A 72,089-nucleotide genomic window follows, 5' to 3' on the forward strand; every position below is an offset into this window, starting at 1 on the left:
AGGCATCTGAGCTTCTCTTTGCTGTGCAAGTGCAAGCAAAGTATGAGCAAAGTCAATGGCACTGACCTTCCTATTGTTGAAAGGAAAGCAAGAGATTCTTGACAGTTTCCAGGGCAAAACAAGGGAGATCTTGCAAACATGTCTCTGTGGGGGCTCTAAACAATAGCAAAGGTTCTTTCCCAGGGTTGAATTTCTCCATTCCTTTGGCACACTTTCACAAAAGGGTTGGGTCCTTTGAGGTTATCTGCAATGTGCTTACGCTCAGAGCATTAACATGCCTGTTAGCTCTGCACCTTCAGGATACTTTTACTGTCATTAAAGAGTGATTATATTGCAGAAAAAATATAATCTGGACTGAAGAAAAGCAAGCCTCCAGGCTCTCACCTCTTCTCATGGCTCTTCAGGCAAGCAATATGCATCACATTTCTATTAGCCATATATGTTTAGTTCATAAGCTCTTTGAACAGAGGTTCTTTCTTTCCTTGTGTATGTAGGTATAGAATAACAGCATTTTAGAGAAGTGGCCTGGGCCAGAATGCCTTTTAACCATCAGCTGTACACTAAGAAATTTAGCAACTATGCAAAAAAGCCAATTTTGCAGGCCTCTCTATTAATACAAATATTTAAAACTTCATACAGCAATTTTCCTTTTTTATTTGTTGAGAGTACTGAAGAGTTTGAAGTGCACTGATCTTTGGCTGTGCTGACTCTCAATTTCCCAAACACAAGTGCATATTTCTTTGACCATATGCTATTGATTTCCAGCCATGTGAATATGTGAAGATTTCCAACATTTCTTTGGAGTATTGACCTTGTTGGGACAGAAGTGCCATCAGCAAGCAAGTTGTGAGAGCAAGAGCACGTGTGGTGAGACTTTGCTGTCCACAGCTGCAGAGGCTGCTGGGTTTGGATACAGCTGGGGAGCACAGGGGAATTTTTAATTACCTCAAAGAATTAAAGCAGAGACTGCATTCACCATCACATTAAGGATGCAAAAGCTTCATGGTGGTGCAAGAATTCATGGAGGTGAATGACCTGATCTAAACCAAACTGAACTATTCCTGCCTGTTCCAGTAAGCTTCTCCCAGGGGCACAGCTGCATAACAACATTGCCAGCGTGGTATGGGAAGTTTGTATTTCTGAAAAAAAAAATAGGATTAGCATTATGCAAGTCTGTAGAGTGAATCATCCTCGCTGCATGGAGAGAAAGTATTTGAAATAATTTATACCATTTTAAAACTCCATTTTCCTTATTTACTAAATACAAGCCTGCTCATCCCTTTGGTATGTGTACCAGCTGTGTTTCTGTTTACCACTGCCCACTTCTTTCAGAACTTCTGCTCTACCTAAAACTTTACTATTAGGCAGGCCAAATATGCTGCTTTAACTGGTTTTGTGAATCCTGGGCTCTGCCCTGAAATCATTGTCCATATCCACCAATGACACCACTCAGCAGAAAGTGCAATTACTCAGCTGTTCTGTTGAATAATAATGAAGCAAGTAGGCAAAAGTAGTGAAAAATGTTTATGCTGGGCTAAACTCTACTCAGCTACACAAGCTCATCCACATTTGAAATACACAGGACTGGCTTTTTGTGGCAGCAGTTTATCCCCTACGCAATAGTAATGAGGAAAAGAACAAAGTGTATCGGCACTAGAAATACTTTAATAGGACTAGGATTAAATTTAATTGCCTCATTATAAAAGATCAGTTTATCAAATCCACTGTCTTAGTCCCAATTAAAACTCAGTCAGCATGCCTGTGGCTCTTCAAAATAGCAAGAGAGCTTTTTCACATATTAAGGCAGGCAGAAGCCTTTTCTATTTTGACTGGGATAAAACATTTATGAGATGTGCTGTCCATTGACCACTTCTTCCAACCTCACCTAACACTTGTGGCTGTGGGAGAGTGACTGTTTATAGGAAAGTAAACAGCCCCAGACATAATACTTCTTCTCTAGGTGTAAGAACCTCCTTTGCCTAGTTCTCAAGAGGTGAAAGTGAAGATTTAATCAGTCTTTACACTTTTATATTTTTTAAATTATTTAACTTTTATTACTGTTGCACCATTTATACAATTACATATAATTTCAATGCATCCATTGTACATTTTGTTTTTTCATTTGTTTTCCAATGAGTGTGTGTTGGTGTCTGTGACACAGAATGGAAGAGAAACTGGAACTGCAATGAACGCAGACTTTTTCATTTCCACTGACCAATAAACAGAACTACAGGTGCACCCAACCACGGACATGCATTAACTCGTCATGAGAAATCTAGGTAGGCTAAGTAGGATGAGAATGCTTTTTACTCCCAAAAAATATTTGGAGAGGAAGAATTGGAGGATTGGCATTGAGAAATATGTGGACAGCTAAGTGGGTTTTGTCTGAAAGTTGGCATTCATCCACTGCATAAAAAAAATATCAAAATAAGAAAGGCTGTAAATAAAAAAAAAAAACACATAAAATACTGCTTTCATAAAGATCTGATTGCCTTGGCACAAACCTAGTGGGCAGAATCAAACGCATCACTCCCAAACCCCATTACAGAACAAAAAGAAGATTTTGATACACTGGTGGAGTGCATTTACAGCAGTTCAGATACAAAAGATGTGCTGTACTTTCAGACATCCATTTATTTATTTATTTATTTTAATCCAGGACTTGTGTCAAGTTGGCAGAAAGTATATTAGATATTTCCCCACAAAAATACTATTTGGATTCTCCCCCCTCCCTCCCTCCCAACTTGATGGGACATCCTTTTCACTTTTTCTCTTTTGTTTTTTTTTTTTTTCTCCTTCTTTTCTGGGCAATACATCTTTGCTATTTCAGATCTGAAACGAGTTAGTATAGCTGAAAAAATAAAAAAAAGACACAGGTTGTTTTAAGTGGTTGTTTCAACAGGCTGTCCAATTTAATCTTGCACTGCTATGGTTTGATCCGAATTAGTGGCTGGAACTTCAGAAGGTTTCGCTTCCTCTGGAGGGGCTGCAGGGTCCGAGGCCTTAGCAGTGGAACTAGGTGCTGCTGTTGCCGCGGGCTCCTTGGAAGAGGGCGCAGCCTCGTTGCTGCTAGGTTTTGAGTCTGAAGCTGGGGCCACTTCACTTTTAGTTTCTTGGGCTGCAGGCGTTGCGGGAGCCTCAGTCTTTTTGGCTTCCCCTTCCTCTTTGCTCTTGTCATCTGCTTTACTGGGAGCTGTGGCTTCTGAAGGCTGGGAAGCTTTTGCATCAGCGCTAGGCTCAGAGGGTTTGGGCGCTTCGCTACTGGCAGCAGGAGCAGAGGCAGCAGTCGGCTCCTCTTGCTTGGGTGCCTGCTCGGTGTTCTTCTGTGGCTCTACTTTTGCATCGACAACGGCCTCTGACTTCTCAGGTTCTGTTTTCTGGGTTTCTTCCTGGGTCACTGTTTTCTCCTTCTCTCCTTCTTTTTCTTCCGTCTTATTGGCAGTGACCTGAGTATCCTTTTCTCCCTTCTCCTCCTTGTTGTTCTCCTTCACTTCTGTGGTCTCTGTGGTTTTCTGGGCATCCTCAGCCTCCTTTGGAGTCTCCTCTTCCTCAGTTGCTGCTCCTTCAGCCTTCTTGTCTTTGTCTTTAGCTTTTTCATCATTGACACTGTATCCCTTCTTCTTCTTGCTCAGTTTGCCTCCCATGTTGGAGCTCTGTAACAGAAAAGAGAAATGGTTTGATTACACAAAGCCCAGTACTCACCACTGAGAGAATCAACAGAGTGCAGAGGAAAAATTGATTCTGGTTCCTTCCTGAAAAGGAGACCACGTGAGGTTGGGTAAGATGTTGCCAGCTGAATGTACTGGTGCTGCAGAGCACCACTGCCACTGAGTTTTCATCCTGCCCAGCCCTGCAGAATTTCAGTGAGCAAACGCCTTCTGACACACCCCCTACAAACAGCCCTGCAAACACCTCTAACCCTGGTTACAGTTCAGCAAGGAGGAAGGGGTCAGAATAACAAGAAGTAGCAGGACACTGGAGGGCTAACATACAACCACAATCCTCTGTGGCTTGAGAAAGAGTGGAAGTAGAAAAAAGACATATTTATATTCAGGCTGGGAATTAACTAAATTTAGCTGTCAATCATGGCATCCACCCCTGGTTAACACAAAGTCCACCATCACTTTAGCAAAGGCTCTGAACCACCTTTTTATTAAAGTTCGAGAAATCAAAGGAAGCCTGGAGTCAGTGAGAAGGTTGATGCAGGCAACTGCATCTCCTCCCTACACCTCACAGCCTGTTACCCTCACGGCCAGTTTCCCTTGGACATTGGCCTTTGCAGAGAGCTGAAGGTACCAGGGGCCAGGAGCATGTGCTTCCCTCACCCACAGGGATGTGGGCACCCACACCTGGCTGCCTCAGAAGCAGGAACAGCCCCCACACACAGAGTCCCACCCAGCTCTGCAGCTTCCACAGGGATTGCCTGCCCAAAGCCCTGCACTCCCAACTCAGCAGGATGGGAGACACAGAGCCTGAAGCACAGCAAGACCACTCCATTAGACAAAAGAAACAAATACAGACTTCTGACCAAAAGCTTGCACGCGGCATGTGACATGACGCATAAAAAAATGGGAGAGGAAAGGGCCATATCTGTAGCCTCTGCTCCCAGCTTTCAAGCATGACAAGCAATAACTGCTCAGTTATTTAAAAGAAGTTGACCATGTGTATAACCATATCAGTATTTATATAGCCTTTATGTGGGAGTCTTAACTAAGAATACACAAAATCTTTCACTGTACTTCAAAGCAAACTTTGTCTATGAAAACAGGAGACACAGATATTGTTATATTGAAAAGAAAAACCTCTATGAATAGAGAAAAAATTACACTTTTAGTATTAAAGGAAATATTTAATTCATGATTAATGAAAGGTTAAGAAAAATATTTCTGTGTTTTCTACTATTTGAAAATAGGAGACGGTGACTTTTTTCAAAGAACTGTCAAACAAATGTTTAATGTAAGAACTTCTTCAAGGGAGATGAATCATTTTAATTTTCCATTTTGCACAGGTAGATATAATTATAGGCTGGGGTTTTTTTCACACACTTGCTAAAACTGTGAATACAAATCAGTAAAAATCCATATGATTGCTCATAGCAGGCTGAATATAAAGTAATATTACATACAACTAAGAAGTACCTGCCTCTCAGTATATTATCTGCTACCACAGATGCAAGCCCCAGGCAGAGCCCAACAGCCAAATATCCACACATCTTGGGCAAAACTGAGATATTATGGTCAGCAGAGATCTTTCTGACTTCAGCCTTCAAAAAGAGTAACAATTTGCAAATACTGTTGAAAGGTTATCACAAAGCCCTGCAAAATGGTAATGTGATGTTACTGAAACACTGCTTTATTGTCTGAAATTTTACAGGAACTGCAATAAAGGGATTAACTTCCACAGAGTCACAGTTGAGCAATCTAATCTCTACCTTCATGACAGAGTTATCAGGTTTTTAGGTATTTAGGGCAGGCTGTGGACATTAGTTCATTATCTGACAAACATATAGCCTTCTAGATTACTCCATAAATATTGCCCTGATTACTGTTTATGTGCAGTTACAGCCAAATACTTTGGGAGGGCTTTTGCAAGTCAGTCGGATTGGAGATGTACATTGAAACCAAACATGTATCCCAATTTGTAATCTCTAATTAAGCCTTTGTTATCCAGCAAAGCCCAGGTACAGTGAGCCTAATTTTATTTGTTGTGTCTTCTGTATTTTTCAAGATTTTGCTATTTCATTGATAGTAGTAACACACCACAATTTATATTTCTTTCCACAACAATCTTTTGACCTTGGATGTAGTTGGATACAGAATGTATATGCCAAAGAACCTTTAAAAAGTAGAGAAGTATGCATACAAGAAATGTGCTCCCAAACTAAGAAACGAAACATGCACTGTCATTGCTTGGAGGTACACCGTGAAATCTCTGTGTCTCAACTGGCATCAGAGCCAGCTATCCCAAGGTACTGGAGCAGGAGATGGGGAAGAGGCTCAGAGACTACCATTATGGTATATTAGCAAATATTTACACTTACTAATTGACTGTCATCTTCCAGCAGAGTTTCAACTACTTTAATGGAATAAATTCACTCTTTGGGATGCTGAATCTCATATCTCCCTGTTAAAAAGCTGCCTAGATCATTGTGATAACATCTGAGCCAGGCAATGATGCAAAAGCAGAGCAATCACTGGGGTCATCACCCAGGTAGCAATGCTACAAAGTCCCTTTTCCCCCAGATCTGATTTAAAAACATTCCTCCTGCTGATAACACATGTGGGCTTCCCTACAACCTTTTTTTAGAAACAGCCCCATATGCTCCACTTCACACAGATTCTGGTCTTGTCCCTGTCCCAGCCTGAAGCACAGCTCTGAACCATCCAGCGCAGACTCTAAAGGTGTGGCAGACACAAAGCAAGCCTTAAAATGTATTTTAAAATTACAACCATCTGTACCTGCAAGAAGACCAGCATGTGAACCACAACACCTAAGCATCTCCTTGATTGTGCTGGATATTGCTGCGGGGATAATCCCGCCTGGTACTAAATGAAAGTGGATGTCAGTGAAATGTCTCCCGAGTGAAGCAAAGTGCAAAAAGTCATTGAGATGCAAATTCATACAGTGTTAAATCCACTCTGTGTTATCACCTATATGCTAACACTTAAAAAGAGTACAGACATCTTTCCCACCCCCACCAAGGGACTAAATTATGGAAAAAAATAAAGGGGATGCACCCTCTGTCCCAGTGAGACTGGGGTCCTGCTTTCACTGCTCAGTCTCTTTCTTTACCTATGCCCCTCCTTAACCCCATAATCACAGCATTCACCACGTGAATGAGGGACCCAGGACCAAAGTTTGCCTACAACTATTGACCACTATTTAGAGGCTGAACCCCAGTAGGTCTTCAGTTATTTTCACTTTCACTGACAGGTACAGGTTTGAGCTAGCTTGAGCAGCTGCCAGCTGAAAATAATGCCCTCTGCAGCAAGCATGGCCCAAATGAAGATCCTTGAAAATTTTGATTCTTGAAAATGACCACCCTTACTATAAAAAGGCACAGCATTTGATGGCTGTGCCTTCTTACTGCTGGAAAGAAAAGACTCTAGAGAGAGAGCCCAGAAGCCGATTTTATATAACAAGTTGCAATTTAGCAGTAATTTTCGGGGAACTTTGGTGAACAACTCTGCAGAGCAGTACTTCAGAATAGTGAGGGAAAATATAACACTTGGAGGCTATAATAGACTTTGTCTCCTTCTCAGGCTGGTCAATATACTTTGTATTGCTCTTATGGAAAGAGAAACCAATCCAAAAATCACTGTGTCTGACTGTGGAAGAGCTACTTCTTGCAAGAGGAGCAAGGATTTCTTCGGTTTCTAGAAGCTGTTACACATTTTGTACACCCTGAAGTTTCCATTCTCCTGCAGGAAGCAGGAACAGAACCAGAGAACTTGCATTGTTACCTTTCTTATTGTACAATAGAAATAATCTCTGAGGTGGATTATTTAGATTAAAACATTTTGGGTGTACAGGTCACCTGGAGAATGTTAAGCACTTTGAAATTTCCACATTTGTGATAATCAGGACTCAGAGATTCAATGTCCATAAGACCATAATGCAAGAGGAGGAAGAACTCATGGAACAATTCAAATTCTCCATCCGAAGACTCATAGACATGAGTCCCTGGAACATGGGCAGCACACACTTGCACTGTTTGCTGAAAGAATTATTATTTGGAAGTTTTATACTTCAAATTGTTCTTCTATATTGAAAAAGTCCCTAGAGTTAGACTCTTACTATCTCTTTTGTCAGTAAAGGTTTGTCTACCCAATTAGTTTCATGTGTTTATAAACTCCTAAACATTTCTTTCAGCAGAGGCTTTCACACAACATTAAAGAGTCTGACTATTACAAGACCGGGTTTGCTATCACCCTCCCTCACAGCACTGAAGCAGGGCAACAGGAAAGGCCAGACTCGCAGATTGCACCTGAGGTTACCTCAGTCTGATTGCCAAAGCTGAACTTCCAAAGCTCCTGTTTGACTGCGTGCAAAGCATCATCAGGAGTTCAGCCCATTGCCAGAAAAACCAGTTCAGGAAGACAATGGGTGCCTTCTGAAATTCCACTGCCTCCAGCGCAGGGCAGGCACGTGAGGTGGCTCAGGCCAAAGTAGCCCTTGCACAAGCCTGTTCCCAGGCATGAGTTATCTCACACTGCCTGCAGACAAAAATGCACGTCCCTAGCAAGGCAGAGTTTCAACACTCCAAACCAAATGAAATACCCATCCCAGAAACGGCCCCATTCCCCAGGTGCTGAAAAGAAATGGAAAGATCTTGAAGAAACCATTGCATCTCTGTACCCCAGTGATTCACCCTACACCTTCATTAAATAAAAAGGGCAAAAAGTTTTAATTAAGGGATGCATATGGGAACTGAAAGAAACGAGGGGTATGCAAATGCTGGTTTTGAAAGATTTTCTGAAATTTTTATGAAAGAAAAACACCCAAAACTTACTGCTTCTCAAAATACACAATAGAACTTCATGCTCCCCATTACATTTACACACACTCAAGAGACATTTCTATCCTCGCCAGGTCAATCAGTTTTCGAGGTTAATGTTAGAAAATATCTGTCAGCATAACCTTAGACAGAATTAGACTTGCTAGCTTTGCCTTTTAGCAACAAAGCCATGTTTTTCTGTTCTTTCTCCATTATCTTCCCTCATCTTTCATTTAGTCTATTTTTACTTGGAATTAATAGAACAGAAATGCTAGGTGTGGTTCAAGTTCAAGCCTCTTCAAATCTCAGAATCAGTGACTTCTTTTCTTTTCTCTTTTCTCTTTTCTTTTCTTTTCTTTTCTTTTCTTTTCTTTTCTTTTCTTTTCTTTTCTTTTCTTTTCTTTTCTTTTCTTTTCTTTTCTTTTCTTTTCTTTTCTTTTCTTTTCTTTTCTTTTCTTTTCTTTTCTTTTCTTTTCTTTTTCTTTTTCTTTTTCCTTTTTTCTTTTTTCTTTTTTCCCTTCCTTACCCTACCCTATCCTATCCTCTTGTTCTATGTCACTTATGCTTCAGAGCGTTGATGGGAACCAGCTCTCCCACAGTCAGGCAGGCTGGTGTGAGGGAGGCAGAAGGAAACACACCCTTGGCCATCTCCCCCTTCTGAGGAGATGCTGGGCTGGCACAAAGCTGTGCCAGGAGAGGCAGAGCACATTGTGGAAATTTGCACCTGTGGGGCTGTGAGCATCACCTGCACACCTGCACAGACCCCAGAGCAGCAAGGTGCTCGGACATGAGGTGCACACAAAAAAGTATGATTTGGTTGTTCTTTAGCACCACACAATTTTGTGTGGTTTGTGCTGTGAGACACAATTACCAACTGGGAACATCTCAGCCTGCCACTCATGCTATTTTCTTCACAGACCACTGATAATTTTTAATCCCCCACTCAACACGTGCACAGTTTTGTAATTACTGCATCTCCTTTTCTTCTTCCAAAGCATTGGGAATCTCAAGACTTAGAAAAAGGGTATAGAGTAAAAGAACAGTGAATGCTTAAAACACAGAAATTATGCTCACCTGATATCCTAAGTGTAATCTTAAAAGAAGACAATTCCAATTTTGGGACCTATGTGTTTTCCTTTAAAATTCAGACAATAAAGGAATCCTACAAAGTAATACTGCCAAGTTTAAGCGCTTAATTCTCAGCCAGATTTCAGTTTTAGTTTTCTCTGGTGGGCACCAGAATATGTTTAAAGCAAATTTCTTTTTAAAAAAGTAATTTCAATTTTTGCATTACTTTAAATTTGTCAAGGACATATACACAACACAAAAACGGAAAGCATGATTTTTAATATGAGCCATTTGTTATTAATATACCTAAATTATTATTGTTTGTATTAGGCTTCAGTTATCAGAATTATAATCATTTGAGCACACTGCAGGCTGATATAAAATTACCTCTGTCTATTTAAGAACTTTTACATGAAAAACTGCTTCATTTGAGAAGCATAACTGCTACTGATACAGCAAGTTATCAGAAAAGTTAGCAATCACATGACAATTTTTTTGAGAGCAAATTTAAATTTGCACCTGAGATACTGCTAAGATTTATGTGATTGTGGTCAGAGGTGTGTATTAATTAATCAATTAGGAAAAAAATTTTCCAAGAACAGACGAAGAGTGATAGTCAGCAGTTTCATAAGACGTAAAGGTATTGACAGAATTATCAATTCATAGATCATCAGCCTGAAACCACAAGCACTTCACACACGTAATCCATCCTTGCACTCTGTGTGTAAAAAAGGTGGCTAGCTAGGCAGAATTCCTGAATAAAAGTAAAATTTGTCCATTATTTGATCAAAGAGTGATGAAGATTTTATGGGTTACTTTGAAAGCCACTGTTGGAGACTCTGGACTTGCATCCCCCCGACCTGGAGGGCCCTATGCATGGAGAGCCTGGGAGCAGAGCAGTGACTGAAGAACCCCTGCTCAGCCTGACTGTGCTCAGACAGCAGCGCTCCCTTTGCTGTAGGAGGCTCTGTGGGAACAAGTGTGTGACATCACTGCCTCATGCAGTCTGTGTGTGTCACTCCATGAGAGGCACTTGAATGAAGTACTGACCTGTGTGCTGCAGTCACTCTGTGGGAGCAGGTTCCCAAATATAATGCACCTCATTTCCACAGTGCACAAGTGGCCTCTACAGCTATAGAGCCATCTTGCAGAGCACACAAGCTGAAAACACAGGCCATTCTTGCTTCCTGAGACAATGAGCAGCATGGAAGAAATGCTCTGCTGTGCAAAAATTCCCTCCCCGCCCCAGTCAAGGCTGGGCTTTGCAGGCAGAGATAAAGTCTTTTGTTAGACCACCTAACAGGGAGAGAGATAACAGCACCCCTGTTCTCCTTACCAATTGTCTGCAACTGAAACATTTTTGTGTTAGTTTTCTTCGTTATTTTCCCATTGCTGCTTTCAAAGCAGAATTGCAGTGTTTTGCCACGTTTGGGCTTTTTTCACTGATCCAACACAATCCTACTTTGCCCAGCAGTGCAGATATAACTTCCAGCACGTTCAGTTTCATCCCTGGCAGCAAATCCAAGGCTGTTTTGCATTGTGTATAACAAAACCAAGTCATATTAAAAACTGAGCAAAAAAGAAGCAGCATAAAATATATTCTTTTTACAGTGCAGTGGATGTATTGCTCAGCTTTGCATTCAGTTCATCTGATGTTCTGATTGCCTAAATTAAAAATGCTGCCATCAATTTCTATTTATTTGCCTCATCTGCTCCATTCTGCCTACCAGTCTTCTTACAGATTCAAGACCCATTCAGAGCATTTCTCCTATATTCAGATTAATTGCATATGTTCTCTTTGTTGGATAATAAAAGCAGCTTGCAGACATGCTCGTGCAGGCACACACATGCAGCCAAAAGTCAGCCTGCCCCAGAGTGAGATCTTAATCACACTATTGTTAGGCACATGGTTGGAAGAGGAAACTCTGCTGTAAACACCTGCTTTGCAAAGATTGAAATTAACCTTACAAGAACACCTCTTGTAGAAACAGCTTGCAGGATTCAAATAACCTGAAAGCTAAGCAAAGCCATTTAAGCACATGCCGTCTCCTTCTTTCTAAATTGCCGCATCATTTTGGGGTTTGTGCATGTCTCCTCAGCAGCCAGTTTAATAAATATTTTGTACTAGCCAGTTTTCTAACCTGTATCCTAGAATCAAGTTTCTAAGAGGGTAATGATGCAAATTTCAGAGGTGGTTCTTTTACCCACATCTTTGAAGCTGTTCAGGTCCCGGGACACACAACACTGAGGGAGAGGTGAGATTCCACACATATTATTCCAATTATGGCCAGCCACTTTTTGCCTCCCTCAAATACCTAAGCCACCACCACCATGTATAATTACAAAAACACACAGGGTGATAAAAGCCTAGATGATGGGATGATTTCCTTTTAAATCGTGTTTTGCTTGAATTCTATCCCTCCAGTGCAATCCCTACCATGGATCTCAACACCACAAATATGCTCGGCTTGTGGACCCAGGAACAGTTCCTCCTTTGGGTGCCTCCAAAGACTACATTAAAAATGTAACAGTCAAATGCTAGCAAGCAATGAAAACATGATACTCCTCCTCACTACAGTCCTACTGAGGAGCAGTGGTGGGAAGACCTCATTCCTGGAGGGATTTCACACTGGAAAAGGGAAGCAAGCTTAACACCTATAGCTTATATTTTTCTAGCCTCTTCCTGAACAAAGAACAGACAATCTGGGGAACATGAAGAGAGCTGGAACTCATGCTTTCTATATTAAAAAAAGAAATTATCATATGATCCTAATTTACATGTTTTCTTCAATAGCAAAAATTCTCGGTTACTGTTTGTATAAATAGTAAATTTACCTGTCATTTCTTAAAATAGTCATGGAGAGCCACATTCACATTCTGAATAAGACATTTGGGTATTTAACTAGGGAACTCTCACTAGAGAAGGTTATTTATGGGGATCTATAATTACATTTTATTTGTCTAACATTCCACACTCAAAAACACCTTATTACTTTAATTCCCATTTAAATGGTCAAACTAGTTTTAATCAAACTTGAAAGAGTCCTTAGAATATTAATTACAGTATGCTATAAGAAATAGCTTTTAAATCTAGGATCTACGAGTTTTGCTTTGAAAATGGATTCTCCAAGTCATTGCTAAATTCTTCCTCATTTTTGTTTTCCATCTCATGGTGCTGCTTGCTGAAAAAAGCAATGGCTGTAAAAAACCATTCTTAAACCCTGGCTGTAAGAAAGCATCCTATATCTGGGAACAGAACTTTTAACAGACATAGGATAGGTCATGGCAATCCTTAGACTTTGCCATTTCCTTCTTCTGTTTGCATGACACCCTCACCACGAGGAATGGAACCCCATTTACAATTATAAACCAAATCCAGTTCTCAGTTTTGTTTTTCATCTTTAAATCTGAGGCACATGGAGTGCAACACACCATTTCTGACTGCAGCACACGACTCCACAATTGCACCACTGAAAGGAGGAAAACAGGGAGCCAAGACCAGCAGCCACTGAATTAATGCAGCACCTGCTGCTGCTGCTGTGCATATCGTGGTGCTCATGAGAGCATTGCAAGCTCTTCCTTCCAAAATACACAGTATTTTGGTAAAATACCAAAATACCACCCAGTAACACAAAACAAAAAAATATCTATTTAAATGAAATATTTATTGTTGACTCCTTTCTTCCATGACATAACTCTTTAAGTATTTTAAGATTCAGTATCTAGTTAACATGTTCTCTGTCTGTTTCTATCTGTTTTAGCTCTATATTGAGCTGCAGGAATAGCTTTTCTCTCTTTTTCCTCAAAAGGAAATGATTGCACATCCACTTGATGCTCCTGGATGTATCACATTTTTGGGTTTAGACATCAGAAGAGGTTGGCTGATTTTAAAAGAGCACTGACAGCTCTTTTCTCCCAAAGAGCATGCATCTACTTCAGTCACTGATGATGTGCCCACCTTCCCGATAACCTCAGTCCTGAACACAGCAACAGCATTCCCCAAAAATTAAAACATGTGCAAGAATCACAGGATAAAACCAATTTCACCCTCCAGTTAACACACAATTGCTAATGACAGTTAAATTAGTAATTGAAACATTATTCCAAAAATACCTGTAGGTCTAACATGGCATTAGAAAGCTGAGCATGCTTACGTCTCTAGGATAGTGTTACACATCTTGCTTCTGTTGGAATTTAACCTCCTACAAGCAACCAGCACAAAGCCTTCTCACCACCTCAGCAGCACTCACAGGACATTTTACATCAACTCCCTGCTGCATTTCTTCTTGGTATAAAAACTTCTGACTTTCAGTCCTGTGTACAAAGTTTCATTTTAAATAAAAAATGTTGGACTGAAGTCAATGTATTCAAGTCAAGTCATGCCTTGTGTAACATCAAAACTACCTATAATTAAACCTGTGAGACTTTGGGCTGAATTACAAGTATTTCGCATGTTGCTAAGAAAAATTCTTCCTCGTGATCACAGTATCAGTGTCAGCAGCTTATCAGCCCTCAGCTTCTCACAGCTCTGTTGTAATAACATCTTCTAGTAAAGACGTGCTCAAAAGAAATCAGGAAAGTGGAAGATGGAATGCTCAACACCTTAGAAAACTTTCTATATTTCTGTTCCTGAGCAGTCATTTGTGCCATATACATTTTCTACCAGACTGCAGCTTTGTCTATCATACTAAGTTTTTCACTTCAGTCTCTTTCACTTCCTGGTTCTCACACTAGCACAATATGCAGGTTTTTTTTAAACCAGCATACATTAAGACAAAAGAAAGTCAAGCCATATATTAAGACAAAAGAAAATCTCATATTTCAGACTTTCTTTTTGATCTTATTTAGAATGCATGTTTAATACTACATTTTTACTTTTTTCTTCTCCCTCTCCCCTCCTTTTTTAAACAAAACATTACATTCAAGCTGATTTACCAGTTTCACTTTAGTCGCTAGGGGAAGTTTATCAAAATGGCATGGAACAGGTACTCAAAAACTACTGAAAGAAAAGAGTATTAACCAGATAATTTTTACTTGTGTCTCATCTTTCTCCATCTTTTCCACCACTACTCATTTGCACTCCTTTAATGATTGTTAAAAATACCAAGATGTCTCAGGCAATCTTTAATTAAGACTTGCAGTATTCTCCAAAACCTGAAAAATGAGAGCTGTATTTCCTGATACAGATGGAAACCATAGGTCTGCATCCATGAGCACTGTCAGTGGAGCCTTTTACCCTCCTTCAGTGCCCCATGATGCTAATAAGGTACAGCATATTCTGTGTGCCAGAGGAAACAACCACTGTTTGCTTTTTGATTTCAGTGGTGCAAGACAACAGTGGGAACTGCAGAACAAAACCAACATCTGTAAGAGAGCTCCTGATCCAACAGGATAAAGGTCAGCTTTAAAAAAATTCACTTTAAAAACATAAAGTGTTTCTAATCATGCCAAAGTAAGAGCATGGCAGGCAGTAAGCTGTACCATGTCATGTTTTAAGCTATTAGACGTCAGCTTGGATTCAAGACTCCCAGGCTTGGACTGATTGCCTAAATTTCTTTCTGAAATCTTCACTGACTGTACTTTCTCTTTTCTTTTGCTTGTTTTGGTTTGGGTTATATTGGGATGTCTGATCAGCTCAGCTAGAGCGAAGGTTACGTAAGACCAGAGGCAAACAAGTCCATTTGGCAAGATATGAAGTGAGCAGCTAGTGCAATCCATGAATTGCACTGAGACATTTATGTTCAAACCAGGAAAGGCAGAAATCCAATTTAATAATTACTCAGCCAGAACTATTCCAAGCTAGCAACTACCCAAAAAGAAGATCATTGCAGCAGCAATGAAAACTAGAAATCAGGAAAGATGATCAGATGCATATCTCCTCTCGATAAAACAGCTTCATTTACATTTCCACTTAAGTATCAGAAGAAAATCTGTCCATAAGAGCTATCAATTTTAAACTCACTAAATGAAAGCAAAAATAACTTTGCAGGGAGGGCTGTGGAGTTGGATGCCCTTTTCCACCCCCTCACCTGGGCATTAACTTGCATTTTATGTAATGAATTTAGTTATACTTAATATGGCCACAATTAAATTTTACCTGTTCAGAATCCATACCAATTGTCTTTGATGATATAGCTCTTAGATGCACCTCCATCAAGGCTGTATGTAGGCCACTTTGCAGGTTTGGTCACCTCATACCATATACCAGAAAAAAACCTTATTTTCCAATGCCCAGATGCTATTTATAGAGAATTCTTACAGCCATTCCTTCAGTTTAAGAAGATTTCAGCCCATGGCTATGTGAAAAATTATTTATTCTAACCAAAGAAGGTAAGCAGACATCAATATAAAGTATAACGGAGCTATTTCAGGATTTAAATGAGAGAAGTCTATCAAAGCAATGGGGACAGCAGAAATATGGAAAATTGGTTTTCATGTTTCAAGACAGAGACATAAATAAAAAGCAAAATACCACTAAAAAGGTTCTGCTAGCTGTTTCAGCACTAATATATTTTAGTAGTAGTCCATGTTTCAAACCAGCACTGCAGCTCCATTTCTCTGTCCCCCATACTAGCAGATACATGGAACCCACGTGTGCCCCAGGAAGCCCAGGGTGTAGGAGTAAGAGGATATAAATTCATTTTAATTCCATTAACAGAATACAGCTGCTGCAACTCCCAACAGTAACTGGCTTTTCTGGAGGCTTTTTATAATCAGTTCTGGCTGGTGAGGTAGCAGTGATCAGACTGGCCAACACTTCAATTTGGGGATTTTTCCCTCTCTGCTCTAGCAGGTCAGCTGGGGGGACAGGGCCCCTGCATTCCCCTGTGAGATGTCATCAAGAAATGTGAACTGAGTTAAAGCCTCTGCCCTGCTGCCTCAGCTCTGGCTCCCAGAGTTTGGCAATTCATTTTCTTGGGCACTGGGGAGAGGGAGCTGCACTTCATAAACTTCAAGGTGCTGGCTGTCAGGAGCCAGGAGGCATACAGCTCTGCAGAAATCATGTTCACAGCTCTGCTCACTGCAGTTTTCTGGGTAATCCCCCCCCATATGCACAAGCTGAGCACTGAATTCACACATCCCAAACAAGGGGGCTGGCTTGAAATGTGATTCAAGCGCATTGAAGTCTCTTATCCATATTTGGAAATATTACTTTCAAAGCTCTCATGCTATCCCAAAACATGCCAAATGAGACAGTTTTAAGAAATACATCACAAGAAACACCTATTTTAAGAATATTTACAACCCCAAACATATTCATTTCAGTCTCTTACCTACCTCTATTTCTTACTTTCTGTATTTCTTTTATTTTTAATCACAGGTAACTGGTAAGCAATACCAAAGGCAAGGTTATTTTATGATTTACACATAAACAAAAAAAAAAATCCTTTTTTTTACGGAAATGTTCAATTTCCCTGTCCATTTTCAGCTCAGCAATTCTTCACTATAAGTGGACAAATCTTTTATTTATGTATTTACTAGATTTTGCAACGTGGTGATTAAAAAGAAGTTTCCTTTTCAAATTCAACTCTGTGTGAATATATGAGTCTAAAACATTTAGATTCTTTTATGTTGCTTGCCAATGACTTCAAACTCTGCTTGTCACAAACTTCTCCTCACAGAATCTGACATGAGCCACTTCATTCCAAAACAGAAAACAGATACAGAAGGATTTATTCTCCTTACCCAGGACAACTTAGATAAATAATGCAAAACTACAACCACCCCACCACATTTTCCCTAAAATCACAACATGCTTATTTACAGCAGGAGGCATCTGATTCTCAGAGGGTGAAATAGCCATCGTAGAGCATGAGACAAATTCTTTGATTTAAGCCTCTGGGACCTGTCATAGTACAAGTGTACCATGGTAAAAATGACAGATGAGTTCTTCCCTTTCAAAGCAGACATATACCACTGCACTAAACCTGTAACACATCACAAAGCCATAAGATTACCTCTCCCTCTTTCTATTTTCAGGGATCCACAGCAGCCTGGGGTCAGAGGAGGCAAAAACCCAAAACCTACTCAATCTTTCCCTGTTGCTTTTGCATGGAAGGCCATTGAATTTGCAGTTCAACTTCCCCATTTGCAAAATGGGATAATACCCATTTCCATCCTCAGAAAAGCCTGATGCCAATAGGTGCTGTAAGGGCTCAGAGATATTTCTCCTTGTTTTAAAAAGCAAGCCCATCCCATATGACTCCTTCACCCCAATTCTCTGTTAGAGAAGGCTGTTTTTCTGCATATTGGCACTGCGCTGAATTGCTCTCTTTGAAGCTTCCCACTGTACATCACATAGAAGAACAGCATAACAAGCAAGTCACTCACGGTGATTTCACAGTTCTATATCAATTCTGCAGTTGTAAAGCATCTCTGACCAATTTCAGGTATTGCTGAAAAACCCTCTGGAACCAAGCTCCTTCACATTTATGCCTCTAGGCTGAGAACATCTGTACGTGGACATTTTGATTTATAGTTCCAAATATGCACATTTCGCTCAGTTACGGCTGACTTGCTGAGAAGGATTTTTTCTCAAGCTAAGAAAGCTCAGGTGTATCCAGCTGGATGAAGATGTAGCTACTGCTTGGCAGCCATCTTAGTGCTGTATTGAAGACAGACGTAAGAAAACAAAGCCATTTTTTCTTAAACAGAAAATTTTCAATCTTTGAAAAACAACCATAAGCCCTTTTTAATCTGCTTTCATTATGTTTCTGGGCATTGGACACATTCTGGTCACTGCTATATTTATGTTTTTTCAAGTAGATACATGTCTCTGTTAAAATGACATCCCTTTTCTGAGTGATTATTCAAATTCGAACAGATACAAGAGGAAGTTCTAAATTGGTTCACTAACTTTCCAAGACCTTTTTTAAGATTACACGTTTCAAAATTCTGAGTTATATTTGTCACATTCTGCACAAGCTTCCTTTCCTACCCACAGATCTGAGTTGTAGCAAATGCATTATTACAGTCATAGAAAGTAATGAAAATCGGAAGTGTCTTCCTTTAAAGTGTGGTTAAGCATCAAATAGACACAGCAAGACTGCTGGAGATGGTTATTTGAAAGAAATGGCAGGAATTAGGGATTTAAAGGGTGGCAAATTTAGGTACATTACCCTCTATCACAGTACTCAAACTAGATTCTATTCTGGAATTTCAGAAGTCCTGGGAAGTAAATCAAGATCAGCAGTATAAATTTGACCAGGTCAGTATCAAGGGAATGAAGAACAGCCCCAGAGCTCTCAGTTCTCAGCACCTGCACCAAGGGACAGAGAGATACAAAGGACTGCAGGAGGGGCCCAGAGTCACAGACTGAATTTGTGAACCTCTATCTTAGCACATTTTGATTTGGTTTTTTTTTTCATTATAAGTAGATTATGTGGCCCTGAGGGACATGGTTTAGTGCTGAACTTTGCAGTGCTGGGTTAGGGGTTGGACTTAATGATCTTAGAGGTCTTTTCCAGCCTAAGTGCTCCTATGTTTCTATAGGTTATGTCAGAACATTTACATTACATAACCACAAGTCTTTTGAAAACACACTTTCCTTGTAAAAAGTTCAAAAGTTACAAAGGAAGAAAGAAAAAATTGGAAGGCTTTTTTTTTTTCCTTTAAAACTAAAAAAACCCTACTTCCATTATCTTTCAGAAACCAGTCAGGAATATATTCATGTGTGCCAAAAAACACTAGAGATTCTAGCCTGAGAAAGAAGAGAGCTTAAAGTAAATAAATAATATGGGATCCTAAGCAAATGACACTCAGCTTCAAATTTGCTCAGTTTCTATGAACTCTTGTGTTTGTAAGTTGACAGCTCATAATTTTATAATAAAATCAAAGCATTTGTGGTTTTTTAAACCATCAGCTCTAGTACTGATTACAAAATTAATCTAGATTTCACTTCTAATCTTGGATTTAGCAAGAAAAGTCTTGAAAGAGTCCTAAACCACAAAGCAATTTTTGTTTCATGATTTTTCACAACATCATTCATTTTAAATGTTTATGCCTGAGAATACTGCATGCTTGCAAGAAAGGTATGTGAAACATTCATTTTAAAAACTGATGTTAATTTATTTCAATCATTCATACTTGTTATGCTGGTATTCAGATAAGTTCAAAAAACATAAGCGTCCTTTAAATTTATTTTTAAATTTGTGTGAGTGTTCTTAGCATGCTTTGTTCTGGTAAGTTTACTGTACATACTCAGAAGCCAAGCTATGCAGCACCATTTGAAATAAACCTGATAACCAGAATTACAAGGCTATAGAGAAGACAGAGGAATTGTAAATGGAAAGTAGAGAACTGAGTCCCTGGTAACAAGTGTGCCAGGACTATGGAGATGGGAGTCTGTCAAAGTCAGCACATGTAGAGAAAGAAGATATCTTTGGCATTTTTCCATTTCAAACCTCCACAAAAAATACACAATTGCCCTAAAAATATTAAATCAACCTTATAAAATTGAGAACAATTTTGTCATCTACAAGCTAGATATATTGAGTCACTAAGACAATCTATGCCATTAACTCTTCAGCTACTGAGTGTTCTGATATAAATTTCTTTGCTCACTTGCACATTACTGATATTTTTATTTTTGGTGCTCTTGAGAGGTTTTCCAGCTGGAACACTATAACAATAATGGGATTTTTTTTTTATAGACTTCAATTAATTCACAAATGAAAACATGGGAATTTTACCTGGCTGCCTATCAGGCCATTTCAACTGTTTTTCCTGGATATTTTTGAACATCTTTTTTTGTATCTCATCCTTATTTTTAGAAACTGGCAAATAACTATTTGCTATTAGAAAAGATTAAAAGAGCAGTTCTAAAACTTGTTCAGAGTAATGTGCTAATTCGGATATAAATCACTGTGCAATTTCAGTATTGCTGAAATGATGGGGGCTTCCTCACACTTTTTTAAGTTCCAGATTTTATTTGCATGAGTTACATTTTCAAAATTCAGTTGAGGGGTCTTGAGAGTTTTTCCTTATGCTCTTTCCCTCAAGGATAACTATTGATAGTGCAAAGCAAGAACTCAGTCTTTACAAAATTACATCATCATTAAGAATAATTTTACAGTTTGACTCAAATACAAAAATAATGCTTAGAAATGCTACACAAAAGTGATCTGCAATGAATGTCTGTAATTCAGTATTCAAATAAGTATTAAAAAACTAAGTTTTATATTTAGGAAGGCGGAATTTAACTGGGATCTTTAATCACATCTCCAGCATTTACCAGTACAACTCCCTTTCAGTAAAAAAAACAATAAGAAAGACTCCAGCACTTTTTTCTTGTTCTATGAATGAAGTTAGAAACTGGAGCAAAGAATACTTAACCAGAGGCTCTGAAGCCAGTTGGCTTTGTTGAACCTAAAATTCAATGATTTCCTTTAAAAAGCAATGTTCCATTTGCAGCCCAACTGTATGACATCTACAGTTACTCAAATGCAGGGCTCAGTTGCCAGAAACATGCTCATACTAGCAAGCAGCAGCTGGAAAACATTAGTCTCAGTGGCAAACCTGGGTGAATATCAGAATCTGCAAGCTAATGGCCAGGGAAAAGGAATAATGCAGCTACACATGACCACCTGCCTATACAGATTGAAAGCAATTAAGTCTCTTCTCAACTGAGCATCACTCTCCTCAGATCACTGTAATGACTTTTCAGCAGTGTTTAGGAAGCTAGTGGAAGCAATTTTTTTACATTTGCAAGCTACACCACCATTTCTCCACTGTAAATTGCTGAGATTTTCAGCCTCCCCTTGACTAGCACCTCAGCACAATGCTGAGGAGCAGAATGCACCACAGAGCCCATGAAAGCTCAGCACATGGAATTAAGCACGTGGAACAAAAGACTCAATGCTCAGCTGCAAAAACATTCAACAATTAATTAAATATTTAACGACAGAAGGATGAAATTAAAAGCCTGAGTTTCCATTAGCCCTCTGTAACTCTACCTTGGACTTATGTCTAAGAAAATATAAAGGTCTGCCATCCCTCATGTGACATGATCAACCACTTTACAGCTCTGTTAATAAGTAGACAGGAGAAGACAGCAACTGGAGAACAACTTTGTGCACATAGCCATTTTTTGTATTAAAAAAGAAAGACATTAGAGCACAATTGCAATTAAAGTTGCCAGGAAAAAAAGTCTGAAGTTTTTAAAGAGGTAATAATATCTGAGAAAGGAGTGGGGTTTTTTTCCCTTTCCCTTGGTACTAGAAAGGAAGTAGAGGGAAAAAAAAAAAAAAAGAGAACAAAAACATAAATGTTAAATGTTACCACTTTCCATTCCCATCCAGATGTGGGGACTTCATTGAGCCTGTCAGTCTGCACTTATTTTGAATCACTGGTTACCTACAGAAAACAGGAGTGCATCACTGAAATGTTTCTTTTCCCTTTAACACCTCATATGGAAATCTTGCAGCTCTGAAAAGGTACATGCTCCACTGCTGATCTTCCTAAGGTTTGAGAGACCACCAGCACTCCAGGGCTCTGTGCAGATTTATAAGCACTGTGGGATGAATAAAAAATCACAGCCTGAAACAATGATGTCTACATGAAGACACTTCCATAGAATTATTGTATTAACATCCCGAAGCCATGCATTTTGTTCTTGGAGCATGATATTGCTGGGAGGTTTCTGTAGCACTAAGGAGACACATCTCTTTCAGATATTAGCATAAATTTGGTGGTATATGTTCATGGAGGTTAATTTTCCTGTTCACCTAAATCCTCCTAAATTTTCAACTCTACCTTAAATGCAAAAAGAAAATAAAATATACACTGTCCTACCACACATTTCCCCCACACAGGACTTTGCATCTCATCTGGATTTAGTATCATGAGGTCACCCTGCATAGGAGACCTTGAAGCCTGAACAACCTATACTTAGCTAATGTATTCCATGGAAAGGGGATATAACATTTGTTAAGTAGTTCTTTCATTCCAGTTCTTTCATTTCTACAGCAGTGTTTTAGATCTCAAAATTATTAAGGCATTAGGGCACTAATCTGGCCATTGCAAGCATGGTTACCAAGGAAAGCTCTTATGTAGAATCTGCAAGTTAAGGTTACAGAGGAAAGCTAAACCACAGATTTAAACTAAGACTACTAGCCAGAACATAAAGTACTGAACCATGAGTTATGATTGTAATTCAGAAAACTAAGTTAGCCAATGATATTGTCCATAGTGAGCACGGTCTAATAGGAAATGTTAAGCAAACAATGCCAGGAGAAGGTTACTAAACTGGTCCTTGTGCTTTTCTGATAATCCAAATGTTGTGTAAGTATTTGACAAATGGCAGACATCTCTGCAGCCCCCAGGATTAACAGTCATTTTAGGATGCCACTGATTATTTTTGAGGTCAATCTGTAAATGTTAAAGAGTGAAACTGCTTTTATATCCAACAGTTTGCAAAAGAAGGAGAAAGGACAAAAGGGTGACCTTTTCCCCTCAGAACATTTCTGAAGGATGTGTTTTAGCTTTTAAGTGGATATTGGAAAATGGCAGGCCACCTCCCTCTCACTGTCTTCCCTCTGTTTTTCTACCATGTTCCTCACTGCAGAAATATCCAGAAAATTATTCTAGCATGCAAGGTAGTGTGGAGCACCACACAGAGAAGGCAAGATGTCTTCTTTTCTAACCAAAAACCCAAACCAGCTTGTACACAGGGTCAGTATGGTTCATATCATTCTCTATTGCCATGACAGAGCATCTCAGCTTCAGGCTCTCCTGTGCATGTTCAGCACAGGATGTGCCCCATTCTCCTTTTCCTGATGCCATTTATCATCTTGCTGCTTCCTCTGCAGTGGCATGTAGCAAAAGATCCCATGAAAACCTGGAATTGCCAGAAGTAAATGCACACTTTTACTCCACAAGGGAGAGAAGGAGGGGACAAAAGAGAGACTAAAATGCTGGACAAAAGGATATATAAGAAATCTATCCTTCACATGTTCAAAAAGGGCAAGAATATGCTAACACAAGATGAGCTTTCATCCGTTTTTCCATGGGATCTTTGCAAACAAAAAGTTCTCCCCACCCATAAGTGGAAGTTAGGTACACTAGCTGCTGTACACAGGTGTAAGAAGGTGCCCTGGACTGGATGAGGAAGGTACAGCATTAGCTAAACAACAAAACAATCCAACAAACCAGCAAAGAACAAAAGATCCCTCAGACCAGTAGTAGCAATTCCGGCAATGGAGCTTGGAATGTGTTTGGGCACAGGGCTGGCTTGCCCAAGGGCCTGGTGTCACCAGGGAAGTGGCACAGCTCAAATGCACAAGGCTAAGCCCAGCAAGGCATCAAGTGAAACCTAAGCAAAGTGTTCAGAGAAAAGTGCTCTGCCTGACCCCTCCTTGGTAAATGGCTGCTCAGTGCACAGGGGTTGGGATGTAGGGCTGACCCAGGAACCTGAGCACTCCACATTTGCCATAACGTTCAGCAGAAAAGGGGCATCACATTGTAAAATGGTTTGAGAAAATCCTCACTTCCAGTTTAATCTAGAGCAGATAGAAAATAGTAGAGTTACTTAGCAACGTGTTTTTAATTTTTTTAAGAGATAGATGAAAATAGAGGCAAAAATCTACATCTCTAAAACTACTTTTATAATTATTCACATTGCTTTAGTTGCATAAACTTCATTTATATGCTAGAAATGATTTCTGTGCATGTTTTCTGTGACAAGCAGGGATAATAAGCAACAGTCTTCTATTCTTCACTATCACCTTATGCTATATATCACATTTTGGTCTGTACAGTACCTTCCATAATTTACCCTCCCCTTTTACTTACAGTGCCCCTTCACTTTTATAAAACACAGCTGTCAAGATCTTCAGTAACAAAGAAATTCCCAAACTCTCTCACTCTCAAGCATCTCCCTGTCTACTACACTGCTTACAGAGTGGTATTCTGTGGAACAAGGCTGCCTTAAGAGTATGGCTGCCACTATCTATTGACACAGGACAGTTTAAAATGAGAATGTAGTAAGAGACAGAGTTCAAGAACTGTGCACCCAGTCCAGCTGGAGAACATACAAACATCTTACAACTGTCTCATTAAATGAGTTCAGGGAAAGGGCATTGCTAAAAATGAAGAACAAATGTCTTGATTTACAGATCTACAGAGCATTTGCTGCAGTACATTAAACAGCAACAGAAGTTGTTTTTAATTCAGCCTCTTTCTCTGAGAAGCACATAATGACACCACATCACTGCTGCTAAGGAAGAGCCCAGAAACAACATGTACAGTGTAAGTCATCTGTGCTACCTTTTATTTAAAGCCCATACCAGTAGAAGGTGATGATGGAAGAATGGCTATGCTATGGTCAAAATATTGCTGCAGTTACTAAAATTAGGACCTTTGATCCTTGCCTTCCCTTCCTGACCACTGCTTCTCCAGCAGCCAAGAGATGCTCTCAGTGACCCCCAAGCTGCTCAATGCACTGTATGTCACCAAGTTTAAGGGACTCAAATTCATCCTGCATATAAGCAGTAGGATAGAAGATCAGAGATTTCACATTCATACTTTCACATAGGGACATACAAATCAGAATACTGATTTACCATTTACCAGCAATAACCAGCTGGACCACAGCAATCAAACTGGTTGTTGAATAAAGGCACTTTGTTGTCTGCAGTGAGCACATACCTCTGTGAAAGAGCTCTGTGTCGGGGCAATTGCTTCTGAACTGCTACTCCACTCTTCCCAAAGATGCCTAAGCAACTTCCCACACATGTTTTATTTCTCTCTTACTGCAAAAGGCCATGCAGCACAGGGCACATAGCCCAGATCCCACTTGGATGGATGTGAAGCATTGTCAAATGCATCTGCCATGGTGAAACCAAGTCAATATGTTCGTGGCTAATTTAAAAGTGAGCTGCTTGGATTTGGGATTTTGGGAGAGGGGCAGCAGCTCATTTCTTTTAGGCATAGCATTAGTTAAATTTCTGCAGCTAAGCAGACAATCAGAAAAAGACTCACAGGATTATAAGGATCATGTATCCATGGTGATTTTAATAAGAAATCTTACTTGCAGTAGAATAGATAGAAGCAAGAAACAGAATCAGGCTTCACGGATGATTTATTTTAGTTCATCTCCTAGGAAGTAGAATGTTACTGGTTTGATTTGAAGCCAAAAATTGTAAGCCTGGATCAGGTTCCTGAGGCTCAAACTCAACTATATTCCGCTCTCAAAAACCAGGACACTTTGGCTGTCTTTATCTTGAATATACCAGTTCTCTTTGATAAATTGCTTATAAGTACTAAGCCAAGTTTTGACAGAGTCATGCTGTGAACATTAATTTCATCAACATAAGTATCTTACTTTAACTGCCCTGTTTCTTTTCCTGTAGCTTTCTGACAGAGCAATATTTATGGTTCCTTCTGTTCCTTCCCAAGGCCACCAACATTTTAGAGCACTCAGGTAAAGTAGCCTAATATAGATATACCTAATATTGTTCATTCTTCAGCCAGGAAAGAGCAAGAGTTTTGCTGGATTTGTCAGGATGCTGTGTAGGGGGAAAAAAAAGCACTAAACAGTTACAACTTTCATTTGTATTTATATTTAAATTACAGTATTGTAACTCCTTGCAGCTGATTGCAACATTTTCTGAAACAAGTTCATTGTTACTGGTTTATTTGACAAGCTGGTCTGTCAAGCATTTTTAAAATGCTCACTACCACCATATTCCCCAAGATCCAGCAGTACCAGAACATTTGGACTTGCAATACCCTTGGGATTCTGTGACTGAATTGTCCAACTGCAGGTGTGTCCTGAGCAGTGAAGCTATTTGTGATGCCGTTCTATGCCCATTTGGTTTCCCCTGTTGTCTACAGTTATATTTTACTCAGTGTCCTTGCTCAGTCAAAAAAGTAAAATTTGATAGAAAGACTTGTAAGAATACAGAGAAAAGAGACCTGTTTGCATTGAGACTTACTCTGTGGGGGGGAGATGCCATGGTTAGAATTTTAGGCTTGAATGAGCTAGGACTGGAATAGAAATTATGTTAAGGCTTCTGAGAAAAGGGCTCTGACAAATGGCACACCAGCAATGAAATGTTTGCATTCCTTTTACAAGGTGCAATAGCTCTGTTCCCATAGCTACTGTATGTTGAGATGGATGATGTAGCTACAGCAACAGAGCCAACATCCATGTTCAGTGTAAAATTCCGGAGTCATTACTTAATCCTTCTTTTACCTCCCTGCAAACTTCTAAAAGAGGAAAAAATAGGATTATCTTGTTCTTTGAATGAATTAAAACTTCGCTAAAAATATTAGAATTAAAAGACCCACTGCAGACAGCTGGTGCTAGAACATGCCTCCCTGACACAAAATGCCTCATCCCATGATTTCCCTCTCCACACTGACTGAAGTCCATTGCTGTTTTGCTAAAAGAGAGCTGTCTCTGCCTTCCTCAATGGGTGATGTTTGGCAGTCTGCAGCTCCTCCAGGTCCCACAATATTCAAGTGCAGCACACAGCCATTTATAAGCCAATCCTTCCACTGGGTATATTTGGTTGTTTCTTATCTCCCACCACCCACTACGATTTTGTAGATAAACTTCCACTTAGAAATTCTGCACTTTTTCACAGAAATTATTTGCTTCCACTTAACAGTGCTAGTTCCTGACATAAAAAGGGAAATATTACATCAAGTACAGAAGGTGTTGTTTAAAGCACAGACTTTTAATTTTCAGCATGTTGTTTGCCATGTGATTGCCAACTGGATAACGTTTGGCAAGCCAAGGGCATATTTTTTATATGTGTGTACAACTAAACAGAAAATAGTTTAAATTTTAACCCAATATAATGATTTCTGCTTTAATACTCCAATTTAAGCCTCACCAAAAACAAGGAGTCTCTTCTAGAGGGATTTACATTGGGTCCTTAAGAGGAATAGACAGCATAAGCCTTGATTTCCTAAAGATCCCATACAAAAATGTGCCTTAGCACTGCAAAATGCCAATGTGAAAATATCAACAAAAGCCAGAACCCTGAGCTCTACCTAATTTTGCTTCAATGTTCTATTTAAAACTGGGGTTTTTTCTAAGCTACATAATCTTGGTCAAGTGGTCAGTCTTTGCTAGAACTCTAAAAGGATTAAGCAACACTTAAGCCCTGATTTAGCATAAATTAATCTGTAACTGTTGATTAGAAGAGCACTAAAGCAGTTTTATGCTAATCAACCTTAGAATATTCTCAATTTGAAAAAAAAAAATCCTCACTGTTTAGAAATAATCTCACAAGAGTCCATACGGCAGCAGATCCTCTGTGTAAATATTTAAACTTTTAATAACAAGATGTTTACGCAAGCCCATAAATCCATGTGTGGCATAACTACCCAACATCGGCACTGACGTTGCTAATTTTGGTTCGTGTGGACAGAAGGAAGGCTCAAGTAAATACTGCAGAGCATTTTTTTCCATACTCTGTCTTTCTGTCAGGTCAGAATTGCTAAAAAACAATTGCTAAAAGCTCTGAAAGGCTTTTCAGAGACATACAGTTAATGTCAGCAAAAGTTTTTTTCCGTCTGAAAAGGCACAGGTAGCATGTGTGCAAAGTTATTCTTTCAGCAAGTGTTTTTAGTCAACAGTTGTCCATAAAAAAATAAGTGAAAAAACCATACAAACACAGCCCAAATTTCAGCATTTTCAGGGGAGAAGATGACCACACAGGTTCTGAGAAATGACCATTTTGTAGATGAGGCTGGTGTGTTTTTTGCCTCCTCCCCAGCATTACAACATGTCTTTCCCACAGCCCGGGGCACAGCTTCTGAAAGAGGAAAGTTTCACAACAGGCACCGGCATACCACACACCGGCCTGGGATGGCAGAAATGCTGCAGGAAGTGAAACTACACTAAGTTCACAAGTTTTCTAATATACAGCTGAATATAGATACCATCTAGCTGGAAGGAAAGAAAAAAAAAAGTAGAGTTGATTGGGTTCATGTAATGCAGTGAGAGACAGAAAACTCATAGCAAAGCGTTTATGGTGTTTCAATCACTTCACAGGTAGCCAAGCTGGCTGATATTCCACATATATTATGTTTTGTAAAGAGAATTTACAAATAATATCTCCCTTTCTTTTTTGTTTTGTTGACAAACTGTATGAGATTTGGGCAATCTAACAAAATGAAAATTTTGTAGTCACCGGGTCATCACTAACCCTGGTGTTGTAATACCTTTGAAGTACTGCAGCAAAACTCATTTAAACATCTAAGGCGAGCTATCAGGTTGCACTGGCAGAGTTCTCAATATCTACAAATTTAGGATGATTGTAGGCTCTGAACTAATTAAGAGCAGAACTGGAGACAGGCTGCTCCACGCAAGACCTGCATACAAGCAGGCACTCAGGCACGACTGGAATTTCAATCAGAACCAGGAAAGGCTTCCTAAAGCACAGAAGTATTTGCCACCACCCTGAAAGTAAGAGTTCTGAGGCCAAAAGGAAGGAGTAGGAGATCATCAACATTTTCTTTCAACACTTAAGATTCTACCTGCATACCACAGTAGTGTAAAACATGTCTGGTACAAGCCTAAGCAAAGAGAAAAGAGGATTCAGAGAGCATTCTGTTGCTTCCAGACCTAAATACAAACAGGTTTTCACCTCAATTTTAACATCAGATTCTCAAAGAATCAGTGATCTGGATGACCAGGACTTCTTACAGCTGTGTCCATTCTATGAAACCAACCACTACACAATTTAAGGAACTGGGTCTACCACATCTGGATTTGGCTTGCTTTATTGCCTTAAAAAGAATTTGATGCAAAGAATTCCCATATGACAGAAAGCAAGCCACAATTCCAGACAAAGCTGAGGTTCCTTCCTGCACACAGGCCACTGCAAGAGGATAGACAGGAACTCCTGATGAACATAACCTTCTCAATATAGTGACAAGCCTTGTAAAAGAGAAGTGCAAAACTGCAAAATTATGTGCTGTGGGATTGCCCTGGACATGATAAAAGACAGGAGTATCATTTCTTTCTGAAGGAAAGACAGAAATAACTGCAATAAATTGGATTTCAATGGCAGAATATCAGTATGGAGACTTGCAATAAGGAATAAATTTTTACCTGTCAGTATCCTCAAAACTCAATACTACCAAGATACTAGTTGTGTGCAATATAAAATAAATTTAGAAAAAGAAATACTCCAAATTCAAGAGAACTTAAAGTGGTACTCTCTCAGAGAGGCACGTCTTATTTTTAAAAGCAGTTGTGGTATTTATTCCACTGTACACAATATAAATGTCAGATCCAGGACAACATTTCTTCTGTTATTCATGAAATTCATTCCTTAAATTTTACACACTGATTCCTGGCATGGTTTGAAGGTGTCTTGCCCTATCTGAATTACACATCCTGGTGTGTCCTGCATTAAGCAAGACTTTCTCACAGGAGTGCAGCGGACTTTTATTGCAGCAACAGAGACTCAGCACAATGATCTGAATAAAAAGGAAAGTAACACCTCACAGACACAGTCAACCCTACAACTTCCATCCTGAATTTATTTTAAGAAATGCAGTAACTTACTCTAATCCACCTGTGGTAGGAGAAAGGTGCTTTACACACAAGAACATCAGAGCCAGAGCATTATTTGATAAACATTTTCACAGCTTCTCAAGCAAGCAACTGTCATCCTCTGATCAGTGTGTCAAAAATAAAGCTTACAAAAATGGAAATGAAAATTCAAGTATAGACAGCAGGTGGTCTGCACTTATCTAATAAAACTAGCAAGAGAATTAATCAGTATTCTGGTAAGAAATCTGCAAATGAGAGAAGCAACATGGAGGATCATCCCAGAGACTATCCTGGTAAGAAATCTGCAAATGAGAGAGGCAACATGGAGGAACATCCCAGAGATCATCTCAGTAGTTGTGACATAATTCTAAAATAGTTTGCAATTTTAAGTGATTTAGCCTTCTTGTGTCTTCAATAAAGAAAATTAAAATTTTAAAAGTACAACAGTGATGCAGGCAATATTTAATCAACATTATTTTAACGGAATCAGTCATGTTGTCAGTACAAAAAAATAACTTTATTCAGACATCTCCATTTTATATATTCTTTTTGTGTGCTCCAACAGAATAGAATAGAAAGTCTTTAAAGAGTCAAATGGATGCAAATAGAAGCTGTTTACAGTGAGTGGTCTGAGGTGACTGCAGGAAAACTCATTATTACTCAGTATTGACAGTGGCAGCCATGAGATGTTTCAGGAATGGAAAGGAAAGAATTAGGAATCGCTGATGTAGATGAGGTCACTCATGTATAAGAATATATTCCAAAAGGTAAGATGCAAAAGCAATAGCTGAAATTGCTCATTAAGCATCCTAAGAAATGACACTGGGAAAAGATCATAACTGATCTAGAAGCTATCAGGAGATGGCTGGTCTGATTCACTTTCTATGTTTAATCAGTATTTGCAAGGTAAAAACTAGAGAGCCTCATGCAGCAGAGCAGGGCTGAGCAAATTCAGGTCTCCCCACCGGTCTGTGAAACTGTGTTATGTAAGTTCTTTCCATTCTACATACCTCAGTTATTCACTACTTCCAACATACCAAGCACACAGGATATTTTCTCTGTCTCCAAATGACTGTAGTTGCCAGCTAAAAGTAATTATTTTCTCCAGCAGAGGAAGTAATCCAGATATAGAGACTTCTGCTTTGAGGTACTCATTGGCACCTCCCACTTGTTGGGGGAGGTTGTGGGGGTGTAAAGTATCACAGAGAATTTCTTAACCCATGAGAGGATTTCAGCTCAGTGCAGCTGAAGACGTGGCTGAGGCTCAAGGAGCAGAAGGAGCTCCTTGCTCATGGTGTGCTGCACGTGTGCACTCAGTGTGTGCCTCCTGGGCTCCAGCCTTTCCTACAGCCCACAATGGAAAAGCTGATCCCATAACATTTAAGGCTTGTAAGAGAGGATTTAAAATAAACCAAAAGTAAGGAAGGACCGGTATTTTTTGAGATGCTGCAAACACACAAAAGAATCACTGCCAGCTGGCAGCCTGGTGACCATACAGGCTGCCAGAATAAACTATCCTGTGCCCTGGCCCAAGGTTTTGGCAAGCTTTGAAATGTCTATTGGAAGTATATTTCCCGTGAGCCTTGGCAGCACCAGGCAGTCTCTCACCTAATCTGCATCCAGGCAGGAGTGAACACAGGGAGAGGGGATGAAGGAGAACACATGAGCACAAAGGGAAGACCATGGTCAGTCAGGGGCTGGGACTACCTTGCAGCACGTGGGAGGAAAAGAAGCAAAACTTAGATGGGAACTGACTGCAAGAAAAGCCCTAAGATCCAAAGACGTGCAGGATTTGGGAGAAGGTTGAGGAAATGGCACAAGAGGGATTCTTAATGGCAGAGATGCCTGTGCCAATAGCTCACTACAGGGGGATCAGCACAATAAAAGAATGTATTTGAAAGAAGCTGTTGCTGTGATAAGGAATAGGACAACCGTGACAAATTGTAAGGGCAATGTCCACAGAGCAGAAACACAGAAGCCCCAGACAGGGGAAAATCACCCTGTTAAGAGACAAGAGATGAAGTTCTAGCCTGAGAGCCCCTGGGTGAGTAGAGTTTTGCCTACCTTGTTTTGGTTTGGAAAATGGGAGGTGGAGGGTCTCAAGGGGAAAGAAGATAAAAGAGAACGCAAACTGTTCAAGGTAGCAAGGCAATCCTTGATTCATACAAACGAATTTTGGTTTATGTTACAAACTCCATAGAGAACAAGAACAAGTGCTTTGCCTGCCTGCTGCCTTGCAAAGATTCGTGAGGTCCTGGAAACAGCTAGATTTGGTCTGGTACTGAACAGGAGTTAAAATCATGGAGTTTTGTACAGACTTCTCTCTACCAAGCCTTTCTCATGTGTGTTTTTTTCTTTCTCATTAACTGAGATAGTGAGAATTGTCCATTATGCTGATCCAGTCCCAAAACAATTGCCCAAGAGAAACAGAGGTGAAATAATCTCCAGTACTGCAAAAAAACCACACATTGGCACACAGCAATGGATTAAATCGAAGCACAGAGTTCATCTGTTTTTCCATTCAGTAGTATTTAATGCTATTAAGGTTATTTTAAATAAAGAGCTCTCACTCAATACTGTAGGGGGATATTTTTTGAAGTAATTCCAGGTTATTTTCACTGTGTTGCTTTTTTAAATTTTTTTCACTCTGATGGGAAATCCTCACACACACACACACACACACACACACACACACACACACGTGTGTGCTTCAATTTTAAATAAATATGTCAATTCTTTTATGTCCTCAAGGACCTGGCAAACAGGAAGACTTTTCAAGAAGAGGAATGGCCAGGCAAGAGCTTTTAGGTTTATGGACACAAAGGCCAGTGACATAAGGCAGAGACACTCTGTACACAACTGCCTGCTACTGAATTTTCGCAGTAGTTCAGTGACTTGATTACATAAATAGTGGAAACAGAGATCAAACAATTCCCAACACAGCTGATCTATGAATAAAATAAAGTCTTGTGTATGAAAAATCAGGAATTGGCAAAAGATAATCTAGGAAGGTTCTGTGCTTAAAAGACAGCACAAACCCAAATTTAAAGTAACTGGCTCTAGTAAAGTTGGCTAAAACCAATTTTCATCTAAAACTTTTTGAAATATGCTCAGCTTCACTGAGCACCTGGTATTTAGGATTCTGGCTATACAAAGAGGAGAGGCAGTAACTTGTTTTTAACTAACACTTCTCATCTTTACTTTACTTCAAAGAAATCCTCAGATCATTTTCATTGCTTTCATATCTGAGTTATGATAAACATGTCCAAAAATGGTCAGCTAATTATCTGCAGTGGGTAATTAGGAATACTAACGAACATGACTTTCTCCACCAATGGTAGATGTCAAGGCTTCTTATTTAGGCATTTGAGTTTGTTTCTTAAGGTACTTGGCAAGAACTGCAACACTACATTTACATTTTTTATAAAACCCACAGAATAGAGCAAAATCTTTTATATAACAATGATGTGTTTCAGAGCACTAGGCCTTTGGTGCAAGGACCTTCACAGATGATGAATCAAGGCATCAAAATACCATCGACCCCAGGCATGTCACTGCAATTCAAATACCTGCTAACCATAGCTAAGTTACAATCCCCAGCTCACAATGAAGGGATACAATGAAGCAACAAAAAGGTAGGAGTTGAAGCATCTTCTTTAACAGTCACTTGAATATCTTAACCAGATGGTCTGTAATGATTTGTTGCTTAGCCACGGCAGTTCAACAAAAAAGTCAGGGTTTCATTTGTGATCTAGGAAATGAAATTTCAGGTGTCAATGCGTAGCGATCTTCAGATATAATAACATCATATGTTTTTCCTAGAAGCATGGTAAGGGAATTGTAAATTGCCAACACATTTTGTCAGAGTGAATCCTTAAATAGCACCTGCAAGATACCCTGTGCAGTCTTGAAGTGCTCCACAATTTGAGGTTTGGTTGAAAAACAAAACATACTCTCATCCTTGCTTTATTCTTGATGTCCACGATATCCTTCTTTAGGCTACTTTATATGTTGTTCTGGGCAAAAAATTGGGCTATTTATATGAAATGGAAATTCTCTGTAGAGTGAAAAAATATTTTAATTTTTATCTTTCTTTTAAGTTGATGTAAGAAACTTCTGAAGCAGTACAAGTTACATGTACAGTTGAAATGGAAAATAGAAACATTGTTCCAAAAGAAAGAGGAAACGGCCTCAGAATACTTAATGAATTTTCCATGTGTTGCTTCATCTGACCAGTTGCATTACCCACATCATAAAACATGCACTGCACCCTCTCACCTCCCAAAACTGCACATATTTTAAAAAGAAAACTAAACCCATGTAAAGTTAAGAAATTGCAAGCCCTTGAAAACAGGTGATTTGCGAGTCTCATCAATCACAGAGCAGTGCTAAATTTGGAGAAGATCTTGTTCTTAGCTTAAACAGATATTAGTGAGGAAATTGTTTTTGACCTTCAGCATTATTTTTTTTTATTTCTCTGCTAGAGTACTTCATGGGAGAAATATCTGTACAAAAATCATACTTGTTAGCTAGGACAACGCACACAAGCCAGTTGTTGAGGCCAACAATACCCCTGAAGCAATGCTTCAGCGCTAGACTGCGGAAATAGCAGAGCAACCCAAATGAACCCAGAATTTCAAGGGAGAGCTCTTTATATCCCTCTAATTGGGTGGACACATCAATCCTTGTTAGAGCACCTCAGTGATTCATTTGTTGTTTACTGAAGCATGTGCTGGAAGAGTCCACTGGCATGCCTTTAAGGGTCACAGAGAAGCCTCTTCCATTGAAATTAAAAATCTAGTTGTCTTTAGCAACTTTTTAATAAACAGGATTTCCATTTGACCCACATTAAAAGCTTGCTTTGTTGAGATTTAGAAAGAAAGGTTTGTCCTCACAAAAGAGCAGAGGGAGCTGATAATATTCAGATCAGATTTTTGCAGTGATTATGTATTAGCACTAGCACTTGAGTTTCAGATCAAAATTCATATAGCTTCTTCCTTGTCTCAAGAAGTTCTTCTCAAGAAGTCACCTTTCCTCCTCTCAGAGGCAGTGGCTTTTATACCTATGGGAGTCTCTTTAGCAAACAGCTGTTCAATCAGACATGCTAATGCAGGTGAGGAGCTGGAGTGCTCCAAGGCCTCGTCAGGCACAGGCTCGCACAAGACCGCCCGCAGCGCTGAGGCACGCTGCCTGGCTTCAACACCAGCTACACCAGCTGATGCTGGCCTTGTGGCTACCCAAAGCACAGCCTGGGCCAGCTTTTTGTGTGTTTGCAGGGCTGCTTGCATGGTTTCTGCAGATTGCTGAGCCCTGGGCTGCCATGCAGCCATGTACCTTGAGAGAACTCAAAAGCACTGGCGCACCACAGAGCCATCCCAGCAGCACCAGCAGGGTAGATGAGCAAAAAAAACTCACAGGCAGAAGGAGAAAGAAGCAGGTTTTGATGCAGCAGCACAGTTGTGCAGTTTCCCCAGCAGGACCATTGGGTAAGCTCCTCCTCACACCCCATTGCTGGGAAGCTTCCCCACCAAGAAGCCACGTGGCATCAGCCAGGGGTGGCCAGGTCAGGAAGTTTTGTGAAAACACAACTTCAAGTCAAAAACTGCTTTTTTTTCAGTCTGTTCCCCTTGAACATTAGTACTGTAGTATTTAGTATTTCTAGTATTTAGTATTTCTATCAGGGATAACATGCTAGCCATACACTTATCTGAGTGTCCATGACAGTTTATAGAAGCTTCATTCTTTCACTCAGTGTGAGTTTGCTTTACAGAAGCAAATTCACTAGATAACAGGGGTCAGTGTCCTGCTCCCTTTAACAGATGGAACACTGGTGTGCTTTAACCTGCATTTATGCTGACTATCTGTGCTGAAGGAATGATACTGGACCCATTAACACTTGTAGGATGGATTCAGTCTCTGCAGTGCCATACATATGTTGAAGTGTGCAAATGTAAGGCAGCAGAATCTCCATCATTACTGTCATCTCTCTCATGTTACCATTTGGTCATTACTCAGTTTTTTTAAGACTGAAGAGGGTCTGTTAGATTTTACAAGCATTTCTGAAAAGCTGTGTGTGCAAAAAAAAGTTTTACAATGAAAGATAAAGCTGACTACCACTGATTTTTGATATGTTGCTTTTATTCAATTCAATTTAGTTCAGTTTCAAAGAATGAAACAAGAACACTTACCCCAGGCAAAGCAATACTGAAACTGGTACTGAAGCATGCAGTTGGAAGACAGAACTATGGGGCACAGAGAAGTATAATATACTGGTGTCCATGCTAGTGGAAGCAGTAGGGCAAAATGCCTGTGAAATTCTATAGGAGGTGGTTAAAATTCTCAGAAGGATAAAATTAGTTCCCACAGAGCTTCCTCATGAATGTGGCTTATGGTGCTGCTGTGAACAGAGCCAACTCCTGCACTTCTAAAGCTACTAAATGCATGATGGACAGACACCCACTTTTATGACAGCAATATAAACAAGCAGAAAGCTGTAGAACTGATGGATGAGGCTGGTCCAACTATTCTCCACTTCCAGATAAAATCAGAAAATGCATTTACTTGCAGTTTGTTTCTCAAAAATCCCATCAATAGGCCTTTCTTTTTACTGCCTTGCCTCAGGACATGGTAGAAAAGACTTCTCCCGGAGTTTTGGTAGGCAGGAAGTGTCCAATGAGTTACTGCATGAAAAGACAATATGATTGCTGGGCTCACCTCATAAAACACAGCTTTACACAAGAATAGCACACTTACCTTGCTGTCCTGACAAACTGTCTCATTTTTTGCTAACAGGGCTAACTTCCCCTCCCTTGAGCAAGTGGTACCGTTTTCCTGCAGCCAAATGGCTGACACAGTTAGACATAAATACAAAACCCCTGTACAAAATGAAGTGCAGATTTACAGCTGTTTCATAAATACGCTAAGTGAGAAATCATAAATTATGCTGAGCAGTTTTCCACAGGATAAGACATTTCAGAAAAAGTGCTAAGTTCCTGTTTACGATAAAAAGGATTTCTTAAACCAGCACTGATGTAGCAATTTGTTATGTGCAACATGTTTTGATTGCTGCTGTACTGAACTAGCTCTCTCAAGGAGTACAGCCTGTAGTCTGAACAACCTGTTTTGTAGTGGGAATCAAGAATTGCAGATGAAACTGTCAAGCTAAAATAACCTTTATCTTTTGAAGCAAACTATAAGTGACTCTTGTATTACACAAAAAACTGAAACAAAAACCCCACAACTCCTTTGAAGAGATCATAAATATGTATTAGTAATTAAAATAGAGGCCCTTTGATTAAAACTGATGGAAATCCCCCCAAACTCCCTCCAACCAGCATTAAGCAAACACTAAAAAACTTGAAAGTCTGAACCCAGGTTTCCAGTTCAACGTAACAGTTTTATAATAACAACCCACTCACTATTTTAATTATTCAAATCAAAAGATAACATAAAATAAGAATTTAGTGAGCCTTCTGCAACTCTATTGCAATGCCAAGATCACAATATCCCTTGAACAAGCTTGCTCCTGGCCAAGACACCAAAGTGTGGAATGGTCAGAGGCATCCCTTTACTCACCATACCAGTTTAGTCACACCTGAGATTTACACATCAATCTTCACTCAGATGTAAACAAAAGGATTGCATGATAAACCATAAGGGTTATTGCTTGCTTTGACAGGAAACTACTTTAAAAGAGAAAAAAGAAAAAGAAAAAGAAAAAGAAAAAGAAAAAGAAAAAGAAAAAGAAAAAGAAAAAGAAAAAGAAAAAGAAAAAGAAAAAGAAAAAGAAAAAGAAAAAGAAAAAGAAAAAGAAAAAGAAAAAGAAAAAGAAAAAGGAGGGACAAAAAAAGTAAGCTTAATATTTGAGTCAGTCTTCCTTTACACAAAATAATGGGTGTAAGAGATGCAGACAGTCATTACAGGTCATAGTCTGAGTTAGTTCTGATTTCTCATACTGGAACTCCCTTGAAAGACATTCAGTGGTCTTTGGGCACATTTAGCCCTTTGTGACTGAAGTAATTCACTTACTATATTTTAAAACAAATGCATTTTATTGGAAGACTTCTCAACTGGGTTTAAAGTACAATTATTTTTTAAATTTCATAATGTGATCTTTCCATGTTCTAGTCATAAGATGAATCATCTTACAAATGTGGGTTTAGATGAAAAGCATGCTTAGACGAATAACACTAAAAATCTTTACAATATTGGAATGAAGGTGTATTTTGGTGATACAGCTAAGCCAAATGAAATAGTTTGCTGTCAAGTGGGACAGCCACTGCCAGCTCCTGTTGCCTTGTAGCTGGTCTGGCTCTTAGTTGAGCCTTGTGTGAGGTGATTCAGTTCACTGAGCTGTGAGGAAAGGAGCCCAGCCAGAAGAAAAACAAAACAAACACAGAAAAGCATGAAGCCAGCCCACCCCAGGGATCTGCTGGTTCAGGTCAGCTGTACCTGCACCCTTGGTGTGGAAGCATCTACCACACATTAGTATCTATCTAATATTGAGATGGGATTAGTTCTCAAATAAGAAAAAAAATCAAAGACATTGTAATGTAAATTTTAAGCATTCACATTATGTTTTTGCCTTTAATGTAAAGTAATGGGACCAGCTCTGTGGGTAAGATTCATACCAGACACTTAACTGGCAGTTGGGGACTTGAACATCTTCCCAGTAACTCCTACAAATAAAATACTGCAAAACAGCATAAGGAGTACATGTTTAATTATGAATTCAAACAAAGACATTTTCTTTATACTAGAATTATATGGTAAAAATCTGTTACAGTCTCCCAAAAGACTGGAATTTGTGGCATTTTTATATAAGCTTTCACAATCTAACAGGCAAAAATTTAGCCGCCCCTTGCTTAAAGAGGGTCACTTTTTCTATAAAAGAGCATGTTTCAACTCTCCCCTGCCAATTTTAGGCTTGAATCTGAGCTTTCAACACCTTGGTGAGGGGTCAGACCAGAAACATTATCTTGCCAGTTGGTATTTTGTATAGCACAGAGCAGACAGCTCTATCAGTAGAGGCTTAGCCTGACCCAAGCAAAACAAGATAATACTCTGCTGAATATGTTTTATAGAAGACAAAACTAATACTCCAGCAGAAGTCAGCAGGAGCAAGTGTTTGCATCCTGACTGTCCATGTTATATATGTCTCTCATTAATTAACACTAATTAGTCCATATTGCATGGTTTAGGTCTTAAACCTAGGAACTCTTATGAATGGTACTCTTTATTAAGTGGCTAGTTACCTACAGTAGAAAACAGAAATGCTGTTATGATCACAGAATGGTTTGAGTCAGAAGAGACCTTAAAGATGATCTGGTTCCAAATCCCCTGCCGTGGGCAAGGACACTTCTACTAGACCAAGGGCTTGGACATACTCAGTTTCTCTGGTCAACCTATTCAGTGCCTCACCTCCCTCACAGCAAAGAATTTCTTCCTAATATCTAATCTGAATCTAGCCTTTTAGTTGAAAGCCATTCCCCCTTTTCCTATCCCTACATTTCCTTGTAAAAAGCCCCTCTCCTGCTTTCTTATAGGCCACTTCAGGTACAGAAAGGCTGCTCTAAGCTCTCCCTGTAGCCTTCTCTTCTCCAGCCTGAGCAACTCCAACTTTCTCAGATTATCCTCATAGCAGAGGATGTTGCAGATAGTAGTCTCAAAACCATATTCTACTCCTGAAATGCAAATTTGAGTGCTGATTTTAAAATTCATGTTTATTTTCCTTGGCCTGTCTGTTCAGTAGAAAAGGTTTCTGTAAAAGTGACTAATTGTGTCAACCATATCTGACTGATATCTGTGAGGTATTTCTCTATGACAAATCAGACCAGCTCTGAGTTTAGGCATCAGCATGAACATAATACTTGAATACTAAAACTGCTTTCTAGGATTTATCAGCCTGTAAATGAAGCTCCAACGTGTCATTTTTCGCCCTTCATCTTGCTTACCTGTTGTTTGCCTGGCAGAGTTCCATAAGGCAGCTGATGAAACAGGCTGGGCTGGATTACTTGTGAGCAGTTTTAACAAAACCAGATAAACCATCAAAACACAGCTGCAGGCACAGCTCTGATTCAGGGTGCTGACTAAACCCAGGACAAGCAGTGAAATCCCCACAACCACTCTAACCCACAACCCTCATTCAATAGCTCCCACACAGAGATCTCCCACAGAGAAGGGGGCACTGCCTGTGTCTGCACTACCACACATTCCTCACCTACTGTAGCACATGCTACTGCATAGTAGCACACACTTGCAGAACCCAGTTTATCCAGGGCACACTCCTTTTCCTCACTGCCATAATTACTAGGTGTGCTCTTTCTCATGTACAGGCCCATGAACAGGAAAAAAAAACCCCATTCCATTTTGCAGTACTCTGTGTCAGTTTATATGAGCTTATTAATGTTAATAAGACCTAATGCCAGGGATTTTGTTCCCAACCAAAAGAATTCTAACCTAAGGCATATTGTTTTCTGACCTATCTTCTCAACATGAAAACTTCACTGCTGCACACACTTACCTTGCACAGATTGAAAAGATAATGCTCCTTCCTCTTCAGGCAGTAGAAAACTCGCCTTCAACATTGATACTATTCAATTTAACCTACTACTGTTTCTCAAAGGAAGCAAGGAGAAAGACAGACAGAAAAGCAGACAGGTGACAGAACACTGGGATTTAATGTTCTGGTAAATGCTTTTGTATTATGATTGCAAACACAAGCATTTTATATTTTATATATATATAAACGTCAATCCCAATCAGTGCTGCCCACTCAACCATCCAAATTACAGTGAAATTCTAGTGGCTCACAGCTCTGACTTTGTTAGTGCAACTCAATTAGATTCAAAACAGATACTCACTGATCAACATGAATAAAACCAGAATCAAGCCCACCACTCTAGCTCTGCTCCTAAACATGCCTCCCTCTTGGAAAGGTTTACTATAAAAAGTGCCCAACACACTGCTGTGCACAACTTAACATCCATACTTTGCTGAATAATCTAACAATTAGCAGCTAAACGAAGGTGAGCATTCCCTTATCTCTAATAACACCAAGACATGGGCAACTAGCCAAGAACCTGGTACATTAAACAGAAAAACACAGGCAAAATCTGCAAGTGCTTCTTGAGAGCACACTATTTCCAGTAAGCACATGTGGAAACTAAATAACTCTTAGGTTGCCCTCAGGTAGGAAAAGATTGATTGATTGATTGATTGATTGATTGATTGATTGATTGATTGATTGATTTCAAACACATAGTCCAAAGTAGCATGGATCTAGCCCCTGGTATTGAGCCAGGAACTTCAATGGCAGCTGCTCACCTGCATGCAAAAGATGAACTGCACAAAGATATTTGTTCAGCTGAATATTATGTTTATTCAAAAGCATTTATGAATACACCAAGGATTTCTTCAGAGATTATATCACTTTCCAAGCTACAGTTATTATACCATTAAGTTTCAGTCACCATGTGTTGAAAACATGTGAATAGCCTTCTCCACTCATCTGTGGAACAACCCAGCAAAGGTTTCTGCAGTCTATAAACTAAGTAACAAAAGACATCCTAGTGTCATATCAATCAGAAGTATGCAACTGTCCTCAGATGCAGTCACAAAATTTCATTCTCGGCTTGAAGACAACATTTTCAAACACAGACATATGATTACTTATCACTGTCTTTAAAAAAAACTTATGACCTGAAAAGCCTCAATCATTTTTGTAAGCTTTACTCCCCTTTTTGCACATCAGCCCCATTTTGAAGAATATCCTCAAACTTACAGTCCATTTAAAGAATTCTGTCAAGAGCACTATGAGAAATCTTCATTTAACAACCTATGCTGTTCATCATCAATAAACTAAATAGCCTCTTGCCAGCTCTAGGAAAGCCTTATTTGCGTATTTATTTACGGCATATATCATGTCCATAAAGCATCTCTGCAGAGGTTCATCTTTGGATCTCAATATTAACAGAGCTCAGACACACTGCCCATAAATTAGTACACTTGGGAAGGATTTTGTTTCAACTAAACTAATTTCTCTGCACTCAAGAACTAGCTCATTCCAAAGGCTCCCCATGTCCCTGATCACACAAACCACAAGACTGAAAGACACCTCAAGAGAAGTCAAGATATTTCCTCTCCTTGCCCCAAGGCTGAATGAGTCATATTTAAGTCATCTTTCAATGGTTATTTCTTACCTAGTCTTAAAATAATCATTTGCTTCTTTACACTGCACAAAAAACAAAGTGTTCATTTCTCCCTTTCATAGGTCCTGTTTGATCACACTGTTTACATGTGCATCCACTTGAACAGTAGCTCTCTTTTATGTGGCATATGACCCATGCAAGTTATATCTTTAAATGTTCAAAGCGCAATATAAAAAAGGAAATTCTTCGATGTCCATTTTAGGATAGTTAAAAGGCAATTTATTCTGTTCTGGTTCTAAACACTCAACACAACTAAGGAATGGACCTCTGTTATGCTTGTTTTCCCTTTCTCATCAACAAAATCTTCTTTATGGCAATTCTGACTATATATTCTCAACAACTACCACATACTGTCTTATTAGAAGTTATTCCACAGACAAGGAATTTTTACTATGATTTATTCATTAAAACTTATTTAAATAATTTTAACTTACTGATCATCTGTCATTTGTTAAAGAGCAAAGAGCAACTGTTTTCCTCATGCAGTCCAAAGTTATCTACATGAACAGTAGAAATCCCACTCAGTTACCTACTAGTCCTTAGTGACAGAAGACAGAAAGCGACTCCTTGTTTCCATGAAAGGCTTTAATGTGATTGTAAGCTGTGAGGTGTATTGCTAAGATAAAAAAATATTCCACTGTGTTAGTTAAGACAAACTCCCTGTATTTTTTATTTCATATGAAAGTATTCCTGGCTGTGTCTCTGAAACTTTGAAATACAGTCTCTTAGGAACCGAGGGCAGATTTAACCACAAATAGCTAAATGCGCCTAGATACATGAAGTTATATTTAACTATCTCCCTAACTAACTAGATCAGAGATGATCAGAATCATATGGCTAGATAAAAGATAAGGATAAAACAGGGCATTTGTAATAATTAAGTCACCTCTTTGGTCTTCTTTCCAGAGCAGGGAGTCGACGAACATCACAAGTGAGCAACCAATGACTGGCACTTCCAACCATGGATGCAGTCTCACCAAAGCCACTCTTCGCAAGACAGCCCAGAGAGCTCCCTTGAACAGTCTGATTTTATTTGTTTGCTTTACAATGAGCAGAGGAGCTCCTTCCCTAAGGCTGCTCAGAGGTGATGTTTCCAGAGACAGCAGGGTGAGACAGGCAAGAGATTCAAGCCAGGAACTTGAAGCTTAGGAAAAAAAACCTTAAAATGCTGAGGACCAGGTAGTGGACCCACAGTCAATTCCAAGGGTGTTAAAAAGGAAGTTTGGGACCAGGGAGGACTCCAGATTTTCATTCCAAAACTTCTGCGTACTTGAAACAAGCATTAGTATTCAAAACTTGAAACAGCTTGTGGGCGGAGATGAGGCTGTGAATAAACCTCATATTTATCTATTATTTTGGCTCTATCAACACAGTAAGTTTTCTCCCTGTACGGAGTCAATTAACTGAGATGACTAGCTGTAATTCTAATGCAAAGAATGTTATTTGAGAGGGTTTTTTGGGACCACAATGTACAGATGATCTAAATCAATACCCTTCAATTCCCCGGCCCCCTACTCGGGGACCCTCCAGAGAGACCAAAGGCTATTTTGTGTCTTCACCCTGTAGCTACAAACTTGTCCTTCAGAATAAAAGACATATATATCTGTCATCATGAACTCACTTGGCCTGAATACAGTCCTCACCTTGATGGAATCACACTCAATGTCCACAGCAATCAAGTTGTCATCTCCATCATTTAAAAATGTTATGTTTTATTTAGACACAATTAAAATCTAGAGCAATTAGAAGTGGATACAAATAATGGTTCTCTATAAAAGAAGCCTGGGCCAGCATGACTGTGACAGCTACTGGCCTTTATGCAATAAGCAACCCAGCACAGCCACAGCTTGACAGACAAGCTTTGTCCTTTATAATAGGAAATATTTCCCCTAAAACTGTGTTCTGGATGGTTTTTCAACTCACTAATACAGTCTAATTATGAGCTTGTAGCAATTTAATTGTCTACAGGATCAAACAAATCTAGTTCTTCTTGAAAATAAGACACAATTCAAGCTATCACAGAAGGGCTGGGTTTGCTGGTGGATTTTTTTTTTCATTTAGTCAAGAGCCACTTTTGTTTAAAACTGAAACAATGTGTAAAAAGGAAAAATTCTCTCCCTTTTCACTCAGCAGAGGAAATCACATTAATATTTCTTCAGCTGGTAAGAAGTTTAAAACTGTTGAATGCTTTCAGCTGGCAGAGCTCCAAGTTTTCCATATTGTTACAGGATTTGCATGAAACTTTGTTTAAGACCAAGTTCTCATGTTGATATGATCTCACTTTAGTGAACATCTAGATTTGGGAGCCATATGCATGCAAACCGCTGGGGTCTAGTAGCATGAGTTACAGAGTTTAAAATTAAAGTTTTACAAGAAGTGGTTGTGGACTCATTATATATGAATGCCAGCACACAATTAAGCTGATGACATAGATCTTCCTGTGTTCTGCATGTCTGCTTATGCACATACTGCCTCTCACTGTGTGATTATCAAGGTGTTCCCTGAAATAGGCTGAGTTAATTCATGGCTGAAAATATGGGCTTCTAGAAAGGATAAGCAAGGGAAATGGCTACATAGCCACCATGATAACTTCATTTAAATACAGATAAGTGAGCTACAGTAATATGGCAAGGAAGTGCACAGAGTCAAAGCTACATGAAAAATTCATGTGAAGACAATAAAACTTTTTTTAATGAGATACATCTACAAATATGGACAGAGAAAATACAGTAAATCCCAACAGGTTAGAATTCAATTTCTAATAAGAAGCATTTAAAATAGCTTCTTCAGTCAGGAGAAAATGTGCCAAAGAACTTGGTTTTTAAGTAGAAAGGAAATAAAAGCTGCTGAGATGAATGTTTCGTTCCTTAGTCTGTAAATTTACTGTCATTGTTCCACAGAAAACTCCTGGACAGACATTTTTTTTCTAAACCACAAATCTGTCAGTGCAGAATTTCCTTCATTCTCTATCACCTCTGTGTTTCGGATGGTGAGGCACTCGGATGTTCCTCACAGGGTCAATGGCTGTGGGAGAGCATGCAATGCCAGCTCATTTCCCTCAACACCGTACTCCATATATCAACGCCAGCTCAGAACACACATGGCAAGTATTTAAAGACACAATCTTTATCCTGCTTCCAGCATTTGTCATCTGCTAGCTGATATATTTGCTCTTCTCCGTAGTGTCTTGGTAACAGTGACGTTCCAAGAGGTGTTTGCAAGGACACCTGTAGGTGATTTGCAGTCCAGTTTGAACCCTTGGTAACAGGAGGTACCTCAGCACTGAAGGCCACTGTCATGCACTGTGGCCCAGTGGATTGCCAGTGTGCTGTTCAGTGGGGAATGAGACACCATAAGGAGTGCCACATTCCTATTGCCAGCAGCACCAATAATTTCTTCATGAATCTGTCAGTCACTGACTCATCCACAGAAGAGGATGACAGCTGAACTTCCAGTGACCTAATAATCATTCTAGTGCTTACAAAAATATACTGTAATATTAGTTTTCTTGAGCTCTGTTGAGGCTTCTACTCACTATTACACAAAGAGGAAAAGAGTGCGCCCCAGTGAGCTATCACATTTCAGTGCACATGGCAGCTCTTACTTAGCTTGGCTCTAAAACTATTATTCATTAAGGTAATGTCATCTGTTCGAGGCAACTGGATGGAAAGGATGGGCCAATATGCAGAAAGCTGAATGTTCCCCTAGATATCACTAAGGAAACCAGCACTGAATAAATCATTAAAATGCACAATACTGGTGGAACATCAGATGGCTACAAGCAGCTAAAAAGGTTTCTGCTGGTACCTCTTCACCAGAGGATGGTTTTTTTCCAGATGAAGATCTCCGGGGGTAGGAAATGAGAAAAGGGAACAGCATACAGAAGCAGAGAATGGATAAATTCCTCTTACCAAAATTCTCGCCTGTAACAGCAGATCCTTCAGAAAAAAGATATCCTCAAGGACAACTTGTCACTCTCCTTGAACTCTCACATCCTACATGCAGCATTCTAGGGCTATCAGAAAGCTCTTAGCTATGATTGCTGGCGTTACACAGAGCATGTGTGGACTGCAAACAAGGAAAGAGTTTCCACGTTTCCACATTTGCTTTGTTCTGCTAACTTAAGCATTTGAATTACAGGCTCGGGGGCTATCCTGAACACTCAGGTCCCCTACAGAAGCCTCACAAGCTCCTAGTGAAAGCTCCAAGTGAAACAAAGTTGCAAACCAACAGTACTCTCCTACATCTCAAGCAAAGTGCGGAATGGAAGAGCCTGGAAAACCTGAACTGATTTTGAATTTTATCATCTGGAGAACTTATGTCTCCCTTGCTTTGCAAGGCCTGTAGATCTGAAAAGAAAAGCAAGGGCAAACACACATCTTTCACCCTCTCTTCAGTGACACCAGCTATTCCCAGTGCAGAATGTGCATTCACTGGTGCAGGGTTTAGTGATGCTGCTGGAGGAAAATGAGCCCCACTCTCTCAGCATATCCAATTAGGAAACAATGGTTAGAGCAGCTAGCACACCTTCCCCATCTGCTGAAGTTTTCCTGGGGACAGCAAGAAACGCATAAGGACTGTTTTCACCGCCTCAGATCTCACTGAATTTGCCTCCTCCCACCAAATCTGCACAGTTAGCAGCAAAAGTCAATCAAGCACTTACCAGCACTGGCCAAAATACAGCAACTTTGCGTTACTGGAAACTCTGTATATGAAATGGAAATGTAGAAATAATCTGAACACCTCATCCAGTGGTGACAGGTTTCACCCTGTCCTTTTCCAGACTCTTAATTTTATACCATCTCTACCCTGTTTTTGTTTTTGTTTTCGTTCTGCGCTAATGACGCGCTTCACTGCCTTGAGGAAGGATGATTACAGGAAGCTGATGGAGCAATTCTCTGGCTCCAGACTATCTCAGACAAGCACATACCAAAGCATTTCCCATGGTGTAACTCTTCCATGTTGACTATGTTTGTAATTGGGTTTTCACTGTTTTATACATCTTGATTTGTGCATGTTTTTCATGTGTTTTTCTAAGGTAGGAAGATGAGGGAAACTTGCATCAATTCTGCTATTGTTGATCCATTCTTTGTTTTGTCTTTGCTTCTCCATAGTTCATCAATCATCTTAAATTTGTCTAGAAGATGCACATCTACAGGATCCCACTATGTGACCATCTACTTCATCCTAAAACAGTTAATCATATCAAGATATAATTTTGAATATGAGCCCCTCCATCACCAACCAGTCACACAAGGAAAACAGTAATAGCAGAAAATAAGTTCAAAAACTATAACCAGGCTCTGTCCCTCTGCAGGGGTTATGTTCTGTATACCATTGAGTATTTAAAGACTATTGAAACAGCAGATAGCCAGCAGCCCCCTGATTTCACTACTCTTACAGAACTAGCTTCCATTTGTCACACGACATCATGATGGCATAGATCTCTATCATTAAAATTAATTCTTGGGAAACTGTCATTATAGCTACTAGGCTTTTGCCTGAAGGAAAAGATTATGCTTCAACACTGCATTCATATCCTCTTCATGCCAAGGCATCAGTAGTATTACAATCACCATCGTGACATCATCCATCAAGGCTGGTTGCTGAGGCCCAGTGTTATCATACATTCAGTGTTGTCTCTTCTGTAAGGACAGTAAGTCTCTATTCAAAATGAAGATCCTGCCATCAGTACTACAGTTTACATGAAGTGCCAGGTCATGCTGCTCTGAACAACTGCTAAGGCAGTGTACACAAAATAAAATCTTTTGAAAAGGTGTTCAAATTCCTAAAGGGTAAAAAAAAAAATCCCTGGATCAGCAGATCATAATCATATGTGGCACCACTTACCAGGCTAAAATCTAAACTATGCAACATGTGACTAAAAAGCATGTGGCTTTCCCAACGCTATCGCACTGCTGGGGTACTTGGCAGTATATACCCAACAAGTCAGGCAACCATACAGACTGCTTCATTCCTATTCTGCAGAAGACAATACCAAACACATCAAAAGAGATCAGACTATTATTTATATCCTAAGACATGAGGTTTTTATTAATAAAACTGTTTCCTCAGAGTTAAATTCCATTAACTGTACTTAAGACAGAATTACTACACATCTTGCTCCCAGGCAAAACCTGACCATTCCACATGTGTTACAAATCAGTATCTCTTTACATTTATTGGTGTGTAGACGAAAGCCAAAGATTTCTTTTCAGATTCTGGCAAGTCAGGAATCTTTCATGTTTGAGGAATCCCATTGCTATCAATTTATTTCTATCTTAAACTTATGAATTTTCATACAAAATAACCAGTAGATACATTTTAATATTAATCACATTTCTCCATCTTGAAGTAAGAAGCTTAGGTGGTACCACTTTTAGGGAAGAGAACTGTGAGATACAAGATATTGCAAGGAAGACTTTAAAGTTCTTTCCATTCTGCATAAGGTTTCCCCCCTTCTTCCCCCTGCATATTTTTTTAATCTCGAAAGCATTTCCTACTAATGCATGAAACCCCCATTATGCTGCATATGGTTTCTATTATCAAGTCTATAATGCTTTCAGGAATTTCTTTGATTTTTCTGGTTGTTACCTCATTCTTTTCATTCCTTATTGACACAGAAGTAGCAACCCAAGTCATTCCTAAGTATCTTTCTTTAGTTATAAATCAGTCTCCATACTTCTGTAGCGTACCTCAAAATGGCTTGCCTTCGCTACCCTTGTATGAATAAAGGAAAGGCTTTGAATATTGGTTGATTATTATACTCTTCATTATGTATTTGAAGATCATCCAGTTTTCTTATTTGAAGAGCTAGATTTTACCCATTAAATTTACACTGCACCCATGGACACTACACTTGCACCTACACACCTAGATCAAGACCTGGGATTTGTGCACAAACGTGTACAAAAAACTGCAGAATACTCTTCATAGAGATGGGACCAAAAAAAAAAGAAAGAAAAAAACCAAACAAAAGCCCTCCAAAATTCTTGTTTTCAAAATTTCAAAATTAGTAAATTAGTGCAAGATCAGCTTTCAATGGCAGATTTCCAAATAATTACTAACTCAATGGTAGCTGAGTGTCTAAAACTGTAACCACACAGAACTCACCCAAGATTTCATGGGAAGGCCTGTTTCTACCCTGCAACCAGCTTTTTTTTTTTCCTACCCTGCTCAGTGTGTGCCATTGGGCCATGGGTGGGTGCTGGCACACGGGAAGAATTCACCATTGTTCGACAGACGCCGTCGTGTACGCAGGAGGTTCTACTGAAGGACTTCATGGTTCACTGCATGGGCCAAAGCTACCAGTGGAACACAGCACAAACAGAAGCAGCTTCACTTGGAAAATACAATTTATTCCACAGACTTGATTTTGAAAGATCAAAACACAAGTACTTGAGGACTGGAGACAGCTCTAGACATGGCTCGGGAATTATGGAGGTTGCACACTCTGTAGACTTAGGGTAAGGGTATGCACCAAAGGTATTCCACTTTCTGAAATAAATCAAATAAATCAACCTTGTATCACCACGTTGCTTTAGAGGGTGTTGCATCTCAAATGCAATGATGTATAGAAGAGGGCGGGGTGGGGAGAAAAAAATTTCACCCGATCATTGCTTCAGGCAATAACTTGAACAGTGATTTTACCATTTTCACCCTTTTAATGTTGATTTTAACTGGATATGATACACTCAGAGTTTGAAATTAACATTAAAAAACTGCTGCATGATTGCATTTTGGCAGCTACGTACAATTAGGGAAATACAGGGAGTATTACACAATCAGCTATTCCATACATGAAGCATACAAGAATAGACAGAGCCATCACGAATTTCCCAATATTTTGTGTTTATTCTGTCCACCGATCAGAGTTGGTGCTCCCTGGCTAAACTGAAACAGCTGGACAAAAAGAAAATATCCACTGCATACAATCCACTAGCAAGGGAGATCACAAAGCAAAGCTTCTCCCTCAAATGAAGTTGTGGGAGACAATGAGTAGACAGCAAGTGCAAAAACCTTCGGCCATGTTCTCGCTTCTTCTCTTTCTTCACCCCTAAACGTTACCCAGAATTCTCAGAAACAGCCTGAATACAAAAGGATTGTGTTGGACAAGGTATCTCCCCTGGAGAGAGCAGTAGCAGCAGATGCTGCATCCTCCTTCAGTATGGCACTCCCACTTCAGACTCTCCCTGGCTAATGGGGAACATCTACACAGGAAAAAAACCCTCAGTGTTTGAAGCCTGGCCACCAGTTTAGGTGGTGCCTGGCAAGCATCTGGCAAGCAGAGAGGGGACATTTAGACATTTTTTAGGGCTTTGATGGCTTCTTCAGAGGAGATCTTAATTGGAAACACTGGAAATATCAAGTAATTGCTATGCAAGGAGCCTTGGGGTGTATGTTTTCTAGTGAATGTTCATCACCCTCGAGGGGAAGCAATAAAATCCACTGCCATCGCCTGTTTAGCAGCCCACTGGCAATATTCTTTTGTCAGCTTTAACTCCAGCCTGACTAACACACCGGTTGTCTTCTGCTCAGAAACCGTCATTAGCTTACAAAATCATACATTTCAAACAGGCTTAAGCATGCTCCCTCTAGAAAGAGATATATATCCGAATTTTAGACAAGAGCCGGGAAAGAAGAGTGGTGAAGAAGGAACAGGCACCGATGCCAGCATCGAGACGCAACAACTCGAACAAAAGAGATCTCAAGATGTCGCACTAACACGCACGCACACAATCTTCCTCTTGATAGATTGCTTCCCCTCGGCAGAGGGAGATGCGATGCTCCAGGAGAGCGCCCGCCCGGGCACGCAGAGCACGCGTGTGCCTCCCAGACGGCCGGAGCCGGGCCGGGCGCGCGTCCCTGCGGCGGGGCTGCTCCGGGGCTCTGCCGCCTCTGCGGCACGTACTCGCCCTCTCTGCTCAAGGGACCCCCGAGCGACCCCAGGCCGCTGCAGAGGGACCCCTGCCCCGGCTCCTGCCCCCAGGCCGCTGCAGAGGGACCCCTGCCCCGGCTCCTGCCCCCACGGCCGCTGCAGAGGGACCCCTGCCCCGGCTCCTGCCCCCACGGCCGCTGCAGAGGGACCCCTGCCCCGGCTCCTGTCGCCAAGGCCGCTGAGAGCAGCAGGGGCGGTGTTGGAGCCCGCCCCGGGGGAGCTCAGGGGGTGCTCGCACCCGCGGGCGCTCGCCTGCCGCCCACCGAACCCGAGGGGGCGGGCAGCGGGCCGGCCTTTTCCCCTTCCTAAACGCCGAATTTTGCGTGGGTGAGGTGAGGGGGGCACGGGTCCGCTCCGCCACCGCGCACAGCAACAGACGCCAAGCTCAGCCTGGCTCAGCGCGGGGAGGGAAGGGTGCGGGGTACGACTGGGACACCCCGATGAGTCCCGGGGCTGCCGAGGGCGGCCGGGGGGAGCCCGGGGCTCGGGGAGCTGAGGGAGCCGCCTTTGTTCCGCCGCCGGCCCCGGCCGCGCCGCCGCCTCCGCGCATGCGCCGGGCGCAGACAAAGGCGCGGGCAGGGCGGCGGGGGCTTCCCGCATCCCTCCTCCACCGCATCCCTCCTCCATCCTCATCCCTCCTCCATCCTCATCCCTCCTCCACTCCGCATCCCCCCTCCACTCCTCCCCGCATCCCCGCTCCACTCCGCACCCCCCTGTCGCCCCGCATCCCCCCGCGCGGCGCCCACCCGGCGTGGCAGGAGGGCGGGGGTGTCCCGGGGATGTCCCGGGGGTGTGCGTGTGTCCGCCTCCCTTTCCCCCGCGTGTGCCGCCACGCCCAGCTGAGGCGCGGGGAGAGCGCCCTGCGGGTGCCGCGTTCCAAAGACACGCGTGTGCGTGGGGAAGAGGCGACACGGCGCGTCGTGAGGGGAAGGGGGGGAAAAAAGGTCGAGGGGAGTCGTAGCTTTCTTTGGTGGGGGGAAAACCAGAGGGTCGATGGGGACCTGTGGGGAGCGGAGGGCGGCAGTCGGTGAATATTCATGGACCAGGAGCATCGGAGCGTAGTGCGGGGGCCGCAGCAGCAGTGGCGGTCCCTGTCGTGTTTGACGGCGGGTCCGTGCCCCTGCTCGGGCAGCCGAGCCCCGGCGTGTGCCGCCCGGCCGGGAGCAGCGCTTCAAACCCGCCGGCGCGCCCACGCGCACGCGTGACCGCGGAGGCAGCGCCGCTTCCGCGCCACAATGGGCAAGCGACAATCGCCTTGTCGCTGGCCACAATGGGCGAGCGCCGCTGGCCGCTCCTCGCCCGCCCCGACGCCCCCCGCAGCCCGCGGAGCGCCCCAGCAGCCGCCCGGAGCCCGCAATCCCCCTGCAGCACCGCCGCCCCCCGCCCAGCCGCCCTGCCATCTTCCTGGCGCCGTGCGTGCTCTTCTCCCAGCGCTTCCTTTCATGGAGAGCTTGGGGCATCTTCCTTTTTCCCCTTTTTTTCCCCCTTTTTTTCTCTTTTTATTTTAAATTATTGTTATTAATTAAGGAAACTCCCTTTGGAAACAGGCTAAAAGCGCCGAAAAGAAATTGGGCATAAACCACTATTATTCCCACCACACCCACTGCTACCCCCACCCTTCCCCAGGAGAGCCTTCCCGGGCATTTAAATCTCACGGAATCGCCTTCGGTCCGTTGTGTGCCTCGATCCCGCTCCCAGGTGGTCCCCTCTCGAGGAATCGAGCTCCTCGCAGCGATATTCCTAAAATGTGCCCGGGCAGGCGCCTCCCGGGCTGCTCCGCTCTCTCTGCTCTTACCGATTCACACGCGCATCTCCCCTCCCCACAAATCGAGACACAACGGAAGGGGAGAAAATGATAAAAATGGCAAAGCTCTCGCGGGCGGCTGTGTAAATGGCATAAGTGAGACACACCGCGTCTTACCTTTTTGTGTTTTTCCTCTGTCCCTGTCGGTGTGTTTGTGTGCTGGGGTGTCACAAAGAGAGTCCCGGGCAGCCCAGAGCCCCCTCGCCTCGCTCGGAGCGCTGTGGCTCTCGCCCGCTCGCTCGCCGGGACCGGAGTGCCTAGTGCCTGCTGGAGCACTGCCGCCGCTACCGCGGCTGCTGCCTCTGCATTTCTCACTCTCTCCCCCTCCCTCTTTCCCTCCCTCCCCCCTTCCCTGTGACAGTCTGTGGGCAGTTCAAAAGCCACACGCTTTATTTATTTATTTCCCGCGCTGGCGGGCGGGGGATACGCTGCGCGGCGCTGGCGCTTAGGGGGCGCACGGACCCCACGTTTAAATACCGGCCGTGCAGGGGGGGCCGGACCGCGGCTCCGCGAACGCACCTTGCAGTATTACACCCCCACACCCCTCAAACAAAAAAAAAAAAACAAAAAAAAAAAAAAAAAAAGGGAAGGGAGCGGCCAGGCTCGCTGCCCCGAGGAGAGCGGGCGCGGCGCGGCGAGGTGCGGGGCGCTCCGCGACCCTCCGCGCCCGAAGCGCGCCCGGCGGAGCTGGGATGCTGCGCGGCGGAGGGAGCGGGCGAGCCGGGCCGCCTGCCTACACCTGCAGCCCTCCCGGGGAGCGGGAAAGCCGCTCGCACGGCGGAGAGGGGCCGCACGGGCGGAGGAGACTGAAAATTCCCGGGCCTGGATGCTCTTGGCACGCTTAAGGAGAGGGTCTGCCGGTTAAACACAAAAGGCAGCAACACATAGAGGAAAGCAACACATTTCTCAGGAGAATGGATCTCTCCCGGGCGCTCCTGCAGCTGAAGAGCTGGCCTGAACATCGCTGGGGCTTCAGGACTGGTATCCCTCCAGATCTCCCCCTGTTCCAAAGCATCCCTGGGGCGGCCACAGCACAACCGAGGGCGCTGCCCGCACTTTCCCACCGCCCTCTTTTTACAGCCCGGCTGTGGCGGGGCCGGGCGCGCCCCGCTCGCTGCTCCGCGCCCGCTCCGCGCTGCGGGAGCCCGGCAAAGGCGGCGGCGGCGGCGATGCGCGGAGCTGGGGCGCCCTCTGCTCCCCAAGCTGGGCTGGGCTGTGCCGGGCCGGGCTGGGCTGGGCTGTGCCGGGCGCTGGCCCCTCCAGGTCCCGGGACCCGCATCCCGGGAAGGAGCGGAGCCGCTGGGAACGGACCGCGGTGGCGGCGCGTCTGGGGAAACCTCTGGCTCAAGGGGCGCGGTCCGGCTGCGCCGGGGCTTCGCAGCCGGCAGCCCCATCTCTCAGCGAGAACAATGGAAGCTGTTTCCCATTTGTCTGGGGACAAGGACCGAGCGAGAGAAGCGTAGTAGGCTCGTGATAAGGTTAAGTCCGGCTTGCATTTTCGATGGATATGGATCGAAAGGGGAGCAGGGCTTGTGGAGAGGGAGGGCGCGGCCGCCAGGGTGCTGTTCTGAGGGCCGTGGTGCGCGGTGTGATGTGCGATGTCACGCTTCCCGGACATTCCCACGAGGGAAAACTATCGGGCAATAAAATGCATTTGTGTTTCACACACCGCACCCTGCAACCTGTAGCTGTGCCAAGCATCCTCCCAGCCGCTGCCGGGGCGGGGAGCCGGTCCGAAACGCCAGAGGAGACGCTCGGGGACGACCTGGCAGCGCGGCCGGAGCCCCCGTTGTACCCCCGTGGTTACACAAAAGCCCTGGGAGTGAAGGGAGGAAGGGAGGAAAGGAGAAGCCTGGACACAGCGGGCTCACGGGGCAGGGACAATTCCGTACATTTTCATGAAAGCGTTTGCAAGTCAGTCTTTTTCTCATGTTTTTATTTTATGAGGGTTTTTTCTTTCCTAGTTCTGCTTCGTATCTCGGCGTTTTCCTGGTGGTTCAACCCTCGCTCCGCAGCCGCCGGGGCGCAGAGCTCGGCATGCCACACCTGCCCCGATGCAGCATCCCACCTTCCCGAGGCGCGGTGCGGACTGGCTGCGCCCTGCCGCAGCTGGGGGAGGGAGGGAGGAAGGGAGGGAGAGAGGGAGGGCAGGCGAGACCCTTCTCCCCGGCCGCGATATCTCTGCTCTCACGATAAGGGTCTCGGGGCGGTGGGGGGAGGTGGCTGCACCGCGCGGGTTGGGCATGCAGCAGCCAGCGTTAAATTGGGTAATCGAGGAAAGAGAAGAAAGGGAGGGGAACACGCCCTGACACGCCGGAGAAGGAGGCAGCTGCTCCCCGGGGAGGCGAGCGCGTCCCGCCCCCGCGCTGCCGCTGCGCATCCCGCGGGAGCCGCGTCCGCCCGCCCGCTTTCCTTCCCGGGAGCATCCCTGGAGCGGCAGGCGTCTGCCCGGGGGCGGCGTGCTGCAAGGTCAAGGGAGAAAACCCCTCTCTCAGTTTTATTTCTGAGCCAGGGGTATTTGTGAGGCAGCGTTGGCGAGAAGCGAGAGGCAAGATGGGTCCGAAATCTAGCCGTGGAGTAAAGCAGAGGCGTGCAGAACGCGGCAGCGTGAGCGTAGAGCGGCTCAGTGAGGGGCTGGGGGCCTGGGCTGGGCTGAGATCAGTCCTGGGCCGTGGGTAGGGCTCAGAGGGAGCCCCAGGATATGCTGGCCCAGATGATCAAGGCTAGCCGTGCCCATGAGGCCATGACATTCCGACTGTCGAGATTGTCTTGTAAAATTGCCCAAGCACCACACAATTAGTGTGAAGCAATATTAGAGGGAAAGAAAGAGGCTCTTATTTAAGCTTGGGTTTAAACATGGGCTGAGGCATTGAATGCTCACCTGCATGAAATGGAGCACTATCAGACTTTGTAGCTGAATTACAAGTTACACAGGGGTCACAATATATTTCAGAAATAAAATGTGTTCTGAGTCATTTGCTTGGAAAAGCCTGTACAACTGAAAATGGCACAGAAATAGTCATTGCTACTATCAGTTTGTGAGAGGTTATGATAATTTTGTTATTTTCAGTAACTGGAGGGCTCAGATGGTAACCATAGTTTAGCAGCCAGTATTCTTTCAAATACACCTCCATGCTAAATTGTGTATCTCAGGGCAGCCAAATTCAAAATTTGTCAAATGCTCATTTCAGTTACTCAGCTGCATCAAGGAAAGATACATATCTGAATGACTTGTTTAATAAAAGTGATACTTTTAGGCAAATGGATATTCTAAACAGCCTTTGTCTTAACTAACGGGGTGTAAGGTATCCTCTCCTTTTTCTTCAGAAATGAAAACCGGTATCTGGAGAAGAAAAAATGCAGAACAGAGACATTTGCAAAAAAGATGAATAACCAGGTCTGTTGTGGAAAGGCAAGTCTAGGCCCTTTTGTGTAACTAACAGCTGCTTTTCTGAAATCCACACAGTTACTCTGCTTTGACAAATACCTAAGCTACCTCCGTTTTCTTAGCCCGCTCTTCCTGTCACCTCTTGCCACTTACTGTACCTCAGTGTTCTTCCCTCCAGCTTCAACATTTCAGGCCCAGCTTTGTTCAGCCCTGTCTCTCTTATGTGTCACCTGCTGTCATATTTCCATCTTTTCCAGAAGGAAACAAATTCAATCCTAAATACTCTTTCCTCATCTTTAATTTTAATTGTTTGTTGTTCTGATTAATAATCAAGTCTTTGTTCTGTGGTTATATTACAAGAGCCACATCTCTTAGCCCAGCATGTCCATAACACAAGTCCAAAATACTCACAAGCCCACCTCCCATCTCCTTCCACCTCTCTGCTTGTATCCTCGTCACCCACAATTCCATTTTTGTGTCTGAGCACTCTGGGCTTTTTGCTCAGAAGACGCTAGGATCAGTAAGGAGTTCCTATGCTGGGGGTAGCAGGGGAGCTTTCCATTCTATTCCATAGGAAGAGAGAGATGACCAGCAAACAAGGGGAAAAAAACAAATCAAGTAAAAACCCTCGCCTCTGCCCCTCTTTCAGCCTTGCAAATGAAACACTGCCTTCCCCGCCCTCACAATCACAACAAACCAGGAGCAAACCCAGGCTTCTCGCAGCTCAGAGGGCTTCCCAATCCTGCCAGCTCCGGCTGCAGCTGCAGGAACAGCCGCCCCACCATCCCGGCCTCCGGCCGCTGCCCTGCGCTCTCCTGTTCCCGAGTTTGCACCACGAGAGGGAGCATTTTGTTCAGTTTATTGGCAGATCCTGCTCTTCCCGGTATCCAGGCGAGAGAACAACCGCAGTTTCCCGTATGTAGTGATTTTCCCAAGCCCGTTTACCCCATAAGCATTTTCGTAATAATAATGGGGTTTTTTTCTTTCACTATGCTATGCAAATTTTAAGTGTTACTTAAGATTATTATTCATTTAAAGTAAATTGTATAATTAATATCTAAACTGTAATTACAGTTTAATTCCCTGTTGATTCTCTTGGTTACAGAGTCATGTATTCTGAGGCAAATGCAAGAAGCTGAAAGACATATCTAAATTTTTCTATTTGCAGTGGATATCATCTCCTCTTCTATATAACTAGTAGCTACATAAATTTCAAAAATTGACTGCAATGGCATAGGTAGACACAAGGTATTATTATGGAAATTTTCAGGCAAAGCACATAAAATAAAGAGCTTTGATCAAATCCCAAAATAACAACTTTGATAAATCACTACTGGGACACCTCAATCCACATTTAAGTCCTGACATAAAGACAGATGCAAATTTCTGATAACAATTTTAATCTGGACAACCCAAAATCCTAGGGTGGTAGATGCATCTGAGTCTAGTTTTACTAGACTGGTTCTGTTTATATCATAAGAAGTGGTACTTTGTGCCTATAGCCAGGTAGGGGTATGTGGGTTGTGAACCCTGCTTTACCCCAGCATTTCTGGCTTCAGCTCAGTCTATAACACAAAGCATATGTGCCTCCCAGGAGGTCTGCACTAGCCATCGATTTTAAAAGGCTTCACTGCTCCACTGAAGTCTGCGTGCAAGTTTTTCCAAAGATGGATATATTTGCTGTTCTGACAATTATCTGTGTTATTTCTGTCTCTTACCCCACTTACCCTAAAGAGTTAGGGTTACTTATGTGCAAAAGAAGCAAATGTGTTCAACTACCATGAGCTTCCCTTATGATTTATTCATACCAGGCTTCTCCATGACCATCTATAGGTTAGATCTCAGACTCTTTTCTCCATTTTCACTGGCAAGTTTCACCAAAGAAATAGCTGAATAAGGAATTCACTGTTTGGCTTCTATGGCCACAAAAATGTCTTTCAGTTAACAGCTGGAGTGACCATATCAATATCTTGATAGTGATCAGAATTGGCTTCTCTTGTAGTATTTTATTCTGTTTTCTTTCAGCTACAAGAATGCCAGTAATGCAGGAGCAAATGCACACCTGACTGGATGATCAAACTGATGTGACAGCTACCTACAATGTACCTCCTAAAAGGCAGAAGTGAGTGCACAGAAAAGAGTGTCAAATGCCCTCAGAGAAAAAAAAAAAACAAAAAAAAAAACAATTCTTTACTTGGTGTTCTGATCTCTACAATAAAGGGTGCTTACATACCTTACTTATTGAACTAAAACATTATTCTGTCTGAAACACAAATTTTTGGATTCCTACCTTGAGAGAGAAGTTCTGGTTGTGAACCCCAGCACCATGGCCCCAAAGTCACTGTTGGCCCTGACTGCCCCTGCCAAGCCTCCCCTGGAACTTCCTCCACCCCTGCCCATGACTCAGTACTCCATTCCAGCTCAGCCCAAGCCAGCTGTCCCTGTCCCAGCTACACCACCCTTTTCCTTGATCCCATCCCTGTCTCTGACCCAATCTTCTATTTCTTCTGACTGAAACTTCTGGATGGACCCTGGGTCTGGTTTATCTCCTTGCCCCACTCTCAGCTCCTGGCTCCTCTTCCCTCGTGGATTAGCCCTGTGCTTGCTGCTCTGCAATATCCAGTTTGCCTGCTGGCACCTCAATTAGCTTTGTGAAGACAGCACAGCATGCAGTTCCTTGAGGTGACTCCAGCTTAAGCAATTGGCTTACCTGGCATGCTGATCCTTGGTGAAGGCACTTGTGACACGGGTGCCACAGCTCAGCTTTTGGATTCAAGCTGGGTCACATGAGGATCACCTACATCTGTACTTCTGCAAACACAGTCTTATTAAAACTCTCCTAACAGTGCCAGTGTTACCCCAGAGTCAGAGCAGAGAAAGAAAGGAAAAGATGGAAAATTTTTTCAGACACGGACAAATTTTTCTGATGGGACAAATATTCCTGGGAGCCAGCTGTTGTGGCGCCTGTTGACATCTGCTGACATAACTCCCATCCTGGAAGCTGGCTGTGGGAAACCCTGGCTACTCATTGTAGGAGATGAATTTATAGGATCTTTTGGTTTTCTTTCTACTGTCTTCCTACGGCTTATAAAGTTATTTTGTATACCTTGCCTGTCCTTTCCCACCCTCTCACAATGAAGGGTATCTCTAGATCAGGAACTGACTGAAATGAGGTGTTCTGGTAATCTATGGTGCCTGAAGTGGGCATGGAAAAGAGTTTAAACCTTCATAAATGACAGCAGCTCTAGTCATATACCAATACAGCCACCTTTCTAAGTCCCCTTCATTCCTTCAGTCTGGAGGCACTAGGTTTAAAGCTGTTTCTTTGTCGTGCTATTTGTGCCAAGAGCAAGCTGCAAATGGCTTGTGAAGAGTCAAACTACTACAGTTGAGGAGGCTAAAGCTAAAAATATTTGTAAATGCTGAGATTGAAGTGGCTCCTCCAGAAAAAGAGTCAGATTGTACTTATGCCTCTAACCCATTATTCCTCGACTAACAACATGTCCATAGAACTGTTGAAAACACTCCTGTGTGCAAAAACACTCCTCTTCTTCCAGTCAAGAGCCAGCTGTGGAGATTTATCTGAAGTCAAAATGCTAGCAGTAGATGGTCACACAAAGGATTCAGTGCTTCAGACTACCAAAAGCAAGTGTGAGCAGCTAGGTGGTAATTTGTGTACCCCACACCTAGAGGACCTGTTTTTTTTCATACCAGAGACAAGTACATTCTCAGAGCATGGTCTGTGCATTCAGCCACAGACTTCTCCATGGTGGAGCAAGACAGGCTGTCTGCTTCCTGAATGCTTCTTTGAAATGCTACACTACACTGATATTTTTATTTTCACATTTTTACGTGCCAAGTTTAGCTACAAGAGAGGATGGGTGAAAGTACTTGAGCTTTAAATAAGCCTTGTAATGTGCACTACCAGCTGTTTGTAGCTGAATGACAGAGGGTCTGTAGCCAGGCTGTACCTTTTGCCTTTATTGAGTGAACCTTGTGGATGCTACAAATGAAAGAGCATATGGGGATTCCTGACATATGGCAGGATCAAGGTTGTCACAGTACATAAATCCAGCACTTACTTACACACACAAAATAGTTCAAGCTTTACTGAAAAACTTCAGAAGGAAAAAGATGAAGACCAGTGGGATCTGTGGAGATGCAGAAGCTGATAACTGACTGTACCCCAGCACAGAATTATCAGACATTGCCTTCTTTATCAGTCGCAGTTCGTACACCAGTGTAACTGGAAAACTTCATGTAGCAGAAACAGATGCTGCTTTTGCTTGCCCAGCAGCTCCTATTTGTTTAGTGGTTAGTAGCAGCTTGGTGACATGCACGGCTGCTGTTGCCACCACACTGCCATTCTGTCCTTCACTGAAGATCAGTTCATTTCAGTAACAGCCACTCAGGCCATGCAAACAGCACCTCCAGCTTCTATTTAGTGAGTTAAAAAGCTGATAATTTTCCTATGGGACAAGGAAGACATCATCTTTTCTCATCAAAATCACTAGAAGAGGCCTTACTGCTGGTAGGTTTGACACAAAACTCAGAAGACAAGCCGCCTGTTGGAATGCGAAGTTTTAACTTTCTGCAAGTATTTCCCAAGTGTTCTTCCTGTAGCACCATCATTTCTGAGATGGTAAAACTCCCAAGCCCCTTCCAGAAGAGCTGTGACCAGCAGAGCAGTCTGTGATGTCACCTTACAGTCTAGGCTCCTCAACATGGGATTTTTGTGAAGAGGAGTATGGTTTTACTTCTGGTTAGTCAAGTCCACAGATTTCAGCTTGTATTGACCCCATCTGCTCTTTGGTCTTAAGCAAACTTGTGTTTTAATTCATCAGTCAGGATAACAAGGCTAATACTACACCTGGAAGTAAGTGCCAGTTTAGTAAATGTGTTTTGGGTTCCATGAGCTCCATAATCTTGAGGCTGAGCTGTTAACAAGCAGAGGTTACTACTCAAATCATTAAAGAGTTTTTGCTCCATATATGGTAGCCACTGCATTAGCAGGAGGGCTTCTAGGCAGCTATTTGTTTGAACTGAGAAAGTGAACTAGGAAATGAGAGCACAAAACAGTGGCCAGAGAACAATGATATTGGAGTTTAAGAGATGTTTTAGCTCTTCTTTGTACTCTTCCTCTCCACTCTCTCCCCTTCCCACCCTTACAAACGAGCACTTGGGCTCCTTGGCAGAGGTAGGGGTTTATACCATTTTTGACCAGTGCAAAGGGAATGTAAGGGATCTACAGGAATTCATAAAGTAAGTAAAATCGAGTCCAAATTGACTGAAAATCAAGTTACAGCCATCTTGCTGTTCGGACCTGTGCAGTCTGTCCTGCTGCAGTGTGGGGCCACTTTTCCCAGTCGTGCACACCTGTGTGCTGTAGGTCCTGACCAAGGTGAGCAGAGCAGCCAGGCTGTGCTGCTTGCCAGGCTGCTCTTGGCGTGAGGATCACAAACAGCACTAGCATGGGTGACACCCCTGCAGTGGCAGTGAAAGAGCCTCAGAGGCAGCAAGGCTGGATTTAGTGGGGGCTGCCTCCTCCCTCTGTTGCACTGGTAGCTAATGGCTCTGATGTTGGCTCAGTCACCTCCCAAATTATGCACCGGGGAAGAAGCACCAGAACTGCACCTAGAGCAGATGATTTCCTCCTTGCAGAAGAAAAGAAAGGTATTGAAGGGGTTATCAGATCAGTTCAGGAAGATGCTAACCTTCACACAATTTTTGGCATGGAAGCCACCACTACTAAGAATAAAAATCCTTACAGTTGCACACAAAAAGAAAAGCTGACCATGGCATTTTGGGCCAGTCATATTCTGAGAGAATACTGGTTTTCCAGAACAGATGTAACAGGCTTACTTTTGAGGATTTCATGGTGAATTTGCAGTGATGGGTAATGAATGCATAGGCACATGCATATTCTGAAGCTTCAATCTTGTTCAGTCCACAATGTACATCTGGTTTTCTTGTTCTGCCACTTCTACTCAATGTCTGTTTACTTTGTGTGCTGAAGTTGGTCACATAACAAATCAAATCCTCTTGACTTCTTTCTTTGCATATTATTTTTTAAAAGTCTGTTTTTAAGGAAAAGTATATCTCCTAACTAATTATGCCTCTGAGCACAGATGAAATTCAGTAGTAGGGGACAAAATATAAGCTTTCTCATGTCGCTTTCTCAACTGCTTTCTTCTGAATACAGAAGCAAATACTTGCTAGCCCTGTCTAAAGCGTTTTGGAAATTTTGAAATTTTGAAATTATTTGCAAAAATTACCAGTCACAGAGTAGGCCTTTCTCATGGAGGAGCAAGCCTGTAGCCAGCAATTTATGTTACAGGCATGAGCAATTTTATCACAAAAAGCGCAAGACGCCCCAACCAGACAAAGAAATAGGAAGCTTGAAGGAAGGCTGACTTCTCCTCCTGTTCCCTGTACCCACTGACATTTCTAAAGCTGCTTTCAGTACAAAATGCAAAGGCACTTGAAGCTGGTACAGCTCATTCCCAACACCATGTGATGAGTGACAGATGCTGAAGGTTTGCCTTTACTTCCAGCCTTCTGCTGAAGATAAAACAAGATTTACCTCAGTAAATAGCAGGAATGTTGAGTTCACTACGAGGTCATTGGCATGTGAGGAATCATGGGAAGAATATACTGCAAACTCCTGCACTGTTATGGTACAAAGGCTGAACCAGACCCTTTTTACCACAGTATACTAAAGTTGATACTGTAGACAAAAATTACACGTCAGCAGTTTGACTACAGGTTGCTTTCCGTTTGATTGCTTAATTAACACTTTCTGGATTTATGTGCAATCCAATTTTATTGATTACAGAGATCTTTCAAAATAAAGTGCTTGAATATACTATTTCCTCTTCTCTTACTGAACAAACTCTAAAAAATATCTGCTTTTAGATAAAAGAAGGGAAAAAAGGCCATCAACTGAAATTACTTCCTTACCAAGAAGTATTCCCAGACAATCTGAATTTTATATCCTTCCCTGACACACAGCCCAGTAGCAAAATAAGCTCCTTGAAATGCCAGATTTCAAGACTAGAGGCACATCACAGCATACTACAAGAGCTGTTTTGAGGAGTTATATAGTTCTGTTTTCTGCTTAAATCAGGGCAATCATTAATGTTATATCAGGCCTGTCATGGCTTTATCTGGAGAAGTGCTGAAAATCTCTAAAGTTTGAGACTCTACGGCATGTTTCATACCATCTTCCAGTGCTGCATTACCATCTTGGTGAATAATGTTTTCCTAGTGTCTTATTTAAACCTCCCAAGCCGCAAAATGTGTCCTTTACTCTTGTCTGCTTTGTGCTTGCTACTGTAAAAAGAAATCTGTCTTAGTCATATTCATACCTTCGCTTTGTGTAGTTATAGGCTGTTCAACGACCCTGTTGTCTCTTCCTTACAAAACTAAACAAACCCAGCTCCCTAAATTTTACTTCACAGCTTATGTGTTCTGCATCCCTTGCCACCTCGGTAACCTTCTGCAAACCCATCTCCCTCATAGAGTGAGTTCCAGAGCCAGACGTATTAGTCCAGCTGTGGTCTCCCAAGCAGCAGATTAAAGCAAGGAGTAACCTCCCTTGATCTACCAGCCATGCACCCCTAAGAAAGCCCTTAACCACTTGCTTTGTTCTGATGGGAGCACACAGTTGTTCAGCCTGGCATCCACTGTCACATGCCTGTAATCCTGATCTTTATCACTGAGGCTGCTGCTCTTCCAGGCAATTCCCTGCCTGTACTGATACATTGGCCTATTCTGCCCCAGGTGTGCTTGCTCTTACTGAGTCCCATTTTCTCAGGTCACTGTGAACCTGTGAACAACTGTGAAGTTCTTCCATTTGAGGTGTCAGTAGCCACCCCCTAATTTCACATCATCCACAAATTTGTGGAAGGTGTGTGCATCATCAAGACTGTGGATGAAACCCTGGATAATATGGATTGTAGTGTTACCCTCTGAAGAACTGCATTAGTAGGCAGTCAGACCTCAAGCCATTGAATTCTATCCTTTGAGCCCAAATTTCTATTCAAGTCCAAACTTTCTGAGCTGCTAGGTGAGATTTGGATTACAGTAGGAGCTGATGTTAAATTCTTTCCTAAAGTCAGATATATTATCCCCATCAATCTGCCCTTGCCTCCATAGTCAGTCATTTTGTCAGAGAAGGTAATTGGCTAGTAAATGAGGATTGACCCTTTGGAACTGTTGCCTAGTCTTCATTGCCTTCTTGTCCATGGGTTTGGAAATGTCCAGAGGACACAGTCCTCAGCTACCTCTCCTGATTGTTATTATTTTCTATGGACAATGGCACCACAATCACATCAGCCATCTCCATCAGCATCCACCTCTTCCCATGAACAGAATATTCCCTCTAATGTGTTGTGCCCTCCTACTCACCACCTCTTTCCAAATATGTGCTAGTACACACAGGCCTCTGGGAATAGGTTTTGTCTGTGAAGTAAGAAGGATTTATTACTTCAGTATTTTAGTCATTTCCATGTTTATCACATGGAAAGACCCTCTCCTAGACCCTCTCCTCATTCATCTACTGGCCTGCCTTTTCTCTGAGCTTCCTTTTCCAGCTGATGTTCCTCAGCATCTCATATTGCCCTTTTTGACTGTGGCCAGCTTTAGCTCCAGATCCACCTTCTGTTTTGACCATCCTGTTTTTTTCTCTACAACATTTGTCCTAATGCATTGCTCAGCAATATTGTTGCACGCTTATTTCATTACTTTTCTTTGTTCCCACTTCTTGTGGACTCCTTTTTTTATCTGTATGTTTTACTTCATTGAGAAACTCCTGACTTAGCCAAACAGGCCTTCTGCCAGAATTCCCGGTCTTCCTGTCCAACAGGATGGTTTGTTCCTGAGCTCTCAAGAAGTTTTCTTTAAAAATTAGCCAGCTTTCCTGGGCATTTTTCCCCTTCATGGCTGCTTCCCAGGGCACTCTGCCTAGCAATTCCCTAAAAATAAGCTGAAGTCTGCTCTCCTGAAATACAAAATCCTAACCCTGCTGCTTTCCTTCCCAGCCCTCCTTCAGATCCTGAGCTATTGAGCTCCTGTGGCTACTACAGCCCAAGCTGCCAACCACAACTGCATTTTCCACCAGCTCTTCACAGTTTGTGAGCAATAGTCTGATAGAGCTCAACCTGTGGTTGAGCCTCTGATGTTTTTATTGTGAAATTATCACCAACACAGTTTAGGGGTTTCCTGGAATGTTCCCATGTTGTTGATGTCTAGAGGCTTGAGAAGCACAAGGATGAGAGCATATAACCAAGAAACCTTTACTAATCATTTTAGAAAGCCTCAACTTCTATGTCTTCTTGGTCAGGTGGTGCTTACAGACTCAGTGCACCCTCCTCCTGGGCTTTTGACATAGGGACATGCTCAGTGAGTGTGTCCTACAGCTTTATGCTGAAACACTGGACAACCTGACTCTTAATAAACCTCCCTTCCCTTCTTCCTCACTTGTGTCTCTTTTCCCCTGCTCATCCTTCCTACAAGGAGCCTTTACTTCTGTCTGATCATGGCCTTTCAGTTACTGTTCAGCAGGATTTATGTTATGCAAGGAACAAATACAGTATTCTGCAAACTTGAACCCTGTTTATAGCTAGCTACCTGTTCACTTTCACAAGTCATGCAAAACCTGCTGTGTTAAATGCTTCATATTTTGGAGTGAATAGAATTCTAGGACATGTCCCTCTTACCCTTCTGCACTCAGGGGTAGATGTAGTTGTGATCTGAAAGGGGACAACACAGCTCTTCCCTGTGACATGTCTCACAAGCACAGACAAGGTGTGAAATTAGTCACCAGACAAGCCCCAGCACTCAGATTCAGTTTTCTACCCATACCTGCATTTGCACCCTTGAAAATGCAAGAACGGGTAAAATAGCAATGACTTTGCCTACACTGTGATACTACAGTTGTGCTGCACATAAGAACATTCTGGCTGAGGAAGAGAAGAAAGAGAATTTGCTCTCAACTTCAAAGTAGTCAGCACATTCCTTTAACTCAGGAAACTCTATAAAAATGTAAATATATCCTATTTCCTATTGTATTCAGTAGTGCCTATATATGTACAGTGATACAGTTCACAGCAATCTTTTATAGTGCTCCAGCCAAGCTAAATGCTTTTGAAATGCTAATGAACACCATGAAGCAATTCTTCATAACCCAAAACACTACCATGCACTCAATAAAAGGAAAGCAAAGGCTGTCTGTCCCCCTTCACATGGGAAACACTGCACAGGTTTGGTCTGTAGAACTTCTGTGTGAGAATCCAGAACCACCTTGAAGTACTCACGTGGATTTCATTATATGCCTGATTATTTATAAAGCAGCTATTTTAAAATGTGTTTCAGCTACAAATAAGGAAAATTATACTTGCAGTCCATGTAATAAGCTGTAAGAAAGACTGTATGTGGCTTGTGTATGCCTCTTGAATTTCTGATGCCAAAAAAATTTCCTTACCAATGGACTTAGGAATGCAGTATCCTAACAGAAAATATACAATGGAAATATATGTGTGAATAAGCACATACTCCCTGAAGTATTAAAAATCACTAATGTCAATAAAAAGGCATTTTAGGTTACTTTGGATTTGTTGTCTCAATCTTAGGGTGAATGTCAGTTGTGGAGAATTCATGTTTTCTGCATTTGCTATTTGCTGACAATACAAAGAGCTTTCTGGACTCCATGTTACAGGACAGTGTTGACAGTGCCACTGTTGATGTTCTGTATGAAGGAAGGTATGGAAAATAAAATGTTTGCAATCAGAAATGCAACTTCTAAACTTCTTACCCCCATCCCTTCACAGCTTTGAATCTATTGGGCAGTTTTATCTAACAGTGACAATAGAAATTTCACATGAAAAGCTAGCATGTGTTCATTTCTGAAGGGACTCCAGTTTTGCTCCCCTTTAGGAAAAAGTTTTAATGTCAACTTTCACCCCAAGAACATCAGAAAGTACTGATATGAGCATCCTGAATGCCTTGGGTTTAGGAGAATGTTTGGACACATCTTTAGACAGACAATTGAGTCAGAAGGCAAAAAAGTTATTAAAGGCACATTAAAAACGTTTCTCTTAAGGCACATGTTCATAGCAAGTCAGCATCTCATCATCGTAAACGAGACCAGATGTGCTGGGCAGATGTTGGATGCTCTGATTTTACTGCACACGTGCTTTGCAGTTGCTGTGTGCACATGCAGCACAACATGTGTGTGTGGGGCAGACACTGGACATCAGCCGCAGGGATCTGGAAAACAAACTTCCACTTGTTACAGTAACTTCAATTGCTCACAGAGTTCCTTGTTTCCTTGCACAAAGCTGTTTCTCTTGATACTTTAAATCTTGCAAGGCCAGCAGGAGGATCACTTCCTTCAAACGCTGTGAAACTCTGTAGTGCATAATTCTCATGGCTTCCCAATCGGCTTCTGCCTTTTAGAAGGGATCACAGAGCACCACAAACTTGTGTGCTGCAAATGTCACCCACTGCTGTCAGAGGAGTTCAAGGCAATGTAGTTTTAAGTCCAGGATGGTGGGTGGTCTTCCTAGATTCTTGGCTTTCTGCACTAATGTCTCCAGTAGTGTCTTAAATAAAATAAATTATTTCTCATGTGTCTGCTCCCTGCTTTGAAAAATCAGGCATAGCTTTCAGACTGCCACCCTGGGAATAAGCCTAGCAGCACTGTTTGCTACACTTGTGTGTCCTGCTCCATCAGAAACTGGGTATCTACCCAGTTGATTTAATGTTGGTGACAAATACCCTTGGAGACAGTAGATCTGCATCATTCTGTGCAGCAAGAATTGCCAGAAATGGCATTATCAGAAAGCTTCATGCTTCTGCACATTTGCCAATCCTAAAATCAAGCAGGATTCCCTTAGGGCTGGTTTTGATCAGAGGGAAAGACTCATTTCAACTATTTACAATTTGAATGAACTTTTGAGGGAGTAGAATATTTCATTTATCCTTTAGCTCTACAGAAATAGCAGATTTAACAAGAATCAGACTCCACAGCATGAAAAGGGCCATTTTTTTTAACAATTAAAATTATTTAGTCTTTCCTAAAATGATTGCTGGCACTGCTATTGGAAGTACATTTTATGCTACACAAACATGGTGTTTATAATCAGTTCCTCAACATCTTTATAATTTCAACTCAGCTAACAACCACCAGAACTAAACAAGGTCTGATCAAGGTCATAATAGTACTTTCATTAATAGTACACAGGTCTGTTTGAGAAGTGTAATATATATATGGGATTTCTCAATTGAGTTTAAAAATTGGAACATAGAGTGTTATTTTTGTTGACATTTGTTGGGCTTCTAGTGAACAAATAGGCTAGAAGGATACTAACAGGAAATTCTGTTCACAAGATAAGCAGCTGCTAGCCCCCAAAGCTTCAAAAGTTCATAAGGGCCAAAAAAATTTCTTTCTGTGCCTGATTTAATGAATAGTCAGCATTCCAAACCAGCCAAAGGAAATGCTTTGGGGACAGTTTTTACAGAGGCAATCAAATCTTGTGTTTGTGTGAAGAAGGACAGAGCTTGCCGTTTGTTTGTGAAATAACAGTTTCAAAGGTTATGCTTTCACCACAAAAATCTTGAACTGTTGTCATTCCAAAATGCTTGAAAACTGGCCTATTTTGTAACTTACTGTTTACTTTCTGGAAAGAGTCTTAGTCCAGAACATGTCATTGTTTTCACTTTGGAAACCCTCATGATTTTAAAGCAGTTTTCTTCAAAAGTGTTCTGGTCTGGCTTGTGTTCATTCACAGGCAGCTAACAGATAACTGCTTCAGTCTTGTGGTCTTTTGTTTGGGGCCCACAAATGCTACAGCTTTCAAGTGAACCCCAAAAGGAAACAATAAAAAAGCATATCAGTAGTAGACTCCATGATCCATCAGTGAGTTCTTAAAATGGGTATGCCTTCAGCAAATTTCTCAGGGCTATGTGGTAAGACAGCTTCAACTGATGTAAATGACAACCTCATTTATTACTTCTCTGCTTATTTACATCAGTCAAAGCTTCAGACCTCATGAGTGAGTCACTGTTAACTCTGGGAAAATTCTGTTCTTTGGAAATATTTGCTCTTGGAAAAGTGGTGTTGGATTTTATATGTAAAGCATCTTCAAGGACTGTCCTTGATAGCAAAGAAGCAATAAACTTAACTTTAGACAGTATCATTTCATATGAAATTGAGAAATAAAGATGAAATGCAACAAGCTAATGCAGGTTCTGCATGATCTATTTGTAGATGGCTGGTGACATTTTAGAGCCCTGAATTCCTTCCAATGGAAAAAATATGCTGTAAGGAGCTTGGCATTCATGAAATCTTAATCCAAAAGGTAATAAGCCATGCTCATTTCAGGGAGATTGACATAATGACTTCAAACCTTTCACAAACCCAATGACAAAAAACATGGGAGGCCTTCAGTCAAATTGCTCTTCAGTTCTTTTCAACATATAAGAAGAGAAATTTAAAAATTCGTGTTCTGCTAAAGTTTGGTAATCTGACAATGGGATCAGATAGCCTAGACAAAAAAAATATATACATAATGCAGCATTAATTGCTTTCAAAAATGCTATCATTAGTACTAGCATTAATAAACTGAGAATTTTCTCAAGGTTTATGGACTGAGGGAAGAGAGGCCCACACAGCTGCTCTGACCATGCTGCATTCAAACTGCTTCTGGGCCATGGCCATTCCCAATTGACAGGCACTCGAGTATTCAGCTGGCTTGGACCAGAATGGATCCAATAGGTCCAACCATTTTCTCTGATCTTCCTATCAATAATGCAGCCTCAGAAGGTGTAGGTGTAACTCATTTTGGAAGTGAAAAGGGAATAAAAAAATTTTCAGGATCACCTTGGTTTCAATATGGGAAATTGTACCTTTTTTGTCCTCTGTATGTAGCACATTGTTTTCTTAATGACCCCCAAAGTGCACAGAAGTAGAAATGAGTTGTGGCATTCATATACATTGATTCCTGTCTGCACATTTGAAAATATATTTTCTCTGGAGAAAGTTAAATAGTTTTATTTTCTTCTCTGTTGCTTTTTTTGTTTTTTTTTTTTTTAATATAAAATGTTCATTTCAAAACAGAAATAGATGTTTCAGTTTTGTTTGAGTTTGAAAGCTTGAATTTTATTGGAAGAGAGGATGTTGAATTTAGTTGTGTTTATGTGCATGTGCATTTCATTATTGTGCATTTATATAGAAAAGCTTGTATAAAACTTCACTAATTAAAATTCACTGCATTGCTTTATAAATATATTTAAATGTCTAGTCTACAGGAACCTTGAATTTCACTTGGATCACATTTTAAATTAGCCATCTATATTTTTGAATAAGCATACTTCAAGATTGAACCACTGCATTACATCATACCTCACTGAGCTTAGACAGAATTTACACCTTTTACTTCATGCCTTTTTTCCTGACCTGGGCTTTTGTGTTGCTTTCACTGCTTTCTTCACAGTCACTACTTGGGTAAACTGATGTTGCTGCCTTCCCATTGCTGAAAGCAGCCCTCTGGGTTTAGCTGGATGCTGGCACCTTCTCACAGTATTCTCTCTGGATTAAGACCACAGGTTCTTGTGCTTTTGTTTATAATATCATGTAGTGTCATTGGGGCTGTTTAGCCTGGAGAAGAGGAGGCTTAGAGGTGACCTTATTGCTCTCTACAGCTTCCTGGAGGGAGGTTGTAGACAGGTGGGGGTCAGTGTCTTCCACTGGGCAGCAATGGACAGAACCAGAGGACACAGTCTCAAGCTACATCAGGGAAGGTGTAGGTTGGATATTAGGAAGAAACTTTTCACCAAAAGAATAATAAAGTACTGGAAAGCTCTTCCCAGGGAGGTGGTGGAATCACCATCTCTGGATGTGTTTAAAAAAAGACTGGCCATGGCACTTGGTGCTGTAGTCTAGTTGAGGTGTTAGGGCACAGGTTGGACTCGATGATCTTAGAGGTCTCTTCCAACCTCATTATTCTGTGATTCTGTGATTTTCATTTGTGCCACTACTTAAAAAGTGTTGGGAGTTTTTATCTGTATTAGCAGAAAAGAAGAACTTCCCAAAGGCTCCTGTGGAAGTGGTAGGACTCCCACTTTGCTCAATGGGAAAATCCAGTCTGGCCTGTGGGACACAAACCCAAACCTGAGCATATCACTCTTAGCTGAGGCGCTGTCTGAGGCTGCCTGTCACTGCTGTTCCAGAAAATGCTCAAATTCAGCTTTCCAAGCTGTCCTTCAAATTCATGCAAACAGCTGCCAAGAAGCTTTTTAAAGCAATGGCAAGTCTGAGATTTGCAAAGACAGAAGGAGAAGGCAGCTGGTTTTAGTTGTCAGAGATCATTTGAATGTGACCAGGTTTTGCCTGCTAGGTGTAGAGAGACAAACCACCACAGGAACAGGGAGCAGCAGCTTTTACAGAGACATTGGTGCTGGCTTTACTGTCACTGGGCATGGCTACCTGAGTTCATGCCATCCTTCTTCACACAGGGAATCCAGAATATTTTGAAGGGGCACACTTCAGACTATGCTGAAATACTCAGAGACAAGTGAGCTGTCCCTCCCATTTAGTTATTCCTTCCCAAAAACCAACCTGGCATTTTGTGGGGTAAATTTTCACTTCAGAATGGCATCATCCATGTCA

The 72,089-nt window shown here is 41.8% G+C and overlaps 2 protein-coding genes across 3 annotated transcripts; one reads left to right on the plus strand and one right to left on the minus strand.

The window, feature by feature from the left end:
- Positions 1-2,024: 2,024 nt before the first annotated feature.
- On the minus strand, positions 2,025-53,330 carry BASP1 (brain abundant membrane attached signal protein 1). Of its 2 annotated transcripts, none has more exons than XM_063162520.1 (2): positions 53,149-53,330; positions 2,025-3,653 (listed from the first exon to the last, which is right to left on the minus strand). In XM_063162520.1, the coding sequence occupies exon 2, from the start codon at positions 3,642-3,644 to the stop codon at positions 2,913-2,915; it is 732 nt and encodes a 243-aa protein (XP_063018590.1). In that variant the 5' UTR covers positions 3,645-3,653; positions 53,149-53,330; the 3' UTR covers positions 2,025-2,912. The 2 variants fall into 2 exon arrangements, with proteins under 2 accessions (XP_063018590.1, XP_063018600.1); XM_063162530.1 differs by lacking the exon at positions 53,149-53,330 and adding an exon at positions 52,883-53,023.
- A 615-nt stretch (positions 53,331-53,945) lies between these two features.
- On the plus strand, positions 53,946-57,398 carry LOC134414289 (uncharacterized). Its single transcript, XM_063148686.1, has 4 exons — positions 53,946-54,012; positions 54,044-54,509; positions 54,996-55,113; positions 56,359-57,398. Exons 1-4 carry the CDS (start codon positions 53,946-53,948, stop codon positions 56,362-56,364), a joined length of 657 nt encoding a protein of 218 aa, XP_063004756.1. The 3' UTR covers positions 56,365-57,398.
- The last annotated feature ends 14,691 nt before the right edge of the window (positions 57,399-72,089 follow it).

Source organism: Melospiza melodia, chromosome 1 (genome assembly GCF_035770615.1).
Source record: "Melospiza melodia melodia isolate bMelMel2 chromosome 1, bMelMel2.pri, whole genome shotgun sequence".
In the NCBI taxonomy this organism is placed as follows: Eukaryota; Metazoa; Chordata; class Aves; order Passeriformes; family Passerellidae; genus Melospiza; species Melospiza melodia.

Bases quoted from the DNA above. Each gene is read 5' to 3' on its own strand.
- BASP1 (XM_063162520.1), bottom strand. From the start codon at position 3,644: ATGGGAGGCAAACTGAGCAAGAAGAAGAAGGGATACAGTGTCAATGAT.
- LOC134414289 (XM_063148686.1), top strand. From the start codon at position 53,946: ATGGATCTCTCCCGGGCGCTCCTGCAGCTGAAGAGCTGGCCTGAACAT. The intron at 54,013-54,043 runs GTATCCCTCCAG...CCTGTTCCAAAG, and splicing joins TCGCTGGGGCTTCAGGACTG to CATCCCTGGGGCGGCCACAG. The intron at 54,510-54,995 runs GTTAAGTCCGGC...TTTCTTTCCTAG, and splicing joins CGTAGTAGGCTCGTGATAAG to TTCTGCTTCGTATCTCGGCG.